The sequence below is a fragment of the Zea mays genome, chromosome 7 (genome assembly GCF_902167145.1).
Source record: "Zea mays cultivar B73 chromosome 7, Zm-B73-REFERENCE-NAM-5.0, whole genome shotgun sequence".
NCBI classification, from domain to species: domain Eukaryota; kingdom Viridiplantae; phylum Streptophyta; class Magnoliopsida; order Poales; family Poaceae; genus Zea; species Zea mays.
Window position 1 is genome coordinate 136,423,835 of NC_050102.1, and position 71,114 is coordinate 136,494,948.

General features: G+C 48.4%; 4 protein-coding genes across 5 annotated transcripts; 3 read left to right on the forward strand and 1 right to left on the reverse strand.

Moving 5' to 3' along the window:
- Positions 1-952: 952 nt before the first annotated feature.
- Positions 953-1,790, reverse strand: LOC100278582 (uncharacterized). The gene has a single exon (NM_001364465.1). It carries the CDS (start codon positions 1,273-1,275, stop codon positions 1,003-1,005), a length of 273 nt encoding a protein of 90 aa, NP_001351394.1. The 5' UTR covers positions 1,276-1,790; the 3' UTR covers positions 953-1,002.
- Positions 1,791-24,928: 23,138 nt separating this feature from the next.
- On the forward strand, positions 24,929-28,011 carry LOC100279479 (Tetratricopeptide repeat (TPR)-like superfamily protein). 2 transcript variants are annotated; one of them, XM_008653090.2, is made up of 2 exons: positions 24,929-27,412; positions 27,581-28,011. In XM_008653090.2, exon 1 carries the CDS (start codon positions 24,954-24,956, stop codon positions 26,853-26,855), a length of 1,902 nt encoding a protein of 633 aa, XP_008651312.1. In that variant the 5' UTR covers positions 24,929-24,953; the 3' UTR covers positions 26,856-27,412; positions 27,581-28,011.
- A 762-nt stretch (positions 28,012-28,773) lies between these two features.
- On the forward strand, positions 28,774-29,913 carry LOC103632919 (uncharacterized). The gene is made up of 2 exons (XM_023300673.1): positions 28,774-28,982; positions 29,069-29,913. Exons 1-2 carry the CDS (start codon positions 28,881-28,883, stop codon positions 29,570-29,572), a joined length of 606 nt encoding a protein of 201 aa, XP_023156441.1. The 5' UTR covers positions 28,774-28,880; the 3' UTR covers positions 29,573-29,913.
- A 12,977-nt stretch (positions 29,914-42,890) lies between these two features.
- Positions 42,891-43,632, forward strand: LOC100277144 (uncharacterized). The gene has a single exon (NM_001322808.1). It carries the CDS (start codon positions 43,036-43,038, stop codon positions 43,294-43,296), a length of 261 nt encoding a protein of 86 aa, NP_001309737.1. The 5' UTR covers positions 42,891-43,035; the 3' UTR covers positions 43,297-43,632.
- The last annotated feature ends 27,482 nt before the right edge of the window (positions 43,633-71,114 follow it).

The following is a 71,114-nucleotide window of genomic DNA, read 5'->3' on the forward strand; positions in this document are numbered from 1 at the left end:
CGATCCCAGGCTCTGTGCCGCGGAGTTCGTCCGGGGACGAATGTTTTTAGGGTATATGTTTCCTTCTTTTCCAGATGACTGATGGCCCTAATTGTCAGAGGCTTTTTCTTGGCGCTCTCGCTGACTGATGACCCAAGGACCAGGGATATTATCCCCGACACTAACTCATTTGGGATAAAGCTAATGCTTGGTGTGTGCCTAAGGGTACCTGAGGATTCAACTAAGTGAACCTCCTTAGTATTACCTTGAAATCTAGCATCATACATAAACTAAATATGATGTTGAGCCTAGATGTAGTTAAAATAACAAACTATCAATTATATTAATTATAGAACGATAGTGTTTGATCAACCGATTTACCTCTCTTGTCTAGGATGAGATGTCTATTTGATGGCACTGGTGTCTTGATTGATTTATACACCACATATGTCATTGATTAATCCAATATTTCTATATCAGTATAAAATATCCGGCCATCTTTATATTGTGGAAAAGCATCCTCTGCGTGGAAAACATAGAAACGAACGTGTATTTCAGGCAGTCATATTAGAGTGATCATCAACACCGAAATGCAGAAGGCGAAGCGTGAATAATTATTGTCTTATTGGTCCCAGCAACAGCGTAATGCAGCCGTTACCAAGTAGGACGTGCAAATGCAGTCCAACAGAACACACAAAGCGGTTGTTCACAGTGCACACTCGGGTGGGTGGGTTGGCGTAAACGGCACTCGCCACTTCGAGCGAGCGTTTGACTCGTGAATGCGTTGGCGTGCCGCAATTGCCATCGCCCGTCTGGCCAAGCCCACCCATGCCGGTTGGCGTGAGCGGCGCACCACGCGACATGAAAGTTTCAGATGGCCAAACAAACCAACTCCGACCACCGTCCATGTGAGTGTGACCACCGGCGCTAACGGTTGGGTGAACAATCACTCAGCAGGGCGAAGCAGCACAAATCAGCAGCGGACGGGATAATGATAATATGTTGTCGAATCTCACTCAGTCTTCAACAAATCGAATTACTAGCCAATCCAATCGATTGGTTCAAACAAAACCAAAATGCAGCAAGCAACGAAAATCCCATGATACATTTCCTTTTTACAGGCGGCGGCGGCGGCGGCAGTTCATCCAACTCCACCGAGAGCGGAGCGGGGCTCGAATCGCCCAGCATCCAGGCCCTAGATCTCGGAGAAGGGGCGGCGGTCCTTCTAGTACGGCGGCGGGGCCAAGTGGCCGTAGGCGCGGAAGGAGCCGCCGGCGCCACCGCGGCCGTATGCATCGTCCTGCAGGTGCATGCTGGTGAGCTTGTGGAAGCCGCGGGTGTAGACGCCGAAGCCGAAGACGAGGCCGACGGCCACCAGCACCAGCACGATGAGCGTGCAGATGCAGCACGCCTTGCTCGGGCAGCAGCACATCTCGCCCTGTCGTCGTCGGTCGTTCTCGCCGCGGATGGACGGGAGGAGAACCAAGGCGCGGAAAAGGCGAGGGGCTTTTGCTTCTGGCTGTGGGTAGTGGGTTGGGTTCGCTCGGGAACTGGGCGCCGCGAGGGTCCCCGATCTGGTCTCGTCTGTCTGGGCGTGCGTGCCCGGCCGAGCGGCGACGCTACAACTATAATAAAGGAAGGTGGAGGCGAACCGAATCAAGTGCGCTCGTACCGTCAGATTGGTTAGTTCGACGGCCGTTTGGGTGGGAACGTGGGGTGGACGGGTGGTATGGTACCTCACCTTGGTGCAGGCGGTCCCGTCCCGTGGAGGCGACGCCTCGGCGGCCGTGGCTCGGCTTCGGACCTTCGGTGGGATAATGGGATGGGACCAGGGAAGGAAAAACCGCCGCTCGCGGCCGGCCGAGCCCGGCCCGGAAATGGTTTCCAGTTAAAAAAACATTTAAATTTTTAAAAATCTGAAATAAATATAAAAATCAGAAAGATTTTGTTGGAACTTGCTCACAGGCGCAGGTTGATCCAACGGAGGTGTAATAGCGTAAACAGGGTTTTAGCACGTGATGGCAAAATCTCTGTTCATCTAGCCTCTCAAGGGCACTTTGCGGGGGTATTTATAGGTGTCCGGGTGCCCAGCGTCCCGTGTTAAGGACGCATGTGCCCTCAGACACCTAGGTTATCTCCAGAATATTCCCATAAAGCGGGGTTACAGACTGTAATTACAGGGACGCCTTTACAAATTAGGCCCGTAACACGCAGCGGCCACGCAGGGCCCGTTACAATGGGCCGGATCACACGTGGGCCTCCGTGCTGGACGAGGCCACACGGTGGGATGACCTCGTCACGGGTCTTCGTCCGATGTCGTATGGGGCGAAGGGTGTCCCTGCCCGTTGTCTTGTCTCCGTTAGGCCAACGACTACGGCGAAGGCCTCGAGCGAAGGGTGGCGTCTTTGCCTTCGCCCCAACATTTGCCCTCCAAGGGACCAGTTCGACTAAGTCATCTGGTGCCGAAGACGTCGCTAGATGGCGGAGACGCTGCCCTCGCTCGAAGTGGTTTCGCGGGGGTTTTTGACATGACCGTTGATTGACACCGTACTGTTGGACTGCGGGTTTCCCGAAGCGCCGCGCCCTGTGTATAAAAGGGGGCGGGGGGCGGCGCGTTTTGAACTTTATCCTTCCGCGCTCCGTGAAAACTCTAGCCACTTTTTCCACCGTCTTTGCTGCTCATCTGCCCTCCTTGCTCTTGTTCGCCGGAGATCTGGCTCAAGTGAAGCAGACCGCCCGCCGCCGCCGACGGTACGTAGCGATGCCGACCTCTTCTTCTTCTGCTGCCGCTACGCCGCCGACCGACGCGTCGTCTGAGGAAACGCTGAGTACTGTGGCGGCGGAGGAGTTGCGCGCCGGCGATACGGTGGATTTTGGTGTGTCGCGGATGTCGTCGGTCCGCGTGCAAGATATGCAGCGGCTTGGTTACTTTGGCGGCGGAGTCGCTCGTGTCCCGGGGACGGAGGAAGTCCCCGAGCCGGAAGGCGAGTTGGTTGTGTTCGAGGCGTTCTTTGCCGCTGGTCTCCGCCTGCCTGCGCACCGATTTGTTGGAGAAGTCCTGCGCAGATTTAACGTTCAGATCCATCAGCTGACTCCGAATGTCGTGGTGGCTCTGTCGAAGTATGTTTGGCCGACGACTTCGTACGGTGGACAGCCATCAGTCGAAGTCTTCGCAAAGTACTATTGCCTGCACTGGCAGAAGAGGATGATTGGAAATGAAGTTTCTCAGTTTGGGTCCTGTACATTTACGCCGAAGACCGGCAAGACCACGATGGAGGTAGTTGAGTTGGTTCCTTGCGCCCGCAACAAGTGGGGCAATTGGCATGATTTTTGGTTCTACGTCGCGGAGGGTACAGTCAAAGACCATCCGGGGTCCCTGTGTCCGAGATGTGCTCGCATTTTTACTCAGCATACCCGCCTTTTGAAGTGGCGGAGGAGGATGCGGACGAAGGGGCCCTTCGGTGCGCCGCCGGCCTGAGCAGCGGGCGCGATTTGGTTGAGGAGTTTGTGGCGTACGGGGTATGGCCTTTGGCGCATGGCTGGGAGTTGGGCGAGGTGTGCCCTCGCCAGATGCCTTCCCATGGTGGGAAGCTAGAGCGAAGTCCTGCCTTCGCGCTGGATCTGCATAGCCGCGATTCGGCCGCCTTTGTGCGTGAGGCGGAAGATGGGGCGGTGCGGATCGTTGGTCGGTACGTACCGAGGACAGAGGGCCAGCGTAGCTGGGACATTCGCGGGTCAAATGACCGCTTGAACAGGGTTTTTGAGTTGAATCGTCTGCCGTATGGCGGTTATCCCGACCAAGACGATGTGGATCGTCGCGGGAAGAAACCGGTGGTAGAGTCTGGAGACGACCCCGCGCCGCGCCGCCCCGTCCTCTAAGAAGAGGAAACTAAGTACTGCTGTGGGAGGACTTGGGGTTTCTGATGGTTTTGCTAGAGAATTGATGAGGACATGCGCGGCCCCGGGGGGAAGGATGTCTTCGCCCGAGCTCCGGGAGTCTTCGGCGCGGATGCTGAGGGTTACCGGGGGTTGGTGGCCTAAGAATGTTCCTGTCCCCCGCGCGGCCGGCGAAGACTTTTTTACATCTCACATGGTTCGTGATTGGAAAGTGTTTCCTTACGGGCGGAATATTGCTGCTGTTGTGTTGGCAGTGATGGACAAGGATCGCCAGGGAGCTGCACAGAAGCGCCAGGCGGTCGTCAGGCTTCATGAAGCCAGGCCGAAGAGGCAGCGGGGGGCTGCGAAGGCTACTGCCCCCGGCGGAGGCCAGCCGCCGCTGGTGGCAAAGTCGGTCGTCCCTGCATCCAACAGGGCGCCGGAGGCTGCGAAGGCGGCTGCCGCCGGTGGTTCCAAGTCTGTGAAGGCCGCCCCTGTGCCCAGCGGGGTGCCGGAGGCTGCGAAGGCGGCCCGAGAGTTGCCGCCGCCGGGCAAACGCATCGCCGACTTTGCCACCGACATTAGTGTGGAAGATTATCTTGTTGGTAAGTAGCTGTCTCGATTTTTTTTCGTTAATAAGTTGATATGTTGCAGGGTCGGACGAAGGCCAACTTGTAGTTGTTCCGCCTGCCGGGGCGAAGGGCGGTGCGTTTAGTGCCGGTGGCGAGATTTCGGCGCTCGCTGCAGTCAGGGACGAGGCGGGTGCTGTGTCCCGCCGGCTGAAGGAGCTGAAGGAGGCACTAAGTCAGGTACGTGGAGCTGGACTTCGGTTTTTTACCGGCTTTGCTGGGGCTGTGGTCTTATGTGTGTCTTGTAGGCGACTGACTTCGCTGACCGCACGGCGTCGGGAGCCCTGACGGTAGTTGTGTCTGCCGAAGTCGAGAGACTTCGGACGCAACATGCTGACGTCGTCCGGGAGAAGTCGGCCGCCGACAGCAAATGCTGCAAGCTGGCGGATAAGGTGGCCGCGCTGGAGGGTGAGAAGGCTGACCTCCGGCGCCAACTAGCGGAGGAAAGGAAGGAGGACAATGAGGCCCTCGCCAAGGCGCAGGCTGCGCAGGCGGAGGCCAACTTGGCGCGGGTGGAGGGCAGCCTTGCCAGGCAGCGCGCCGAGCAGTTGGAGGAGCGGCTCCGCGCTCTGCAGAGCCGTGTGGAGAGGGCTGAGGCCTCGACGCGCACGGAGGCTGAGCGGACACGCAAACAGCTTATGGATTCATACCATGAGCTGGGCGCGCGGACCGCTGAATTTGAAGTGCCGGAGCGAGAGCCCGGACTTCGCTGCCTCGAGTGGGTACAGGAGGAGCTACAGGCGCTCCCCACCATCGTGGAGGGGTTTATGTCTTATGCCTCCCTGGTCACCTGCGAGGGGGCGATGAACGCGCTCTCTCGCGAAGGGTGCCGGCACTATGAGGTCTTCGACTAGGCTAATGAGGATTTCGAGCGTGATATCTACAAGGTTGAGGACCCTATAGTGAAGGAATCCGCCAGAGCCCTCTACGACCGGATGTGGGGCCCCCACGGTCGAGAGGTGGTCAGGGAGCGGGCCGAGACGGCGAGGGGTCAGGTAATTGTTTGGCTTTTGTTTGGTGTTTGTTGAGTGTGGGCTATGTATGGGTTTGCTAAATTTGTGTGTTGTGTCTCAGGCAGCGCACGGCGAGAGGGTGGATGATTTCGGGGCTTTGAACAGCACGCTGCCTGATCCGGAGTCGAACCCGGCGGCGGCTGTGTCCGAGGTCGCCCTGGAGCTGCCCCCGGAAACCGTCGAAGGCGCTCCTGATACCCCCGCAGCCGCTGCGGCCGGCAGAGGCCCGCCCCTGGAGACCGCCGAAGGCATTCCTGATGCCCCTGCAGCCGCTGCGGCCGGCGGAGGCCCGCCGCCAACTGCTGCGCCGAGGGCTGAGGATCCTGTGACGGTGGCGGCGGAGACGACGGCGGAGGCTCCCGCGACAGCTGGGTCTTCGCAGGTGGCCTAGTGGGTGTGGGTAGTTAGGAAATTTTGGATATTGTTGCTGAACCTTGGTTGCTGCGCAGGTTCAAGATTTTGGGCCTACGCACGCAACCGCTACTACTAATTGTTTGGCGGCTTCGACTGTGGATGATGGGAATAAATCGGACGGGTCTGCATCTAAGTTTTCTGATTTTGGTGACTCTGGGAGCTCGGTTGAGTGGACTGAGGAGTCGTCGGATGAGGACTTGGACTACTTTGCGGCCTTGGATGTGGCAGCGGCGGAGGCTTCGCCGCAAGCTGCGGGTGCTGAAGTTGTGCCTGGTCCGAGTACTGGGCGTAGGCGGCGAAGGGCGGTTGCGAAGCGTAGAGTGGGGCGGACGTTGGTCGGCTTCGTGTGAGTGGGGCTGGCAGGCAGGAACTGTTGTCCTTGCCGGCCGCTATGAGTGCAGGTGAGGGGGAGTTGCGAAGTCTTTTTGCGGGTGAGGAGCTTAGGATAATGTTATTTAACTATAGGGAGATGGGAATTATTCCGAAGGTTGAGCCGATGTAGAGTGTGATGCCCTCGCTTGTACATGTGTAATGGCTTGTATGATGAGGTTGTGTGCCTTCGCACACTCGGCTATGTTCGCGAGGGCGTTATGTGCTTGGTCTGGTGTATTTGTTATGTTGGTCTAGTGCGCATGTAGTCGGTCTTTGTGCGGACAGTTTGGTGTAGCCGTTTTTGCACTCGTTAGGTTTCGTCCGGCTGTACCATTGTAGTCGGTTCGTCGCACTTGTTGCGTTGTCCCTGCTGCACCCTGAGGCGACTTCTGCAGGGATAGTTTTCGCGGAATACTAGGATTTTTCGCACTTATTGTGCTAGCCCGGCTGCACCCTTAGGCGATTGTTGCACGGGTTGTCTTCGCGGAAGACCTCGATTTTTTGTATTTGTAGTGCTAATCCGGCGGCACCCTTGAGTGGCTTCTGCGCGGATAGCCCTCGTGGAAGACCTCGATTTTTCGCACTTGTTGTGCTAGTCCGGATGCACCCTTAGGCGACTTCTGCGCGGATAGTCTTCGTGGAAGACTTCGATTTTTCGCACTTGTTGTGCTAGTCCGGCTGCACCCTTAGGCGACTTCTGCGCGGATAGTCTTCGTGGAAGACTTCGATTTTTCGCACTTGTTGTGCTGGTCCGGCTGCACCCTTAGGCGACTTCTGCGCGGATAGTCTTCGTGGAAGACTTCGATTTTTCACACTTGTTGTGCTAGTCCGGCTGCACCCTTAGGCGACTTCTGCGCGGGTAGTCTTCGTGGAAGACTTCGATTTTTCGCACTTGTTGTGCTAGTCCGGCTGCACCCTTAGGCGACTTCTGCGCGGATAGTCTTCGTGGAAGACTTCGATTTTTCGCACTTGTTGTGCTAGTCCGGCTGCACCCTTAGGCGACTTCTGCGCGGATTTGTCGCACGCGAGGGCGGCTGCCGCTGGACCTCGCGGTGACTTTGTATTAGTCGAATGTCGAAGACCGTCTGTGCGGTCTTGTTTCGACGTGGATTTTGCGGGGGATTTTTCTCTTGTATATTACATGACTCCGCCTCGTTAAAAACCTCACCCCCCGGGAGGAAAAGAGTGCGGGCTAGAACAAAATTGTTTTTGCAAATTACAAGGGCGAGCTAGCCCTGATGAGTCAAACAAAAAATTTGCGCAGATTATCAATGTTCCAGGAATGCTCTAAGTCTTCGCCGTTTGGCGTTGCAAGCCTGTATGCGCTGGGGGAGGCCTTCGACTTGACAATGTAAGGGCCCTCCCACATGGGCTCCAGCTTGCCTCTGGACTCCGTTCGAGCTGTCCGGACGAGGACGAGGTCCCCTTCGCTGAATTCCCTTAGGATGACTGCCTGGTCGCGCCATACTTTTGTCTGGGCTTGGTATTTGTCCAGAGCCTGTAGGGCGAAGACGCGGTCTCCATCGATGAGATCCTTCGAAGTCGGCTCATCTACGTCTGGGGCGGCCGACGCGGCTGTCCGAGGCGACCCATGCTTTATTTCTTGCGGAGTCATGGCCTCCGATCTGTATAATAGGCGGAAGGGGGTAAACCCAGTCGCCCTGCACTCAGTTGTATTCAGTGCCCAGACCACTTCAGGTAACAGGTCGGGCCACTTGCCTTTTTTGTCGTCGAGGAGCATTTTCTTGACAGCTGTGAAAATTTTGCCGTTGGCGCGCTCCACCACTCCGTTGGACTAGGGGTGGTACACGGAGGCGAAGGCAAGCTTGGTGTCGATGGAGAAGCAGAAGTCTTTGAAATCTTGGTTGTCGAACTGCTTGCCGTTGTCGACCGTGAGTTCGGATGGTACTCCGAAGCGGCAAACAATATTTTGCCAGAAGAATTTCTGGGCCGTCTTCGATGTGATGGTGGATACTGCCCTCGCTTCAATCCATTTGGTGAAGTATTCAACGGCTACAAAGGTGAACTTGAGGTTCCCCTGAGCCGTGGGCAGGGGCCCGACAATGTCTAGGCCCCAGCGCTGAAGGGGCCACATGTGGGTGATCAGCTTCGTGAACTGCGAGGGGCGTCCCGAGCGTGGGGAAAATTTCTGACAGGCCTCGCAGGATCTGACAACCCGATTTGCGGCGCAGATGATGGCGGGCCAGTAGAAACCTTGGCGTACGACCTTTGCCGCTAGGGCCCTGGGGCCTGCGTGGGAGCCGCAGGTCCCCCTGTGGACTTCGCGCAGGATTTGAACGCCTTCGGTCTCGGTGACGCACTTAAGCATCGGCTGACTGACCCCCTTTTTGTAAAGTTGGCCCTCGATCAATGCGAAGTCCCGGCTTCGGTGGTGGAGGCGCTTGGCCTCGTTGCTGTCGACTGGGTGATAGTACCCCTGCAGGTACAGGGTTATTGGCGCCCGCCAGTCTTCGATCATGATAAGATTGATCATGCGGTGGCCCTCGCTGTCGTTGGTTATTTGGAGCCCTTCAGGGCTGCGGACGGCTGGCGTGCCGATGACGTGATAGAACACGTCGGAGGGTAGGGCTTCACCCCTGGCGGCTGCCTTGGCCAATGCGTCAGCTTCTTCATTCTTGGCCCGGTCCACATGCTGCAACGTGAATCCCTTGAATTGTTTCTCGAGACTTCGGATGGCCGCAAGGTACTGCATAAGTGCGGGGTCCTTTGCGGCATAGTCTTTCTCGACTTGGCCGGCGACTACCTTGGAGTCTGTTTGGACTATACAGGTGGTGACTGAGAGCACCTAGAGGGGGGGGGGGTGAATAGGTGATCCTGTGAAACTTAAACTTATAGCCACAAAAACTTGTTAAGTGTTAGCACAATAATCGCCAAGTGGCTAGAGAGAAGGTCTTGCACAATACGATAATCACAAAGAATTCAACACAGAGAAGACACAGTGATTTATCCCGTGGTTCGGCCAAGTACAAAACTTGCCTACTCCACGTTGTGGCGTCCCAACGGACGAGAGTTGCACTCAACTCCTCTCAAGTGATCCAATGATCAACTTGAATACCACAGTGTTATGCTTTTCTTTTCTTATCCCGTTCGCGAGGAATCTCCACAACTTGGAGCCTCTCGCCCTTACACTTTTGATGTTCACAAAGAATCACGGAGTAAGGAAGGGAAGCAACACACACAAATCCACAGCAAAATGCGCACACACACGGCCACGAATCGAGCTCAAAAGACTATCTCAAAGTTCTCACTAGAACGGAGCTCGAATCACTGAGAATGACAAACGAATGCGCAAAGACTGAGTGTGGATGATCAAGAATGCTCTAAGGTTGCTTGGTGTTCTCCTCCATGCGCCTAGGGGTCCCTTTTATAGCCCCAAGGCAGCTAGGAGCCGTTGAGAGCAATTCTGGAAGGCTGATCTTGCCTTCTGTCATCGGGCGCACCGGACAGTCCGGTGCACACCGGACACTGTCCGGTGCCCGATCTCCTTCCTAAAATGGCACAGGCGACCGTTGCAGATCTGGGAGCCGTTGGCGCACCGGACATGTCCGGTGCACACCGGACAGTCCGGTGCCCCCTTCTAGCCGTTGGCTTGGCCACGTGTCGCGCGCGGATTCCGCGGCCGACCGTTGGCCCGGCCGACCGTTGGCTCACCGGACAGTCCGGTGCACACCGGACAGTCCGGTGAATTTTAGCCGTACGTCGCCGGTGAATTCCCGAGAGCGGCCACTTCGCCCGAGCCAGCCTGGCGCACCGGACACTATCCGGTGCACCACCGGACAGTCCGGTGTGCCAGACAGAGCTGAGTCTTGGCTGTACACAGCCAAGCCTTTTTCACCTCTTTTCTTTTCTTCTTCTTTCTGTTTCTAACACTTAGACAAGTATATTAGTACACAAAACCAATGTACTAAGGCTTAGAAACATACCTTTACTCTTGATTTGCACTTTGTTCATCCATGGGCATAGATTCACATTTAAGCACTTGTGTTGGCACTCAATCACCAAAATACTTAGAAATGGCCCAAGGGCACATTTCCCTTTCAATCTCCCCCTTTTTGGTGATTTATGCCAACACAACATAAAGCAACTAGAACAAGTGCAATATCACTTCAAATAAAAACTCAAATTTATTTTGATTCAATTTGGCATATATGGATCATCCTTTGCCACCACTTGGTTTGTTTTTGCAAATCAAACTCAAAATCCTATCTCTAAGTCAAATCCACTTGTAGAGACATAAAGAGAGGTTTTCCAAAGAAAATTGATTCAAGATTCCAAAAACTCCCCCTTTTTCCCATAATCAACACTTCTCCCCACAAGAGGCCAACTTTTGACAAAAGAGACAATAAAAGAGTTTTGACAACACAAAAGCTCTATTCTACTGTTTTCAAAGTTTCTCAAGTGGTAGCTGATCCATTTATCGCTTTGGCCTTTATTTTCTCCCCCTTTGGCATCAAGCACCAAAACGGGATCAATCTTGGCCCTTTAACCCCATTGCCTCACCAAAATCTTCAACTAAGAGCAAATAGGCAATGAGAGTATACAGATGAACTTGGAAGAGTTACTCTTTTCACCGGAGTGCAGTGGAAGTCTTGCATGGTCCAAGTCCACCTTTTTCCCTTTCAATTCTCCTTGGAGACTAAAACAACCAAACTCAAGTACATGGTTAGTCTCAAAGGGTCAAGTTGTAGCACAGCTCCCCCTAAATATGTGCATCACTTGCAAACAGGACTTGTGAGGTCCAGGGAGTGTTTGTACAACTTGAGCACCACAATAAGCAACAAAATGCAGAATGAACATGATCAAAAGCATAAACACATGTATGCTACATTTCAATCCAAGTTCCGCGAATCTAAGACATTTAGCTCACTACGCAGCCTGCAAAAGGTCTTCTCATCTAGAGGTTTGGTAAAGATATCGGCTAGCTGGTTCTCGGTGCTAACATGAAACACTTCGATATCTCCCTTTTGCTGGTGGTCTCTCAGAAAGTGATGCCGGATGTCAATGTGCTTTGTGCGGCTGTGTTCAACAGGATTTTCCGCCATGCGGATAGCACTCTCATTGTCACATAGGAGTGGGACTTTGCTCAGATTGTAGCCAAAGTCCCTGAGGGTTTGCCTCATCCAAAGTAGTTGCGCGCAACACTGTCCTGCGGCAACGTACTCGGCTTCAGCGGTGGATAGGGCAACGGAGGTTTGTTTCTTAGAGTTCCATGACACCAGGGACCTTCCTAAGAATTGGCACGTCCCCGATGTACTCTTCCTATCGACCTTACATCCAGCATAGTCGGAATCTGAGTATCCAACCAAGTCAAAGGTAGACCCCTTTGGATACCAGAGCCCGAAGCAGGGCGTAGCAACCAAATATCTAAGAATTCGCTTCACCGCCACTAAGTGACACTCCTTAGGATCGGATTGAAATCTAGCACACATGCATACGCTAAGCATAATATCCGGTCTACTAGCACATAAATAAAGTAGAGACCCTATCATTGACCGGTATGCTTTTTGATCAACGGACTTACCTCCTTTGTTGAGGTCGGTGTGTCCGTCGGTCCCCATCGGAGTCTTTGCGGGCTTGGCGTCCTTCATCCCAAACCGCTTTAGCAGATCTTGCGTGTACTTTGTTTGGGAGATGAAGGTGCCGTCTTTGAGTTGCTTCACTTGGAACCCAAGGAAGTAGTTCAACTCGCCCATCATCGACATCTCGAATTTTTGCGTCATCACCCTGCTAAACTCTTCACAAGACTTTTGGTTAGTAGAACCAAATATTATGTCATCGACATAAATTTGGCACACAAACAAATCACCACCACATGTCTTAGTAAAAAGAGTTGGATCGACTTTCCCAACTTTGAAAGCATTAACAATTAGAAAGTCTCTAAGGCATTCATACCATGCTCTTGGGGCTTGCTTAAGTCCATAGAGCGCCTTAGAGAGCTTACACACGTGGTCGGGGTACCGTTCATCCTCGAAGCCAGGGGGTTGCTCCACGTACACCTCCTCCTTGATTGGCCCGTTGAGGAAAGTGCTCTTCACATCCATTTGGAACAACCTGAAAGAATGGTGAGCGGCATATGCTAGCAAGATACGAATTGATTCTAGCCTAGCCACAGGAGCAAACGTCTCCTCAAAGTCCAAACCTGCGACTTGGGCATAACCTTTTGCCACAAGTCGAGCCTTGTTCCTCGTCACCACCCCGTGCTCGTCCTGTTTGTTGCGGAATACCCACTTGGTTCCCACAACGTTTTGCTTGGGACGAGGCACCAGTGTCCAAACTTCATTTTGCTTGAAGTTGTTGAGTTCCTCCTGCATGGCTAACACCCAGTCCGGATCTAGCAAGGCCTCTTCTACCCTGAAAGGCTCAATAGAAGAGACAAAGGAGTAATGCTCACAAAAATTAACTAATCGAGATCGAGTAGTTACTCCCTTGCTAATATCACCCAGAATTTGGTCGACGGGATGATCCCTTTGAATCATCGCTCGAACTTGGGTTGGAGGTGCCGGTTGTGCTTCTTCCTCCATCACATGATCATCTTGTGCTCCCCCTTGATCACACTCCTCTTGAAGAACCTGTTCATCGTTTTGAGTTGGGGAATGCACCATTGTTGAGGAAGAAGGTTGATCTTGCTCCAATTGTTCCTGTGGACGCACATCACCAATCGCCATGGTGCGCATAGCGGCCGTTGGAACGTCTTCTTCATCTACATCATCAAGATCAACAACTTGCTCTCTTGGAGAGCCATTAGTCTCATCAAATACAACGTCGCTAGAGACTTCAACCAAACCCGATGATTTGTTGAAGACTCTATACGCCTTTGTATTTGAGTCATAACCTAACAAAAACCCTTCTACAGCTTTGGGAGCAAACTTAGAATTTCTACCCTTCTTTACTAGAATGTAGCACTTGCTCCCAAATACACGAAAGTAAGATACATTGGGTTTGTTACCGGTTAGTAGCTCATACGAAGTCTTCTTGAGGAGGCGATGAAGGTAGACCCTGTTGATGGCGTGGCAAGCCGTGTTCACGGCTTCCGACCAGAAACACTCGGGGGTCTTGAATTCTCCAAGCATCGTCCTCGCCATATCGATTAGCGTCCTGTTCTTCCTCTCAACCACACCATTTTGCTGTGGTGTGTAGGGAGCGGAGAACTCGTGCTTGATCCCTTCCTCCTCAAGGAACTCCTCTACTTGAAGGTTCTTGAACTCGGACCCGTTGTCGCTCCTTATCTTCTTCACCTTGAGCTCAAACTCATTTTGAGCTCTCCTGAGGAAGCGCTTGAGGGTCCCTTGGGTTTCAGATTTATCCTGCAAAAAGAACACCCAAGTGAAGCGGGAAAAGTCATCAACAATAACTAAACCATACTTACTTCCTCCTATGCTTAGATAGGCGACAGGTCCGAAGAGGTCCATATGTAGCAGCTCCAGGGGTCTTGATGTTGTCATCACATTTTTGGTGTGATGAGAGCCTCCCACCTGTTTCCCTGCTTGACAAGCTGCACAAGGTCTATCTTTTTCGAAATGAACATTGGTTAGACCTATTACGTGTTCTCCCTTTAGAAGCTTGTGGAGGTTCTTCATCCCCACATGTGCTAAGCGGCGATGCCACAGCCAGCCCATGCAAGTCTTAGCCATTAAGCATGCATCTAGACCGGCCTCTTCTTTTGCAAAATCAACTAAGTAAATCTTGCCGTCTAGAATACCCTTAAAAGCTAGTGAACCATCACATCTTCTAAAGATAGACACATCTACATTTGTAAACAAACAGTTATATCCCATATTGCATAATTGACTAACAGATAGCAAATTATATCCAAGAGACTCTACTAAAAACACATTAGAGATAGAGTGCTCATTTGAGATTGCAATTTTACCTAACCCTTTTACCTTGCCTTGATTCCCATCACCGAATATTATTGAATCTTGGGAATCCTTATTCTTGACGTAGGAGGTGAACATCTTCTTCTCCCCCGTCATATGGTTTGTGCATCCGCTGTCAATAATCCAGCTTGAACCCCCGGATGCATAAACCTGCAAGGCAAATTTAGGCTTGGGTCTTAGGTACCCAACTCATGTTGGGTCCTACAAGGTTAGTGCAAATATCTTTAGGGACCCAAATGCAAGTTTTGTCTCCCTTGCATTTTGCCCCTAACTTCCTAGCAACTATTTTCCTATCCTTTCTACAAATAGCAAAGGAAGCATTTACTGCATGATAAATTGTGGAGGGTTCATTCATTACTTTCCTAGGAACATTAACAACATTTCTCCTAGGCATATTATGAACAACATTTCTCCTACCAACATTTCTATTATGCATATAAGAAGAACTAGAAGCAAACATGTCATGAGAATCAAAAGCATCATATGCGTTACATCTCCTATAAGCATTTCTAGATTGTCTCCTATCATGATACATAAAGGCATGGTTCTTTTTAGCACTACTAGCCATAGGAGCCTTCCCTTTTTCCTTGGCGGAGATAGGAGCCTTATGGCTTGTCAAGTCCTTGGCTTCCCTCTTGTAGCCAAGTCCATCCTTAATTGAGGGGTGTCTACCAATTGTGTAGGCATCCCTTGCAAGTTTTAGCTTATCAAAATTACTCTTGCTAGTCTTAAGTTGAGCATTAAGACTAGCCAATTCATCATTAAGTTTGGAAATTGAAACTAGGTGTTCACTACAAGCATCAATGTCAAAATCTTTACACCTATTACAAGTTTCAACAATTTCTACACAAGATGTTGATTTACTAGCTATTTCTAACTTAGCATTTAAATCATCATTAAAACTCTTTAACTTAGCAATAGTTTCATGACAAGAAGATAGTTCACTAGAGAGCATTTCATTTCTCTTAATTTCTAGAGCAAGAGATTTCTGAGCTTCTACAAATTTATCATGTTCTTCATACAACAAATCCTCTTGCTTTTCTAAAAGTATATTCCTATCATTCAAGGCATCAATCAATTCATTAATTTTGTCTACCTTGGTTCTATCTAATCCCTTGAATAGGCATGAGTAATCTATCTCATCATCATCACTAGACTCATCCTCACTTGAAGAAGCATAAGTACTAGTATTATGAGTGCTTACTTTCTTCTCCCTTGCCATGAGGCAAGTGTGTCGCTCGTTGGGGAAGAGGGATGACTTGTTGAAGGCGGTGGCGGCGAGTCCTTCATTGTCGGAGTCGGACGAAGAGCAGTCCGAATCCCACTCCTTGCCAAGATGAGCCTCGCCCTTTGCCTTCTTATAGTTCTTCTTTTTCTCCCTCTTGTTCCCTTGATCCTGATCACTATCATTGTCGGGGCAGTTAGCAATAAAATGACCAAGCTTACCGCATTTGAAGCATGAGCGCTTCCCCTTGGCTTTGGTCTTGCTTGGTTGTCCCTTGCGACCTTTAAGCACCGTCTTGAATCTTTTGATGATGAGAGCCATCTCTTCATCATTAAGTCCGGCCGCCTCAATCTGTGCCACCTTGCTAGGTAGCGCCTCCTTGCTTCGTGTTGCCTTGAGAGCAAGGGGTTGCGGCTCGTTGATCGGACCATTCAAGGCGTCGTCCACGTACCTCGCCTCCTTGATCATCATTCGCCCGCTAACGAATTTCCCAAGAACTTCTTCGGGCGACATCTTGGTGTACCTGGGATTTTCACGTATATTGTTTACCAAATGAGGATCAAGAATGGTAAATGACCTTAGCATTAGGCGGACGACGTCGTGGTCCGTCCATCGCGTGCTCCCGTAGCTCCTTATTTTGTTGATGAGGGTCTTGAGTCGATTGTATGTTTGTGTCGGCTCCTCGCCCCTTATCATCGCGAACCGTCCAAGCTCGCCCTCCACCAACTCCATCTTGGTGAGCAAGGTGACATCATTCCCCTCATGAGAGATCTTGAGGGTGTCCCAGATCTGCTTGGCATTGTCCAAGCCGCTCACCTTATGGTACTCGTCCCTGCACAAAGAGGATAGCAACACAGTAGTAGCTTGTGCATTTTTATGAATCTGTTCATTAATAAACATGGGACTATCTGTACTATCAAAGTGCATTCCACTTTCTACAATCTCCCATATGCTAGGATGGAGAGAGAACAAGTGACTACGCATTTTGTGACTCCAAAATCCGTAGTCCTCTCCATCAAAATGAGGAGGTTTACCAAGTGGAATAGATAATAAATGAGCATTAGTACTTTGAGGAATACGAGAGTAATCAAAAGAAAAGTTCGAATTGACCGGTTTCTTTCTCTCGTATTCGTTGTGGTCGTCGTCCTTTTGGGAGGAAGTAGACTCATCGCTGTCGTAGTAGACGATCTCCTTGATGCGTCTTGTCTTCTTCTTCTTCCCATCTTTGCGTCTGTGGCCCGAGCCCGAGTCGTTGGACTTGTCATCCCTTGGCTTGTTGACGAAGGACTCCTTCTCCTTGTCGTTGATCACGATTCCCTTCCCTTTAGGATCCATCTCTTCGGGCGGTTAGTCCCTTTGTGAAGAGAACGACTCTGGTACCAATTGAGAGCACCTAGAGGGGGGGGGGTGAATAGGTGATCCTGTGAAACTTAAACTTATAGCCACAAAAACTTGTTAAGTGTTAGCACAATAATCGCCAAGTGGCTAGAGAGAAGGTCTTGCACAATACGATAATCACAAAGAATTCAACACAGAGAAGACACAGTGATTTATCCCGTGGTTCGGCCAAGTACAAAACTTGCCTACTCCACGTTGTGGCGTCCCAACGGACGAGAGTTGCACTCAACTCCTCTCAAGTGATCCAATGATCAACTTGAATACCACAGTGTTATGCTTTTCTTTTCTTATCCCGTTCGCGAGGAATCTCCACAACTTGGAGCCTCTCGCCCTTACACTTTTGATGTTCACAAAGAATCACGGAGTAAGGAAGGGAAGCAACACACACAAATCCACAGCAAAATGCGCACACACACGGCCACGAATCGAGCTCAAAAGACTATCTCAAAGTTCTCACTAGAACGGAGCTCGAATCACTGAGAATGACAAACGAATGCGCAAAGACTGAGTGTGGATGATCAAGAATGCTCTAAGGTTGCTTGGTGTTCTCCTCCATGCGCCTAGGGGTCCCTTTTATAGCCCCAAGGCAGCTAGGAGCCGTTGAGAGCAATTCTGGAAGGCTGATCTTGCCTTCTGTCATCGGGCGCACCGGACAGTCCGGTGCACACCGGACACTGTCCGGTGCCCGATCTCCTTCCTAAAATGGCACAGGCGACCGTTGCAGATCTGGGAGCCGTTGGCGCACCGGACATGTCCGGTGCACACCGGACAGTCCGGTGCACCCTTCTAGCCGTTGGCTTGGCCACGTGTCGCGCGTGGATTCCGCGGCCGACCGTTGGCCCGGCCGACCGTTGGCTCACCGGACAGTCCGGTGCACACCGGACAGTCCGGTGAATTTTAGCCGTACGTCGCCGGTGAATTCCCGAGAGCGGCCACTTCGCCCGAGCCAGCCTGGCGCACCGGACACTGTCCGGTGCACCACCGGACAGTCCGGTGTGCCAGACAGAGCTGAGTCTTGGCTGTACACAGCCAAGCCTTTTTCACCTCTTTTCTTTTCTTCTTCTTTCTGTTTCTAACACTTAGACAAGTATATTAGTACACAAAACCAATGTACTAAGGCTTAGAAACATACCTTTACTCTTGATTTGCACTTTGTTCATCCATGGGCATAGATTCACATTTAAGCACTTGTGTTGGCACTCAATCACCAAAATACTTAGAAATGGCCCAAGGGCACATTTCCCTTTCAGTGACGCCGAGGGCTCTTAATTTGCGGAGGCCGAGGATGACAGCTTCGTATTCTGCTATGTTGTTTGTGCATCTGTCAGATTCCAGAGCGAAGCTTAAGCGTGCCGCGTATCTGTGCCTGACTCCGGCGGGTGAGGTGATGACTGCAGCAGCGCCTGCCCCCGCATGGCACCAAGCGCCGTCGCAGTGGATTGTCCAAACCTTCTCTGCGGACGGATCCGACTGTGTTATTGGCCTGGTCCAGTCGATGACGAAGTCTGCTAGAACTTGTGACTTGATCGCTGTCCTGGGCTCGAAAGTGATGTGGTAGCCGGAGAGTTCGGCCGCCCATTTGGCGATCCATACCGATGCCTCCGGGTTTCTGAATAATTCGCCGAGTCCCCTATCCGAGGTGACGCGGACCTTGAATGCTTCAAAGTAGTGGCGCAATTTGCGCGAAGACATAACAACTGCATATGCAATCTTTTCGAGCTCCGTCATGTTACATTTTGACGGTGTGAGCACTTCGGAGACATAATATACTGGGCACTGCCTGATCACGCCCTCTACTGTCTTCTCCTGAACCAGTGCCGCACTGACCGCGTGCGGTGAAGCCGCAACGTAAAGCAACAGTGGTAGCGAAGAGTCGGGGCTCGTAAGAACGACCAACTCCATCAGGTACTGTTTTAGTGAGGCGAAGGCCGCCGCCTGCTCTGGTCCCCAAGCGAAGTCTTTTATGTCGCGGAGTGTTTTGAGGAAGGGAAGACTTCGCTGGGCAGATTTGGAAATGAACCTGTTGAGGGCGGCCATTCTGCCCGTCAGACGCTGGACCTCTCTGGCTGACTGTGGGGGCTTCATGTTGATAATGGCCTGGATTTTGGTTGGGTTGGCCTCGATGCCGCGGTGTGATACCAGATAACCCAATATTTTCCCCTGTCGAACACCGAAGACGCACTTATCGGGGTTCAGGCGAAGTCGTGCGTCCCGCATGTTCGCGAATGTCTCGGCGAGGTCTGCGAGATGGTCCTCTTTATTCCTGCTGGCGACGACAATGTCATCCACGTATGTGAATACGTTTCTGCCGACTTGCCCTTCGAGCACTGTTTTAGTGAGCCGGGAGAAGGTGGACCCGGCGTTCTTGAGTCCCTCCGGCATTCTGATAAAGCAATATGTGCCGAAGGGTGTTATGAAGCTGGTGCTGGCCTTGTCCTCCTCCTTCATGTATATTTGATGATAACCGGAGAAGCAGTCGAGGAGTGACATGACCTCGCACCCGGCCGCGCTATCGACTATTTTGTCGATCCGGGGCAACGGGAAGTTGTCCTTTGGGCAGGCCTTGTTGAGGCTGGTGAAGTCTATGCACATTCGCCACTTGCCGCTCTTTTTCTGCACCATTACCACGTTGGAGAGCCACGTGGGGTAAGCCACTGGCTCGATAAATTTGGCTTCCAGGAGGCGGTGTACCTTTGCCTTGGCAGCTTCTGTCTTCTCGTCGGACATTTTGCGAAGCCGCTGTTTTTCGGTCTCACCGAGGGGTCGATTCCCAAGCTGTGCTCAATTATGGATCGGCTGACCCCGACCAGGTCGAGGGCTGACCAAGCGAAGATGTCCTTGTTCTTGGACAAGCAGCACAGGAGTTTTTCCTCGTCATGCGAAGTGAGGTCTTCGCTGATCGTGACTGTTTGCTTGGGCGTGGCCTGGTTGAGGGGAACAGTCTTGGTCCCGTCGTTGCTTTGCAGCTGCGCCTTGTGTTGTTTTTCAGTTGAGCTGGCGGGCGCTGGGACCTCGCGCTGGGCCATAAGGCAGTGGACATTTCTTTGCCCGGGGACGAAGTCCCGCTCTATATTGCGCGCAGTCTGCTGATTGCCGTAGACCGAGATGGCGCCTAACGAACCTGGTATCTTCATGCACAGGTACAATCCGTGAATGGCTGCTTCAAACTTGTTGATGGAGCCGCGGCCCATGATGGCGTTGTACGGATACACCATGTCGACGATGTCAAAGGTTATTTGCTCACTTCGGGCATTGGGCGCTACACCGAAGGAGGGAGGCAACTCTATTTTGCCGATAGGAAAAGTGCCCTTGCCGCCGAAGCCGTACAACGGATTGTCCGAAGGCTTGAGCAAGCTGTGGCTTATGCCCATACGGTCGAAGGCATGGAGGAAAATGATGTCTGCCTGACTGCCATTATCAACGAGGACTTTGTGCAGGTCCCAGCCTGCCACGCTGTAGTTGATGACCATGGCGTCGACATGGGGGGCGCTGCGCAGGTCGATGTCTCGGGCGTCGAAAGTTAGCGGTACATGGGACCACTTCGTCTGCACGACTGGACCGGTGATGGCGACGTGGTTGATGCTGCGGTAGTGGTCCCGCTTCTGTCGCTTGGTGTCGAAGTCGACACTGGACCCCCCAGTGATCATATGAATGACTCCGCGATACGGCTGATCAGCGAAGTCTTCTTGCTTGGGGGCGTGGGGGTGGGGGATGTTTTGTTGTTGCTGGTGTGGAGGTGGGGGTGGGGGAGGTACGATTTGTACTTCCTGATGGTGTTGGTAAGCGTGGTGCGGTGGATGCGGGGCGGGGGCGTGGATGTATGGTGGAGGGTGTTGCTGATAAGTGTGCGCGACGACTCTTGGGTTGTCGGCCGGTTGCGCCCGTGCCATCCTGTCTCTGGCGGCCTTCGTCTCTGGGCAGTCTTTGGTTTGGTGGGCGCAGTCTTCGCCGTGGAAGAGACAGTAGAATCGGCGCGGTGGCTGCGCACGTCCCTGGCCCCTACCGCGAGTTTCACTTCCGCGGCCCTGGGGGGATATTCCTGGCGGCGAGGGGCATCACCAGCGGGGTGCTGGTTGGCAATGTTGTGCACCTGCTGCTGATTACGGCCGTCTCGGCCAGAGTCTGGCTGCGGAGTCCTCGTCCACGTGCGGTTGGACTGTGGAGCATCTTTTGGTTTCCTCTGAGACTCAACCTTGCGCTGGTGGAGCTCTTCGGATTTGGCATATTTTTCAAATAGTTGATATAATTCCTGGAGGTTCTTGGGCGGGTCCCTGATGCAATGGATGTAAAGGACGTCGGCGCGAAGGCCACTGATGGTGTAGTGTATGGCGATCTGGTCATCAACTGAGGGCAGCTGTGACTTGAGTGTTAGAAACTTGCGGTAATACTCCCACAGAGTCTCTTTTTCCAGCTGCTTGCAGAGTGAGAGTTCGGCCAAGGCGTCGGTGTCTGGGCGGTACCATTGGAAGTTGAGCAGGAATTTGTCCCTTAGGCTTCTCCAGGAGTCAATGGACAGCGGGGGCAACCTGGTAAACCAGGTGAGAGCTGGGCCTTCGAGGGCGATGATGAAAGACTTGGCCATTGTGGCGTCGTCCCCTCCGGAAGATGCAACGGCGACCTGATAACTCATGATGTACTATGCTGGGTCCATGCTGCCGTTGTACTTGGGATAGGTCCCTGCCCGGAAGTTGGCAGGCCAGGGTGTCACTTGCAGATGTGGCGCCAGGGGACTTCGCTCGTCGAGGTAGTTGACCCCTTGAAATGGCGCGGCGTGTGGGAAGGCGTAGTCGCGCTAGGGGAAGTGCGGGTCTTCCACTTGCACGCGCTGTTGCAGGGGCGGCCCGTGCTGCAGGCCGAGGTGGCCTTCGCGCTGCATCAGCGCGATCTCCCGCTCGAGGTCCTGGGCCTTCTGCTCTTCGTCGCGTATCATTTGCCGCACCTTGGCTAGTGCAGACACGCGCTGGCGCTTGGCCTCCAGTATCTCTTTTTGCCTCTGGAGATTGCGGTTCTTGAGGCGCAGGGCGCGCAGCTGCAGCTGTTCTTCTGCTGAAACGCCGAGGACTTCACCGTCCTCGGTGAGGTCCGCGCCCTCCGACGGGGCGAAGCCTGGGGGAGGTTGCGGTTGTCCAAGGCCGCAGGTGCGGAGAACGTCGTCTTCGCAGGTGCGGGGAACATCGTCTTCAGCAGCCTCTTGGTGGGTGGAGTGGGTGAGTGCGAGGGCCTTGCCCTTTTTTGCGGCCAGCAGTGCTGCCTTCGCAGCCTCGTCAGCCTTCGAGCTAGCTTTCTTGGGTGCCATCGCGGGTGGTTTTTTCGTAGCACGAACGGTGGGCGCCAAATGTTGGAACTTGCTCACAGGCGCAGGTTGATCCAACGGGGGGTGTAATAGCGCAAACAGGGTTTCAGCACATGATGGCAAAAGCTCTGTTCATCTAGCCTCTCAAGGGCACTGTGCGGGGGTATTTATAGGTGTCCGGGTGCCCAGCGTCCCGTGTTAAGGACGCATGTGCCCTCAGACACCTAGATTATCCCCGGAATATTCCCATAAAGCGGGGTTACAGACTGTAATTACAGGGACGCCTTTACAAATTAGGCCCGTAACACGCAGCGGCCATGCAGGGCCCGTTACAATGGGCCGGATCACACGTGGGCCTCCGTGCTGGACGAGGCCGCACGGTGGGATGACCTCGTCACGGGTCTTCGTCCGATGTCGTATGGGGCGAAGGGTGTCCCTGCCCGTTGTCTTGTCTCCGTTAGGCCAACGACTACGGCGAAGGCCTCGAGCGAAGGGTGGCGTCTTTGCCTTCGCCCCAACAGATTTATAATAAGATATTAATATTGTGTGGTATATCTAATATTTATTTAATTTTTTATTATTTAAAGTTATCATTGTTTTTGTTAAAAACAATGAAACCGTTAAAAAATACCAATGTTTCGCCGAGGAATATACTAAAAAGGTTTTATTTGAATTTGTGAACACAAACTATTTAAATATTGAAAATTGCCGAGAAACATAAAAAAACATCCAAAACTAATCGTTTCACTAGTTTGCCGCCGGTTTTTAGCGGTAAACCGATGATTTGATTTTTTATTTTTAAAAGGCAAACCAGTCGATTTTGGTAGTTTTTCGACGAAAAACCAAAACAGGCTTGGGGAGGGGTTTTATTTATTATAGTTTGATAAATATTAGGGGTTAGTTTGAGAATCCAAAAACCGAAAAAGATTTTAGTTCCTCCAATTCCCTCCGGTTTCATAGCTTTCAAACTAGCCCTAGATGGGACGACTCTCTCGGTCTTGAGAGAAAGAGAACGTGTAGCACAGACTCGTGTTAGTCATGTGAAATATTTTGTTTAAGTATTTATATATGATTTGATTTTAATTATCTAAATCGATTCAAGTTGTTAGGTTGTGACCAACAGATCATTCATACAATCGTATAAAACACTATTTTCTATTATAGACTATACAACGTGAAGTTCAAAATAAGAGATATGATAAGTAAGGATCTCACACTCCACGATGCTAGTTACATGAGCCACGAAGCATGACAAATAATTTTTCCCTCAATTCCATCTTTCCCTTTATACCTAAACATATACTTGTTGGTTTCTTTTGGAGCCAAAAACCAAATGAACCCTAGAGCCTGCACACCATGCAAGACCTTGGGGTCCTTGTTGTGGGAGCACGAACCGTTCACGGTGATGGCTAGACTCATCGCGACTTGTAGAGAGATGTTCTACTTCGCTGGCGTGCGGACCCTGTCCGTCTGTAGGCAGTGGACTGTCCGCGGTCGCATGGTGAGCTTCGATAGAACCAATATCTCACCTCCCGGGAGGGATCAGTTGGGGAGGAAGGATCTTGGGGTTGTTTTGATATCGATAGGGCACCCAAAGCTCCTCTAGATGACGTACAGTTGAAAAGAGGTGAAGATTAAAGATGCGAAACTACAACTAGGGTTAAAACTACTCTAAGGCTAATGCATAAGATAAATTGATGTTTGAGTTTGATTGTTGGATCATTCAATCGGTCGTATCCCTTCATAGGAGAGGTCTGGACCCGTTCCTAGACGAATTCCAACAGTTTTCAGTCTGAATTAATTTAATTGTAGACCTTCCGAACAGCTCTGCCAGATCGTTCAGACCACAAGACTAGACCATCTAGTCTTACAGTGCTAGATTTGGTGCTCACCACTCATGGTCACTAAAAGATTGAGAAAATACCTTTTTTCTCGTGCCTTTTTATTTTAGTTGTAATTACTCATAGCTCATTATCAGCATGATTAGTTCGTCACAATTTCTTTCAAGAGGAAAAAAGAAGCATCATCCCACAATACTAAATTGCCTTTTCCTCTTGCAACTCTCGTTTTGTAGTTGGTTATAATGGCACATCACCATGCTCCCTGCAATGGATATAACTTCATTCATCATCAGATGAAATAGGATCCTCTGCATCCTCCATGATCTCCTTGGTGAGCGTGTCGATCATCGTCTTCATGGCGAAGGTCGATATCTTGGCCTACGAACACATGTAAGAGGACGTCATCCACCCTTTGCGACGTAATGGTCGCCACTGTCAGCACCGGCAACACCACCTCTATTGACATCGACGACACCACCACCACCATCATAGATACCCGTGTTGGGACTTCTCTATCTTGTGCACAACTATGGGCCTCTACCGTGGCTCGGTGCCAGGTTAATACGGTCGGTCACTTATGCTGGGTCAGTCTCGAGCCAGACGAGGGATCCACTCGAGTGGTTTCGCTTCGGTTCGCTCGGACCCTTGTCTAGCTCCGCCGCACCCGACCCTGGCTCGGTGCCACGCGGTTCGCCCGGTGGCGGGTGTTTCAAGGGCAAACGTTTTATTTCTCGTCCAGTTGACCGACAAGTTCCGATTAATAGAGGCCTTTTGTCAACACACTCGTTGACCGATGAGTATCACAGACCGAGGATCTTATTCCTGATAGCGAGCTATATGCTAGTTTACTCTAATATTTATTATCATGTATAATACTCTCTATGTTTTTTTATTTATCGTAAATTAGTTTAAAAATAAATAATGGGAGATAAATATTCTAGAACCGAGAAAGTATTATGTACATAAATTTTATAGTTTCAAAACGTTTTGCACATCGCAATTGCCCGCCGCCTCCATGAAAAAGCACCACAAGTTTCTCTTTTTCTTCCACCGCTATATCCATCGCCGAACATCCAAGCCCTACACCTCGGCAGCTCACCGCGCCGTCCCCATATCCTTCCCCTCCAGCCCCGCCTCCTCCACCGGCCTTCGCGAACTCGACCTCCTTCACGCGGGCGAGCTCGCGCCGACCCCGCGCTTATATCACTCCATCATCGCTGCTTGCGCACAGTTCAAGAACCTCGCCGGTGCTCGTGCCATCCACGCGCACCTGTCCCGCTCCTGCCTCGCGGGCGATGCTTTCCTCCTCAACTCGCTCATACACATGTATTGCAAATGCGGCGCCGTGTCGGACGCGCGCCACGTGTTCGACAAAATGCCCAGCCGGGACGTGGTCTCATGGACCTACCTCATCGCGGGCTATGCACAGAACTACATGCCGGCAGAGGCCATTGGGCTTCTACCCGACATGCTCAGGGCGCGGTTCAGGCCCAACGGGTTCACGTTCACCAGCCTCCTCAAGGCCACCGGCGCCTGCGGTGGCTGTAGCATTGGGGAGCAGATGCATGCTCTGGCTGTGAAGTACAACTGGGATGAGGATGTCTATGTGGGGAGTGCACTTCTGGACATGTATGCACGGTGTGAACAAATGGACATGGCCATTATGGTGTTTGACCGTCTGGTCTCGAAGAACGAGGTGTCTTGGAATGCCCTGATTGCTGGGTTTGCAAGGAAGGCCGATGGAGAGACCACGTTGATGAAGTTTGCAGAGATGCAGAGGAATGGATTTGGGGCGACACACTTTACGTACTCGAGCATGTTCTCTGCATTTGCTCGTATAGGTGCTCTTGAGCAGGGCAGATGGGTGCATGCACATTTGATTAAGTCTGGGCAGAAACTAACTGCCTTTGTGGGGAACACTATGCTTGGCATGTATGCAAAGTCCGGGAGCATGGTTGATGCTAGAAAGGTGTTTGATCGTATGGATAAGAGGGATCTAGTTACTTGGAACACAATGCTCACTGCACTTGCACAGTATGGTCTTGGAAAGGAAGCAGTCGCTCATTTTGAGGAAATTAGAAAATGTGGCATCCAGCTTAATCAGATCACCTTCCTTTCTGTCTTGACAGCCTGTAGTCATGGAGGCCTGGTGAAGGAGGGCAAGCACTACTTTGACATGATGAAAGACTATAATGTGCAGCCTGAGATCGATCATTATGTAAGCTTTGTTGATCTTCTTGGTCGAGCTGGCTTATTGAAAGAAGCTCTGATCTTTGTGTTTAAAATGCCCATGGAACCAACAGCTGCTGTTTGGGGAGCCTTGCTTGGGGCTTGCAGAATGCATAAGAATGCTAAAATGGGGCAATATGCAGCTGATCATGTCTTTGAACTTGATCCAGATGATACTGGTCCACCTGTGCTGTTGTATAACATATACGCTTCTACAGGTAAATGGAATGATGCTGCTAGAGTGAGGAAGATGATGAAGGCAACTGGTGTAAAGAAGGAGCCTGCATGCAGTTGGGTTCAGATCGAGAATTCGGTGCATATGTTTGTGGCAGATGACGATACCCATCCGAAATCAGGAGACATATATAGGATGTGGGAGGAGATAAACATGAGAATTAAAAAAGCAGGATATGTCCCCAATACAGCTCATGTGCTTCTGCATATAAATGAGCAAGAGAGGGAGACAAAGTTGAAGTACCATAGCGAGAAGATTGCACTTGCATTTGCGTTGATCAACATGCCTGCAGGGGCATCAATTCGGATCATGAAGAATATTAGGATATGTGGGGATTGCCATTCTGCATTCAAATATGTCTCCAAAGTATTCAAAAGAGAGATTGTTGTGAGGGACACTAACAGGTTCCACCATTTCAGCGAAGGCTCTTGTTCCTGTGGAGATTATTGGTGAATGGTGATTGTGGATTTTGGATGTTGGTGAATTCTCAGGCCCTAAAAGGCTAAAAGGAAAAACAAAACAGTGAAGTGGGAGCTTTGTAATAACAACTGGATCAAGCCTTTCCTTCGGTAGATCACAACAGCCATGCGGCTCGGAGAATTTGTTTCCCTCTAGATCATCCACATGCATCAAATTAACCTTCAACCAGGTGCCGCAGATTGCATTAGATGGTGTTGGACTGTGGATGGAAAGTACCAGGCAAAATCAGCTTATGATGCACAATTCAAGGACATCTTTATTTCCTTCAAGTCAAACCTAATTTTGAAGACAAGAGCTGAAAACAAATGTGAATTCTTTGCCTCTTGGACTGTCATACAAGAGAAGATCCTCACAGCCGATGGTTTGGCAATTCGTGGCTAGCCTCATCAATCAGTCTGTGTTCTTTGCAATGGTCCCTAGATTACCTTTATGCCTGCAGTGCCCTTATGCATAATTGATCTGGTCACAAGTCCTAGCCTCGGAACGGATTATTCTGCCTCATACGTGTGCCTGGGATAGCTTTCCTTCTGGTAATTTTCTTTCCTAGAATCCATTTTGCTGTGTTGACATAAACCAGATAGCTTGTGAGATGATATTTGTTCACGAGAATGACACAGTGAGTGTAGACATAGGTAATAGGTTCATGATTCTTTACTGGCGGATGATTTTGCTACAGAGTGTCCCGTTTTGCATTTCAGGTTATCCTAAGAAATACCAATGGCTCGGCTGCATCCTATTGCATGGAGCAGTTCTTGTCAGTTATAGTGTATCAGGAAACCGGTGCTTCCACACTATGGTTAAACGCCTCAATCAATGGCAACCCTTCCTGTTTGTTTAACTTTAACCTATATGGAAGAGACGAGTATACATGGGGGCATTGTTGTGAATTGATGTGGGGTGTCCGGATATCATATGAGAACCCCTCTGAGAAACAAAAGATGCTTCATCTGCACTGATGATGGTACCAGAGAGTACTGTGATCAGACTTTCAAACTTGAGGATGGATCACATCCTCCTATATGATAAGCGTTGTATGAGTGGGGTGCTGTACACGTGTACTATTCTATGGCCTTGAAGGTGCACCCTGCAAGGGGCTAATATATTGCTTACCACCGGCATTATCTGACGCTCTCTTCAGAGGTTTCTTGAGAACTTCTTTTGCAATTTAGAGCTGCAAATTCGTATTTATCATGCCTCTTGCAAACTCCACTCTAGCTGACCCCATTGTGTGGAAGCACTGGTTTCCTGATACACTGATACCCTGAGCATAATAATTTATCGTGCCCCTTGGTTTGTCATCAAGGGGGCTGAGCCCTGAGCATAATAATTTTGGAGGAACGGAGCAATCGGCAGCCTCTACTAGGGTAGCTTTCTTGTCCCATCTTCTATCTGACTCTCTATTTCAAACTCCATTCTATCTGCCTTTACTGTGCAGACCAGCCAAGTCCCGTCGGCGAGCGAGTGCCGGACCCCGCTCAGTTGTTGCCAGGGCAGTTGGGGTTTCGCTTTGCCCATACGTAAATACGTAATGTTTGGCTGTTGCCCTTGCCGCCTTGTGGAATTCGCTGGGCACGCCGCTATCCCGGCCCGTGGCGCGGAATTCGTGGTCGCCTCCGGGTTGCTGCACCGCACGACCGTGCCGGCGAAGCACGGGCCGCTCGGTTCCTTGTTTGGCGAATCACGAGAGTGCACGCGGTTCCCGTGCCCGCGTGCCGTGCGCCCCTGCCCCATCAAGCCCAAGGTGTGGGGGTTGCTCCAATCCAACAAGGCGACGCGAAGCGTGGCAGACTAGCTGGCAGGCATCGCAGTGGCTCGGGCGGGCGTCGTCGCACGTACACGCGCTCGATCAAGGAGCATACCGCTGCACTAGCGACATTGGTCTCCTGGTCGTTCGGTCTGTTCGTTTCTGGCGTTGGGCTAATATATAGGCCCGGCCAGCCGAGCGTGAGCCTTGGTGTGGCGTGCGTGCAAAACGTTAGATCGCCCGTCCCGCTGTCCATGTCCTCCGTCTACCGTCTACCATCGACACCACCTCGCCAGGCAGCGCGCAAAACCTCTCCCATCCGATCCTGCTCTCCGCTGTCTTCTCGACCGTACGAGGTAGGAGGTAGTACCACCATCCAATGCTGACGCACGCGTAGGGCATGGCTCTTGTTGTGACGCGGCGCAGTGCGTGCATGGACCAGCGGCCGCCGGAGCGCAATGCGAAGCGCGCGAGGGAGGAGGAGATCCATGCCGCGCCCGCGCAGCCGGACTTCCCCTTCGAGGAGGAGGAGGAGGAGGAGGAGGAGGAGGAGGAGGCCGCGGCGGGGGCGGGCGAGGCGTCGCGGCGGCCACCGGGGGTGTTCCAGTTCCCCTGGCAGAAGTGCCGCGGCGGGCTGGGCGTGTCCGCCGCTGGGTCGTCACGGGAGCTGCGCGACGTCTTCTTCCGCTCCCTCGTCGACGGGGGCGCCGCGGCCATCGGCGTGCCGGGGGACCGGCTGGTGTCGCCGCCGCCCGGCAGGCGCGCGCTCCTCGAGGGCGTCGACGCGTGGCTCGCCGCGGCCGCCGACGGCGAGGTGGACCCGGTCTGGCGGTCCGCGCTCATGGCCCGCTCGTCGAGGATGGACGGACGTGGGCCCTCCCCGCGCATGCTTCGACCCCGCGTGGCATCGAGTGCGCTGCGGTGCCCTCCATCATCAGCCGCGTGACGCTGAGGTGGCTCGAGGCAGCGCTGTGGGGACCGTGGGTGCTGATATGATGGAGTAGGCAAGAGGACCAAGGAGAAGCGGTAGAGAATCATGGCCAGTGGGTGGTGATCCTTGTCTTTCCCATGTTATCCGCACTGTATACTGTACAATTATCATTAGACATGCCGGCAAAAAAAAAAAGGTTCTGTAATCTTTTGGGGAAACCATTGCAACATCCGTTTCTCCTATTTCACCTAGATACTAGAGTAGACCATGGTAGATATAGAATTATAGATAAGGCCTTGTTTGGTTCTTTAGTCACTAACTAAAATTTAGTCGCTAAAGTATCCCGTTTGATTCCAGTGACTAAGAGCAACTCCAAAAGAAAGCTAAAAATATCCTCCCAAATAATAACTATTGGGGGCAGGCTAAAAATTTTTAGAGGTAAATTATAGTGTATACTCCAACAGTTTCTTAAACAAATGCTGAAAACTCCAATCTGGCCCAAGATGCAAGGCGTTTATTTTCCTACTAGGGTAAATTTAAGTGTGCCATAGCTATGCCAGCCTCTGAAGTCTGAATCATAGAACATGGGTAAGTTTTTGGACCTTGCTAGAAACTATAAACAGACAAATATAGCTTGAAACAACTGTCATCAGTCCCTGATCGAGGCACATAAGCTGTAAAAGATAAACAGACGATTGATCGAGATATCCATTATGAACATTGTGTGACATGCTAGTAATATTAACATATCAAGCAACGACCATGTGCCATGAACCATTCATTACTCCCCACCAGACTGTAGAATATCCCATCCACCTCCTACAAGCAACTGCAAGGGCATCAATACGTGGAGCAATCAAGAAATACAAAACTAATAGTTCTAGAACTAAATTACAACTCACATAAATTATCAAACGTAAACTCTACTATCTATTCAATCCTTATCTCAGGGCAGGGGGCGAGCAGAGGGCAGGGGCCGCGCTGTGCGTGCCTGCAAGGCTGCGCACTGTCGCTGCTACTAGTGGGCGGAGGACGGGGCTAGGGTTGGGCGCTGCTGGGGCTAGGAGCTGGTGGCTGGCTGCCGAGTGCGTCTGAACGGGAGGAGGGATGAAGGAGCCGACTCGACTGGACGAGATGTGAGGGCGCACCGAAGCCGCTGTCGCGGGAGCTGTTACCCTTGACGTCGTTGCTGCCGAAGTGCTTCAAAGTTCAAACCGGTGCCACTGCCGCAGCCGTTTTTGTGGCCGCTGCCGCTGCCACCGACCAGGGCCGGTCCTGACATTTCGGGGGCCCTAAGCAAAAATCTATATGAAGGCCCTATACGAAAAATTTAAATTTGCTATGACTGGAGACACTGTTACAATATTTTATGAGTCATAAAATTATACAAATTATGTAATATAACTCTGCATTTGGTTTGACTTTTGAGAGCGAGTATTTTTACTTTTAATTTGTCAAACTAACCTAAACCTTAAAATACACGGTAAACCAAATTTAAATACATTAGAGCAAATTTTCTGAAAACAAAGTTCAACAAACTAAACAATGATTAAGCAACATAGGTTATTGGGGTTGGCCCTGCGGTAGGATAGAATTAAGCAACGCGACAGGCACAAGTGTACAACACCTTCTGTCTTCTCACACCAATCAATATTTAGTATTTGTCCAAGCAGACTGTTGCGCGACCTCAAAGAGATGATTGCCAGAAAATCAAAGAGACACAACAAAAGAACGAGGATAGAAATTTATCTATAACGTATATGTATTTGGATATAAGCTGAATAAACGGGGGCCCTACGGACCTTAGGGGCCCTGAGCGGTCGCATACTCTGCATACCCTCAGGGCCGGCCCTGCCGCCGACACCGATCAGGCCTCTCCCACCATGGCTACAACAACACAAAAGCGCGCGAGGGCAAAAATGGGCGCCGGAAACAGGTGCTATGCGCGGCAGCGAAGGGATTAGGGGATTTCACCTTGCGCAAATTTGCGGGATGGATCGGCTCAGATGCGTGACGGCGAAGATATGGGGGAAGTTTGCACGAGCTGTTGGAGGAGGGAGAACGAGCTTTCTCCCTAAAAAAGGTTTTTCGGGGTCTTTTAGCATCGTTCTTAGAGATGCTCTAAACCGGACTAAAGAACATTAATTGATATGAATAATGACTGTTTTACCCCTATTAATTAATAGATGTTTGCTATAAGAAGAAAGTGGAGAGGAAGAAAGTGGAGTGGGTAAATAAGGTAAAAATACTACTTTAGTCCCTTTTAGACCTTGTTCCAATCTCGCGAGATAAACTTTAGCAGCTTTTTTTAGCTACTTTTAGCCATTTGTAATCTAAACAGGAGAGCTAATGGTGATAATTGAAGCTAAACTTTAACACTTCAATTCATATAGCTAAAGTTTAGTAGGAAACTAAAGTTTATCCCGTGAGATTGAAACGGGGCCTTAGTCACCTCCTTGGTGACTAAAGAACTAAAGTTTAGTCACCCCACTTTAGTCACCATGCTTGCTTCTTTAGGAACTAAAAGTGACTAAACTTTAGTCACCCCAAACCAAACGGGGCCTAAGGCTCCGTTTTAATCTCACGAGATAAACTTTAGCTATATGAATTGAAGTGCTAAAGTTTAGCTTCAATTACCACAATTAGTTCTCATGTTTAGATTACAAATGACTAAAATTAGCTAAAAAAAGCTGCTAAAGTTTATCTCACGAGATTGGAACATGGTCTAAATCAAACAAGATTTCTCTACCTCCCTGTAACCAACCATCCTCCATCTCCTCCACTAATTCTATTATCTTCATCCATCTTTAGGCTAGCTCCATTTTAAACCTCGTTTCAATAAATGACAAATGCCTCTCTTGGGTCTTCAGCCAGACATGATGGTTTGTTTGCCGTCTTTCGTTCACCGGCGACAGATTACCTATTGAGATGTTTTATTACCCTTCTGATAGTCGCCTAGAGGGGGGGTGAATAGGGCGAAACTGAAATTTACAAATATAAACACAACTACAAGCCGGGTTAGCGTTAGAAATATAAACGAGTCCGTGAGAGAGGGCGCAAAACAAATCGCAGGCGAATAATGAAGTGAGACACGCGGATTTGTTTTACCGAGGTTCGGTTCTCTCAAACCTACTCCCCGTTGAGGAGGCCACAAAGGCCGGGTCTCTTTCAACCCTTCCCTCTCTCAAACGGTCCCTCGGACCGAGTGAGCTTCTCTTCTCAAATCAAAGCCGGGAATAAAACTTCCCCGCAAGGGTCACCACACAATTGGTGCCTCTTGCCTTGATTACAATTGAGTGTTGATCACAAGAGCAAGTGAGAAAAAAAAGAAGCAATCCAAGCGCAAGAGCTCAAAAGAACACGACAAATCTCTCTCGCTAATCACTAAAGCCTTTTGTGGAATTGGAGAGGATTTGATCTCTTTGGTGTGTCTAGAATTGAATGCCTAGCTCTTGTAAGTGGTTGAGAAGTGGAAAACTTGGATACTATGAATGTGGGGGTGGTTGGGGTATTTATAGCCCCAACCACCAAACTTGACCGTTGGTGGAGGCTGTCTGTTCGATGGCGCACCGGACAGTCCGGTGCACACCGGACATGTCCGGTGCCCCCGCCACGTCATCACTGCCGTTGGATTCTGACCGTTGGAGCTCCTGACTTGTGGGCCCCCTTGGCTGTCCGGTGCACACCGGACATCTCCTGTTCATTGTCCGGTGTGCCAGCATGGGCGCGCCTGACTTCTGCGCGCGCGCAGCGCGCATTAAATGCGCCGCAGGTAGCCGTTGGCGCCGAAATAGCCGTTACTCCGTTGTTACACCGGACAGTCCGGTGCACACCGGACATGTCCGGTGAATTATAGCGGAGCGGCTGCTGCGCGTTCCCGAGGCTGCTGAGTTCCGGAGGCCGCGCTTCCTTGGAGCACCGGACACTGTCCGGTGTACACCGGACAGTCCGGTGAATTATAGCGCGCCGGCCTGAGAAATTCCCGAAGGTAGCGAGTTCGAGTTGGAGTCCTCTGGTGCACCGGACACTGTCCGGTGGTGCACCGGACACTGTCCGGTGTACACCGGACAGTCCGGTGCCCCCAGACCAGAGGTGCCTTCGGTTGCCTCTTTGCTCCTTTGTTGAATCCAAAACTTGATCTTTTTATTGGCTGAGTGTGAACCTTTTACACCTGTATAATCTATACACTTGAGCAAACTAGTTAGTCCAATTATTTGTGTTGGGCAATTCAACCACCAAAATTAATTAGGAGACTAGGTGTAAGCCTAATTCCCTTTCAATCTCCCCCTTTTTGGTGATTGATGCCAACACAAACCAAAGCAAATATAGAAGTGCATAACTGAACTAGTTTGCATAATGTAAGTGTAAATGTTGCTTGGAATTGAGCCAATCTAAATACTTACAAGATATGCATGGATCGTTTCTTTTTTTTATTTAACATTTTGGACCACGCTTGCACCACATGTTTTATTTTTGCAAACTCTTTTGTAAATCCTTTTCAAAGTTCTTTTGCAAATAGTCAAAGGCAAATGAATAAGATTTTGAGAAGCATTTTCAAGATTTGAAATTTTCTCCCCCTGTTTCAAATGCTTTTCCTTTGACTAAACAAAACTCCCCCTAAATGAGATCCTCCTCTTAGTGTTCAAGAGGGTTTTGATATATCATTTTTGAAGTACTACTTTCTCCTCCTTTTGAACACAAATAGGAAACCAATTGATAATATTTTTGGAAAACACGAAGTTTTTGAAATTGGTGTGGTGGTGCGGTCCTTTTGCTTTGGGCCCTTACTTTCTCCCCCTTTTTGGCATGAATCGCCAAAAGCGGAATCATTAGAGCCCACGAAGTGCTATCTTCCCCTTTGGTCATAAATATATGAGTTAAGATTATACCAAAGACGAAGTCCTTTTGCTCTCTCCCCCAAAGATGGAGAGTCTTTTGGAGCGACGGCGAAGGATGAGTTACGGAGTGGAAGCCTTTGTCTTCGCCGAAGATTCCAATTCCCTTTCAATACACCTATGACTTGGTTTGAAATAGACTTAAAAAACACATTAGTCATAGCATATGAAAGAGACATGATCAAAGGTATATAGAAGAGCAATGTGTGCAATTTGACAAAAGAAGTTCCTAGAATCAAGAATATTGAGCTCATGCCTAAGTTTGTTAAAAGATTGTTCATCAAGAGGCTTGGTAAAGATATCGGCTAATTGATCTTTAGTATTAATGTATGAAATCTCGATATCTCCCTTTTGTTGGTGATCCCTAAGAAAATGATACCGAATGGCTATGTGTTTAGTGCGACTATGCTCGACGGGATTATCCGCCATCTTGATTGCACTCTCATTATCACATAGCAAAGGGACTTTGGTTAATTTGTAACCGTAGTCCCGCAGGGTTTGCCTCATCCAAAGCAATTGCGCGCAACAATGGCCTGCGGCAATATACTCGGCTTCAGCGGTGGAAAGAGCGACCGAATTTTGCTTCTTTGAAGCCCAAGACACCAAGGATCTTCCTAAGAACTGGCATGTCCCTGATGTGCTCTTTCTATTAATTTTACACCCCGCTCAGTCGGCATCCGAATAACCAATCAAATCAAATGTGGATCCCCGAGGGTACCAAAGGCCAAACTTAGGAGTATAAGCCAAATATCTCAAGATTCGTTTTACGGCCGTAAGGTGAGCTTCCTTAGGGTCGGCTTGGAATCTTGCACACATGCATACAGAAAGCATAATGTCCGGTCGAGATGCACATAAATAGAGTAAAGAACCTATCATCGACCGGTAATACCTTTTGATCCACGGACTTACCTCCCGTGTCGAGGTCGAGATGCCCATTGGTTCCCATGGGTGTCTTGATGGGCTTGGCATCTTTCATCCCAAACTTGTTTAGAATGTCTTGAGTGTACTTCGTTTGGCTAATGAAGGTGCCCTCTTGGAGTTGTTTCACTTGGAATCCTAAGAAATACTTCAACTCCCCCATCATAGACATCTCGAATTTCTGTGTCATAATCCTACTAAACTCTTCACATGTAGACTCGTTAGTAGACCCAAATATAATATCATCAACATAAATTTGGCATAAAAACAAGTCATTTTCAAGAGTTTTAGTAAAGAGTGTAGGATCGGCCTTTCCGACTTTGAAACCATTAGCAATAAGGAAATCTCTAAGGCATTCATACCATGCTCTTGGGGCTTGCTTGAGCCCATAAAGCGCCTTAGAGAGCTTATAGACATGGTTAGGGTACTCACAGTCTTCAAAGCCGGGAGGTTGCTCAACGTAGACCTCTTCCTTAATTGGTCCATTGAGGAATGCACTTTTCACGTCCATTTGATAAAGCTTAAAGCCATGGTAAGTAGCATAGGCTAATAATATGCGAATTGACTCAAGCCTAGCTATGGGTGCATAGGTTTCACCGAAATCCAAACCTTCGACTTGGGAGTATCCCTTGGCCACAAGTCGAGCTTTGTTCCTTGTCACCACACCATGCTCATCTTGCTTGTTGCGGAAGACCCATTTGGTTCCTACAACATTTTGGTTAGGACGTGGAACTAAATGCCATACCTCATTTCTAGTGAAGTTGTTGAGCTCCTCTTGCATCACCACCACCCAATCCGAATCTTGAAGTGCTTCCTCCACCCTGTGTGGCTCAATAGAGGAAACAAAAGAGTAATGTTCACAAAAATGTGCAACACGAGATCTAGTGGTTACCCCCTTATGAATGTCGCCGAGGATGGTGTCGACGGGGTGATCTCGTTGGATTGCTTGGTGGACTCTTGGGTGTGGCGGCCTTGGTTCTTGCTCATCCTCCTTTTCTTGATCATTTGCATCTCCCCCTTGATCATTGCCATCATCATGAGGTGGCTCATCTTCTTGATCTTGTCCTTTATCAACTTGAGCCTCATCCTCATTTTGAGTTGGTGGAGATGCTAGCGTGGAGGAGGACGGTTGATCTTGTGCATTTGGAGGCTCTTCGGATTCCTTAGGACACACATCCCTAATGGACATGTTCCTTAGCGCAATGCATGGAGCCTCTTCTTCACCTATCTCATCAAGATCAACTTGCTCTACTTGAGAGCCGTTAGTTTCATCAAACACAACGTCACATGAGACTTCAACTAGTCCAGTGGACTTGTTAAAGACCATATATGCCCTTGTGTTAGAGTCATAACCAAGTAAAAAGCCTTCTACAGTTTTAGGAGCAAATTTAGATTTTCTACCTCTTTTAACAAGAATAAAGCATTTGCTACCAAAAACTCTAAAATATGAAATGTTGGGCTTTTTACCGGTTAGGAGTTCATAGGATGTCTTCTTGAGGATTCGGTGTAGATATAACCGGTTGATGGCGTAGCAGGCGGTGTTGACCGCCTCGGCCCAAAACCGATCCGAAGTCTTGTACTCATCAAGCATGGTCCTTGCCATGTCCAATAGAGTTCGATTCTTCCTCTCCACTACACCATTTTGTTGAGGTGTGTAGGGAGAAGAGAACTCATGCTTGATGCCCTCCTCCTCAAGGAAACCTTCGATTTGAGAGTTCTTGAACTCCGTCCCGTTGTCGCTTCTTATTTTCTTGATCCTTAAGCCGAACTCATTTTGAGCCCGTCTCAAGAATCCCTTTAAGGTCTCTTGGGTTTGAGATTTTTCCTGTAAAAAGAATACCCAAGTGAAGCGAGAATAATCATCCACAATAACTAGACAGTACTTACTCCCACCGATGCTTATGTAAGCGATCGGGCCGAATAGGTCCATGTGTAGGAGCTCAAGTGGCCTGTCGCTTGTCATAATGTTCTTGTGTGGATGATGAGCACCAACTTGCTTCCCTGCCTGGCATGCGCTACAAATCCTGTCTTTCTCAAAATGAACATTTGTTAATCCTAAAATGTGTTCTCCCTTTAGAAGCTTATGAAGATTCTTCATCCCAACATGGGCTAGTCGGCGGTGCCAGAGCCAACCCATGTTAGTCTTAGCAATTAAGCAAGTGTCGAGTTCAGCTCTATCAAAATCTACCAAGTATAGTTGACCCTCTAACACTCCCTTAAATGCTATTGAATCATCACTTCTTCTAAAGACAGTGACACCTACATCAGTGAATAGACAGTTGTAGCCCATTTGACATAATTGGGAAACAGAAAGCAAGTTGTAATCTAAAGAATCTACAAGAAAAACATTGGAAATAGTATGGTCAGGTGATATAGCAATTTTACCCAATCCTTTGACCAAACCTTGGTTTCCATCCCCGAATGTGATAGCTCGTTGGGGATCTTGGTTTTTCTCGTAGGAGGAGAACATCTTCTTCTCCCCTGTCATGTGGTTTGTGCACCCGCTGTCGAGTATCCAACTTGAGCCCCCGGATGCATAAACCTACAAAACAAGTTTAGTTCTTGACTTTAGGTACCCAAATGGTTTTGGGTCCTTTGGCATTAGACACAAGAACTTTGGGTACCCAAACACAAGTCTTTGACCCTTTGTGCTTGCCCCCAACATATTTGGCAACTACTTTGCCGGATTTGTTAGTCAACACATAAGATGCATCAAAAGTTTTAAATGAAAGACTATGTTCATTTGATGCATTAGGAATTTTCTTCTTAGGCAACTTAGCACGGGTTGGTTGCCTAGAGCTAGATGCCTCACTCTTATACATAAAAGCATGGTTAGAACCAGAGTGAGACTTACTAGAATGAATTTTCCTAATTTTGTCCTCGGGATAACCGACGAGGTATAAAATGTAACCCTCGTTATCCTGAGGCATGGGAGCCTTGCCCTTAACAAAGTTGGACAATCTTTTAGGAGGGGCATTAAGTTTGACATTGTCTCCCCTTTGGAAGCCAATGCCATCCTTGATGCCAGGACGTCTCCCACTATAGAGCATACTTCTAGCAAATTTAAATTTTTCATTTTCTAAGTTATGCTCGGCAATTTTAGCATCTAATTTTGCTATATGATCATTTTGTTGTTTAATTAAAGTCATGTGATCATGTATAGCATCAATGTTAACATCTCTACATCTAGTACAAATAGAAGTGTGCTCAACAGTAGATGTAGAGGGTTTGCAAGATTTTAGTTCTACAACCTTAGCATGCAATATTTCATTTTTACTTCTAAGGTCGGAAATAGTAGCATTGCAAAAATCAAAATCTTTAGCCTTAGCAAGCAAGTTTTCATTTTCATTTCTAAGGCTAGCAAGAGAAATGTTCAACTCTTCAATCCTAGCAAGCAAATCAATATTATCATTTCTAGGATTGGAAGTTGAAACAATACAAACATGAGAATCAATCTTAGCTAATAAATTGGCATTTTCATTTCTAAGGTTGTCTATAGTCTTATGGCAAGTGCTTAGCTCACTAGACAATTTTTCACATTTTTCTACTTCAAGAGCATAAGCATTTTTAACCTTAACATGCTTTTTATTTTCTTTAATAAGGAAGTCCTCTTGGGTGTCCAAGAGATCATCCTTTTCATGGATGGCACTAATCAATTCATTAAGTTTTTCTTTTTGTTGCATGTTGAGGTTGGCAAAAAGAGTACGCAAATTTTCTTCCTCATCACTAGCATTATCATCACTAGAGGATTCATATTTAATGGAGGATTTAGATTTAACCTTCTTTTTGCCGTCCTTTGCCATGAGGCACTTGTGGCCGACGTTGGGGAAGAGAAGTCCTTTTGTGACGGCGATGTTGGCGGCGTCCTCGTCGTCGGAGGAGTCGCTAGAGCTTTCGTCGGAGTCCCACTCTCGACAAACATGGGCATCGCCGCCCTTCTTCTTGTAGAACCTCTTCTTCTCCTTTCTTCTCCCCTTCTTGTCGTCGCCCCTGTCACTGTCACTTGATAATGGACATTTAGCAATAAAGTGACCGGGCTTACCACACTTGTAGCAAACCTTCTTGGAACGGGATTTGTAATCCTTCCCCTTCCGTTGCTTGAGGATTTGGCGAAAGCTTTTGATGATTAAAGCCATCTCCTCATTGTCGAGCTTGGAGGCGTCAATTGGTTGTCTACTCGGTGTAGACTCCTCCTTCTTCTCCTCCGTCGCCTTAAATGCCACCGGTTGTGCTTCGGACGTGGAGGGTTCATCAAGCTCGTTGATCTTCTTGGAGCCCTTGATCATACATTCAAAGCTCACAAAATTCCCGATAACTTCCTCGGGGGTCATTTGAGTATATCTAGGATTACCACGAATTAATTGAACTTGTGTGGGGTTAAGGAAAATGAGTGATCTAAGAATAACCTTAACCACCTCGTGGTCATCCCACTTCTTGCTCCCGAGGTTGCGCACTTGGTTCACCAAAGTCTTGAGCCGGTTGTACATGTCTTGTGGCTCTTCCCTTTGGCGAAGTCGAAAGCGACCGAGCTCCCCCTCGATCGTTTCCCGCTTGGTGATCTTTGTTAGTTCATCACCCTCGTGCGCGGTCTTGAGGAGGTCCCAAATTTCCTTTGCATTCTTCAACCCTTGCACCTTGTTGTATTCCTCCTTACTTAGAGAAGCAAGGAGTATGGTTGTAGCTTGAGAATTGAAGTGCTCGATTTGGGCCACCTCGTCCTTATCATAATCCTCATCCCCTACGGATGGCACCTGTGCTCCAAACTCAACAACATTCCATATACTTTTGTGGAGTGAGGTTAGATGAAATTTCATTAAATCACTCCACATAGCATAATCTTCACCGTCAAAGGTTGGCGGTTTGCCTAATGGAACGGAAAGTAATGGAGTATGTCTAGATGTACGAGGATAGTGTAAGGGGATCTTACTAAACTTCTTACGCTCTTGGCGTTTAGAAGTTACGGAGGGCGCGTCGGAGCCGGAGGTCGATGTTGATGAAGTGTCGGTCTCGTAGTAGACCACTTTCCTCATCCTCTTGTGCTTGTCCCCACTCCGATGCGGCTTGTGGGAAGAAGATTTTTCCTTCTTCTCTTTGTGGTGAGAAGAAGATTTCTTCTCCTTCCCTTTGTTGGAGGAGCTCTTCTTCTTCTCCTTCCTCTTGGTGCGGGACTCTTCCGATGAAGTGCTCCTGTGGCTTGTAGTGGGCTTTTCGCCGGTCTCCATCTCCTTCTTGGCGTGATCTCCCGACATCACTTCGAGCGGTTAGGCTCTAATGAAGCACCGAGCTCTGATACCAATTCATAGTCGCCTAGAGGGGGGGGGGTGAATAGGGCGAAACTGAAATTTACAAATATAAACACAACTACAAGCCGGGTTAGCGTTAGAAATATAAACGAGTCCGCGAGAGAGGGCGCAAAACAAATCGCAGGCGAATAATGAAGTGAGACACGCGGATTTGTTTTACCGAGGTTCGGTTCTCTCAAACCTACTCCCCGTTGAGGAGGCCACAAAGGCCGGGTCTCTTTCAACCCTTCCCTCTCTCAAACGGTCCCTCGGACCGAGTGAGCTTCTCTTCTCAAATCAAAGCCGGGAATAAAACTTCCCCGCAAGGGTCACCACACAATTGGTGCCTCTTGCCTTGATTACAATTGAGTGTTGATCACAAGAGCAAGTGAGAAAGAAAAGAAGCAATCCAAGCGCAAGAGCTCAAAAGAACACGACAAATCTCTCTCGCTAATCACTAAAGCCTTTTGTGGAATTGGAGAGGATTTGATCTCTTTGGTGTGTCTAGAATTGAATGCCTAGCTCTTGTAAGTGGTTGAGAAGTGGAAAACTTGGATACTATGAATGTGGGGGTGGTTGGGGTATTTATAGCCCCAACCACCAAACTTGACCGTTGGTGGAGGCTGTCTGTTCGATGGCGCACCGGACAGTCCGGTGCACACCGGACATGTCCGGTGCCCCCGCCACGTCATCACTGCCGTTGGATTCTGACCGTTGGAGCTCCTGACTTGTGGGCCCCCTTGGCTGTCCGGTGCACACCGGACATCTCCTGTTCATTGTCCGGTGTGCCAGCATGGGCGCGCCTGACTTCTGCGCGCGCGCAGCGCGCATTAAATGCGCCGCAGGTAGCCGTTGGCGCCGAAATAGCCGTTACTCCGTTGTTACACCGGACAGTCCGGTGCACACCGAACATGTCCGGTGAATTATAGCGGAGCGGCTGCTGCGCGTTCCCGAGGCTGCTGAGTTCCGGAGGCCGCGCTTCCTTAGAGCACCGGACACTGTCCGGTGTACACCGGACACTGTCCGGTGTACACCGGACAGTCCGGTGAATTATAGCGCGCCGGCCTGAGAAATTCCCGAAGGTAGCGAGTTCGAGTTGGAGTCCTCTGGTGCACCGGACACTGTCCGGTGGTGCACCGGACACTGTCCGGTGTACACCGGACAGTCCGGTGCCCCCAGACCAGAGGTGCCTTCGGTTGCCTCTTTGCTCCTTTGTTGAATCCAAAACTTGATCTTTTTATTGGCTGAGTGTGAACCTTTTACACCTGTATAATCTATACACTTGAGCAAAAGCATCAGTTCAGTCGGGTTGCAGAGTGCCAGAGTTCTCCGTTACCAATTTCTCTATTTTCTTTTTTCAGTGCATTCAATAATGTACGTGGCTCGACTTGACCTCGAGATCGGTGTTTTCGGTCACGGCATCTGCCAAGCGCCCAAGCGGAGGCCGCGGTAGTAGTGAGTGAATACGTACGTGCGTGCTTTTCGGAGACAATTTCAAACTTGGCCTGATGCAAACAAGTCGTGAGCCGTGACTAATTTCCTTGGCCTGATGTAAACAAGTCGCGAGTCGTGCCGTGACACGGACCGCCGCCTGCTACACTCCACGAACAGCCCCGGCCCGGCTCCTTGATTTTTTTTTTGTCTTAGTCCGTAAGCAACCTCCGCCACATCCAATCGATTCCATCCAAAAACCGCAACCCGTTTCTCGGTTTCCCGAAACAGAGGAAGCTGAGCTCCACGCCGCTAAGCAACCGCGATTGCTTAATCCAGTCGCTCAACCACCCGCTACCTATAGTACGTTTTAATTGCCCGCCCCGCGTCCACATCGCGCGTTCGATTGCAGTTGCAGGAGCCAAAACGCCCGCGACTTGACTCGGCCAACCTGTGCGTACCACGGCCAAAACACACACGCCGGTATGCGTGCGTACGTGAGTACCGAGTGGGAACAGCGCACATGCACTCTCTCCGAGCACTCCTAGAGGCTCGCGTACAAAATTTTCCAATAGGATAGGCCACGCCGCGCCGCCGGGGACGGACCGCGTCCAAGCCCGCCCGCCCGCCCGCCCACAGGACAACAGCGCAGGTGGCGAGCCGAACCGAACGACCCCAGCTCCTGCAGCGCACGCTAAGCAAAGACAACAGCCACGGTTCCGCCCCGTGACGGCACCGTTTTCCCGCCGTGGCGGCGCGCGCGGATGTGGAATTGTGGATGGATGATCCAACGCCCGGCAGACGACTATAAAGGGAGACCGCTATAAAGGCAACAGGCGCAGTGCTTCACACCCACCGCTTCCACCACCACAACCGGACAGGGACACGGCACTAGCTCGTAGAAGGTCGGCCGGCCAGCCAGAGTCACAGCCGAAGGTGAAAGGGAGCGGATATGGGGGCGGATCGTTTCCTGAGCGTGGCGGAGGGCGGCCTCGGCGGCGAGGCGCTCTACTTCGCGGTCATCCTGTGGCTGTCCGTCATGTCGTGGATCATCTTCACCTGGGTCGGCGACGGCGGGGAGGACGGGAGGCGGGGGAGGAAGCGCCGGGGCAGCCGCGGCAGCCCGGTGTTCGTCGGCGCGTCGGGGATCTGCGACGGCACCGGGCCCGAGTGCAGCGGCGGGTACGGCATCTGCGGCACCTGCCTCGACTAGCCTGCTCTGCTACTAGTAAGTTTGTGTGAGCGTCAAAAGCGCGGCCATGTTTGTAGCTGTAGCGTCTACATGTCGTCGTCGATGCGTGGCCTCGATGGAGAAGCTGGCGTTGCTCTGGTGATATGATGAGAGCAGAGCAGCTCCCCTGTGTGAAGACAATAAGAGGGAGGAGCCTACTCATCAGCCTACTTCCATCTTGCTTATTAGGCTGCTCAAACTGAGTTGTCGTTAGCTCTTTTTTTTATTTCTCCTTCCTTTAAAGTTTGATCTCGATCCTCTGTAAATTTAAGCTGCAGAAGAACCAAATACATGTCTCGAACAGTACTATGTGAGACGAGATCCTTCTTCGTCCGCGAGGTTTGTTAGTTTCCTGCTGCGTTTAGCTGCTGTGGGGGGGAATTTCTCTCGTTGTCTGAGGAGCTCTATCCTATGACAGATAGTTGGGCACATGTCCTTTTCAGGTAGGCAATCTGCAGTGGTTAGTGGGAAGTCTCAAGACGGCTTTCGGCAAGCAAGCCAAAGCTTATCTCGCTTCCTCACCACAAAAGCCACTGTTGGAGCAGGCTGCACAGGAAACGTTAAGCATCAGTTAGGCCCTGTTCGGATGGTGATTACATTGGTTATCGTTTACACCTATAATAAGTGGTTTTTGAGTTGTATATTCTTATATCTTATGCACAAGAATAAATGGTGAACATATAGTTTGGGAACTCTATTTTCTTAAGAGATTTCTATTTTTTTAAAAAAAAACTATTTTTCTTGAAAAAAATGAAAATCCCTTGTAAAAATGGATTCATAAACTAGCACTAAATTAAGTCCGTTTCAGGGTTAACAATTCCATGATGGTGTTTTCAAGTCTATCGGCCCGTTTATAATAAAATAAAGTATAGCTGGAACATGCGCTCGCAATGCGTTTAGCCGCTGCTGTCGCCGACCGAGATGCGATTGAACTATTGATTCAATTGTAGTGAAGGGTTATGAATTTTCTGACTGCTAAGATTAAATATCGGTATATTCGTACTATATCTGTAGATCTAGGAACATGGTGGCAAGCATAAGTCAGCTCACATTAATCGCATTATTGTTGTGCTTCTCATAAGTCACGCGATCTACAATATCTACAGCGTCAGGGAGGTCATCAAGGTATGGTTCCTCAAGAACTACTCAGTTATCACTTGCTAGAGAACAATCCTCAGGTTGTGGTACCAAACAATAAAATTAGTTCCATTGAGTTTCTCTTTGCCAAACATAGATCGCAAATTGAAAACGAAATTGTTGCTAGCAGACATGACCATGTCTATAACAGAAAATAAATATGCAAAGCTTTAGCACTTTGTTATGTACCAATCTTCTACTAACCATTTTAATAAAATACATCACTAAATTGTCTTCCCTCTAATGAAATATAGTGGTCCAAGATCCATATTCAGTAAATTTTAGTGAGCTTTGGCTTCACTACTAAAATTTAAGTGTCATAGATAAACGATAAATTGTTAATCATATCTCTATGTGACTCTTGTTTGTTAGTTAGCATCCAATGCCCTGGCTCCCAACTCCATGCCATAAAGCTCGAAACTGTTTTGATAGCTTTGCTAAGTAACTAATTGTCGGGGTTAAAAAACCTAGGCCTCTGGGCCCACGGGTCATAGGAAATGGAAACACCCTAAAAGGTCAAGTCGTGATACTGCACCTAGAGGAGGTGAATAGATGACACGTGAAAATCACAACTAAAACTAAAACTTAATCCAAATTAAGTGTTAGTGCGAAAATAGATCAAGTTAGAGTGAGAAGGAGAGGTTCTTGCACTTGATCGCTCTCAGATTGCGAAATTTAACTTGAGCAATATCACAAGTGAAGAACTAGAGAGTAGAGAGGAAGAATCAACCACAAAGAAACAAGCACAAGAGACAAGGTGATTTTATCCCGTGGTTGGGTCAAGCCTCAAATGCTTGTCTACTCCACGTTGTGGTGTCCCAATGGACAAGGGTTGCATTCAACCTCTCTCAAGCGATTCAATGATCAACTTGACTGTCATGGTTCTTCGAGTCTCTTGCGGCCGTACACAAATTTTGTGAGAGTTACAACTTGTCGGTGTTTCCGACAAGTAAATTTATTGTACACGTTCCGGGCTCCGGACGGTGGGCGCGGTGGGCGCAAGATTTATACTAGTTTGGACAGAACGTCCCTACTTCCCGTTATCGACGGCTTGCGCTATCGGCACCATTGATGATCAAAGCTCGTAGTAGGGGTTACAAGTGGGCGAGAGAGGGAGGAGAGGCTCTCAAGTATCTTATCGGGGTGGAAGTGGAGCTAAAGGTTACAAAGTGGAGTCCTAGTTAAGTCTTGTCTTGGCGGCGGGGCTTTGGCCTCTAGGTCCTCATCGCTGCGTCCTCCTCCTGTTCGTCGGTCCGTCTAGGCGTCTTCTCCTCTGGGGCCCGTCTGTGTGTGTGCATCCGTTCATCTTAGGGCCAAGGCATTTGAGGCCTTGCATGATCATCCCATTAGCCCGCTTTGACTTGTCTGTTTGCCCAGGGGTGGGCCACGGCGACCCAGTCCACGAGGATGTGGTATTCATCGCAGAACTCTAGTAACTTGTTCCCGGTGAACTATGTACCATTGTCCGTTGTAATTGAATTCAACACCCCGAAGCGGTGGATGATGTTAGTAACGAATTTCACGGCCTGCTCGGATGTGATCTTTGCGATAGGCCACGCCTCGATCCACTTAGTAAATTTATGAATCGCGATTAAGACGTGTGTAGTCCTCGGGTGCCCTTTTGAGAGGTCCGACCAGATCGAGCCCCTAGTCGGAAAATGGCTAGGTGATGGGGATGGTTTGGTTGGCCTGTGCGGGTAGATGGGTATATCGCGCATAGTACTGACATCCTTCGCATGTTCTCACCATCTGGTGTGTGTCTGATACCGCGGTATGCCAATAGAAACCTTGCCGGAATGTGTTCTCCACGAGGCTTCTCAGGGTAGCATGGTGCCCATAGGTCCCGCTGTGGATGTCTTTCAGGAGCCACCTGTCTTGTTCGATCGGGGTGCACAAACGCTTTATTCCGATACTCCCCTTTTTGTAGAGGTCTTCCCCAATCATGACGAAGGACTTGGCCCGTCGATGAAGCCTCTACACCTCTGTTTTGTCTTGGAGAAGCAGTCCATTGGTTAAGAAGTTGCAATACGACGCTCTTTGGTCGTCTACCGGGTTGGTTGGGAGGTCCGTTCATTCCAAGGCAGCGGTCAGATCCAGGGTCGGTGGGCCTGTGTCTGAGTGAAGCTTGCCTCTTGGCTAGGCCCCGTCGTATCGAATAGTTGTCCTAAAAAGGCTAGTCATGAGAACCCCCATCAGGACAGTTGTTTGTCCCGACACCATTTTTGCGAGGGCGTCTGCCGCCTCGTTATCTTGCCGAGGAATGTGATTTAGTTCGAGGCCATCGAATCGATCCTCTAGCCGTTGTACCTCCTGACAGTATGTCGCCATCTTAGGGTTGTGATATTCTGACTACTTCATTACTTTTCCTACAACGAGCTTAGAATCCCGTCGGACGCCTAAACGTCAAATGCCCAACTCTATGGCAATGCATAGGTCGTTCATGAGGGCTTCATACTCGGCCACGTTGTTAGAGGCTTAAAAATGGAGTCGCACATCGTATCACAATTCTTCCCTCGATGGCGACATAAAAACGAGGCCACCATCGGCTGCCTCCTTTGTTAGCGACCCATCAAAGTGCATGATCCAACATTTCTAGGTGGTCGACGCTAGCTCCATTTGGGTCTCGGTCCACTCCGCGATGAAGTTGGCAAGGACTTGTGATTTGATCGCTGTCTACGGTGTGTAGGAGATCCCATATCCCATCAACTCAAGAGCCCATTTGGCGATCCTCCCAGAAATGCCTAGATTTGCGGGTCACTTTGCCTAGGGGAATGACGTCACCACAGTGATAGGATGCGATTCGAAATAGCGTCTAAGCTTCCGTTTAGTAATTAAGTCATCGTACATGAGTTTTTGTACCTAGGGGTAGTGAGTTTTCACGCAGGGGAGGACTTCCCTTACGAAGTAGATAGAGCGCTGAAGCAGTCATACACCTTCTCCTTCCTGCCTTTCGACGATGAGCATCGAGCTGACCACCTAGGCAGTTGAAGCGTCCCAATCCTCTGGGACTCAAATGTGATACAATTACTAGTCCCAGGAGGCTAGTAAACACATTTATACATCAAATGATTCCAGATCTACATAAATGAAACAAACATATAAAGGTGGCGATCAACTTTAAGAGTTGGTCCACAACTCGGGACATATCATCAGAGTGGGGATGAAGTAGCTCGATATACGCAGCGAAGCAAATCAGTGGTCCAACAACCACATGCATGGTTGGGAACAGACGTAACTCTTACCCGATCAGCGATCTCCTTCTATGAAAACAACAAATAAGAAAGAGTGAGTACTTACGTACCCAGCAACCCACCTTCACCCATAGAATGGGGAAATCAGATATAATGCATGGAGTATGTGGAGCTCAGGATATTTATGCGGAAAAAGCAATTTTTTATGCAGAGCTATTTTGTAAAATATTTTATATTTTTCAAAGCACATCGTCTCCCAAAGGAGTAGGAAGTTTTCTAATATAGAACAAAATCCCCTGGACTAAACCATCTAGAAATCTCGGTAGTTTCCCACCGGTTTTCATTTTCAAAAATAGCTACTGGACTTCCCGTCCACCATAGTTCACGGCTCAACCACCAGACCTTTCAAAACCACTTTTCAAAAGCATTTTTGAAAACAAAACACTAATTGTCAAATCCATGCCATGACTCATCCATATCCGTGGACACGGACTATTCAAATAGTTTTTTAAACTCTGCGTAGAGGTGTACACTTTACCCACTAGTCCGACTCTGCGATCTCATGGCCAATGAGACCCAAATCAGAAACTCTCTCTTCCCTTGCACAACTTTACCTTGGTGGTTATACCGAAAGGAATAAGGCCACCTCCATGCCTAAACTAGGACAAAACATTCCCCCTCCTTGTCCTCTCGGTGCTCCCCAACCATCATAACCCTAGGGCACAGACCGTGCAAGTTCGGATCAAGTGACTGCCCATACAGTCTCGAGTGGTTGTACTTGATAAGAGTATAGGTAAGGAGTGATGACAAACCGGTCCTTAGGCGAGAGGGACAATCCTTCATGCTCACACCTAACCCGGTTGAGCCATCACCTTAAGGCCCTCCCAAACCAAGGAGTCCCTAATCATCCCGCTCAAAGGTGACAACCCTTCATCTTACCCATTTTGAAAAACATTTTCTTTTGAAAACTCACACCTTTTATCAAATCATTTGTAACAAGGATGTCAAGGAGTATAAAGATTAATTGCGGCAAAGTTCTAAGCCTGGGTGGCCATAATAACTTGTCTCTTAGCAGCAAAATCATATCATGCATAAAATAATAGGTTGAGGATTGTGTTTGAAAAAACATAGGTAATTTATGCATCAAAGGGATCCAGTGAGCTTGTCGTTGCTTTAACTGGCGAAAGGGTGAGAGCTCGCGAAACTGGCTTCTGGCTCCATCATCTGGTGTAGTCTTGCAGAACTGGCCTTCACGAGACGGCACAAACGCTCCGATAACTATGCAGCATGAACAAGCAAACATACAAACCAGCAAGTATATCAACACATATTTAGTATAGTTGTCAGAATGGCGATATATGGATGGGTAGTGTCTTGAGCAGAATCTGTGTCATGTGGTGTTGTGATATTGTTGGTGGTGGAGTGGAAGTGCTTACCAGGAGGGTGGATTGGAGGCGAAGCGACACTAGGCATGTAGCCGGTAGAGAGGGGTAACTGAGTGGGTGGGGGTTTGCCTTGGCTGAGGGTGTTGAGTGCGTGGAGAGGGAGAGGGTAGCTAGATGTATTTATAGCTAGGTACATGTGGTTTAGTACAATAGAGTTCACCGTTTATGAAAATAGTGGCGAATGAATCGTTTGACTCAGTACGAACAAGGAAGTTATAGGCAGAATATGGGACAAGAGTATTTTTGGACTTTTCTTGAATATGAACCATGCTTAAGGGATGACATGGTTGGATAGGGAATAATTTGATAAGAGTTTAGAAACAAGAATTATTAGAATCTGAGTTTGGATGAAGGAGTTTTGGATTTTATAATCATAGGAATAAAAAGAAAAGGGAAAAGGAATATTCCAGAATTTGAATATTTAGAGATATTTAGAAAATCAAAAATACAAATGTATGTATTTTTGAGCGGAGTGGTAGAAATTATTTCTGGGCTATTCTTTGGCAGAGGTTTATGTTGGTGGCAACTGTTCCTACCTACTGTGTCACATGGGACAACAGTAAGGCGGGACCCAAATGGCTGGAATACTATGGTATTCTGGTCCAGGTGGGTTGTGGTATCTTGGGCCTGGTTTTATAGGATTGATGACGTATCCATACAAACATGGTTCACCTTTCTTTTTAGAAGCATGGTTAAGCATGCTCAACTTGGAGAAATCTGGGATGGGTGACCAAACGGGAAGTTCTTACTGGAAGGAAAATCATAGTCACCGGAGTCCGTATGACTGAAATATTGGTCTAACAGGTCTTAGGTGAGCTGGACAACATGATGGATGAGCAGTTGAATATTTGGGCGATCGGATGGTCGATGATTAGTAACGATGAATAGAGGATGAACGATGAATAGTGACTATGAACGATGAATAGTCCGTATGAACGAACGATGAATAGTTCGTATGAACGAACAATGAACGATGAACGATGAATAGGGATTATGAACGAACGGACGAACGATCGAATGATCGGACGAACGAACGTTCGGAGTTTCAGCAGCATAACAACTGAACAAAGATTACTTGGACGAACGAACGAACGAACTAACAAACAAACTATGAACGATCAGACGAACGAACGAACAAACTATGAACAGGTGGACGAACTGTCGAATGAACGACCAAACGATCATTGTGCTTGTGTTGTGCTTGTGTGGGAGTGGGAGTGGGAGTGAGTTGCAATGAAATGGCTTGGGGTGGCTTGAGGGGAGGCCCTTGCCCTTCTATTTATAGGCAAGGTGGGGGATTAGGGGGTGGAGGTGAGGATTAGTGGGAGGAGGCGAGAATTAGTGAGAGATAGGCATGTATAAGTGAAATTAGCTTGTAGAGCTCACTGTATGACACCGGAGGCGTATGTATACATATGAGCGTGAGGAAAATTACGAAGAAAATATTTGTAGGGACATTAAAAATGATTCTAAAGGTATTTCTCAGTAGGAAAAATATTTGTAGAAATATCGGTGGAATATTTGTGCAGTATTTCTGGAAAGAATTTGAGGGGGTCACTAGAGAAATATTTGTAGGATATTTTGAGGAGGATTTTGGAGACAATATAGACCACTATATTTTATTTATTGAGATCAACTCGCAAACAAACAATTTGAAACGAAATTTAAAACTCATTTTGAATTTAGAGCGAGTTTTAGAAATTTTCAAGATTTGAATTTTGGGGCGCTACAGATCTACCCCACTTAAAATGAATCTTGTCCTCGAGATTCGGCTTAGAAGGGTTATGGGTATAACTTTACTTCAGCTACATATCTTCACTTTGCAGACTCTTTGAGGAGATGGAACTTCAACAAAATCTGGCCTTTGAGGAGCATCTGGTTGCCGATTGTAAACGTTGATTCTGGCTACTCAAAGATCATCTTCAGGCTTCCGCTTTCGCTTGGCAGCTAGCTTAATAAAGAAGCATCGATGCCAACACACAAACCTTTCTCTTACAAAATCTCATATGGATTCCTTCCTTGATTGGTCTTCTGGTGCTTCATCAACGAAACTTGGGTGACCACTTCTCATCTAGAAACTTATATGCTTGGATGATCTGGTTCTCAACAAGCTTCCTACATTCACAAGCCTTCTTCCTTTTCTCCACAGTAGAAACCTTACTGGAACACTACCCCACTTAAAAAGAATGAGGGTAGAACTCTTGAATATTGGGGATTTGAACTCCTTGAAGTACCTCATAACAATGGAGTTATGGGGCCTTTTCTGCCATTGCTGCTTGAGCAAGCTGCAGAGAGATGACTGATATAGGGTTGTGTAAGGAAAATGGACCCCGGGCCATTGGGCTTAATAGATTTTGGTGTTTGATGATCAACTTAACCTATGGACTAATGTGTTTGCTAGTGTTTGTGTTTGTAGTTCACAGGATGCTAAAGTTACTTGGACCAAGGCATTGATGAAAGCAACACCTCAAAAGAAGACATTATGAAGATCAAGTAAAGTCCAAGAAAAGAAGAAGTGTTGCCACAGTCGGACTGTCCGGTGCCACACGCCGGACTGTCCGGTGCACCAGGAATAGTAGCCCTAACGGCTAGTTCCAGGTGGCACCGTGGAGGGAAGACCACCGGACTATCCGGTGTGAAGTATGGACTGTCCGGTGCAAAAAGCCTGCGCGCCAACGGTTAGCTGCGGTGACAGACCCAACGGCTAGGCGCACCGGACAGGGGCACCGAACTGTCCGGTGACCCCATCGGACTGTCCGGTGGACCATAGAAAGCAGTAGCTTTCCTCCAACGGCTAGTTTTGTGTTGGGGGCTATAAATACACCCCAACAGGCCATTTCCAAGTGTGGGAGCCCAAGAGATAAACCAAGGCATATAGTAGACATTCCCAAGTGCTCTTACACCCAAGTGCTTAATAGAATCACTCAGTGATTAGCGTAGGTGCTTTGCGAAGTGCTTAGGTTAGTTAGACAGCTCTAGTGCTTGCTCTAGGTGAATCCTAGTTAGTTGAGTGAGTTTAGATAAACCACCAACCCCTTAGATCTTGCGCAAGCCATTGTAATTTACCGAGTGGGGCGAGAGTCTTGTGAGACCGTGACAACCGCGTTTGTGTCACGTCCCCTACCGTGTACCGGAGGGAACGAGTCCCACGCAGTTTTTTGCCGGAAGCTCGATAGTGGAGACGACTGAGAGCGTTTGAGAGGAGCCGGAAGCGGAGCACCACTTGCGCGTGGAGAAGGCCCGCGACTCTCTACGGAGTTACTCGACCGAGGTGCTTGGCCCTCGTGTGGGCTTTCCTTTGCGTAGGGGCACCAACAAGATTAGTCGGGACCTTGCGTGGTTTCGGATACCTCGATAAAAATACCAGCATCATCCACGAGAGTTTGCATCTCTAACTTGCTCTTTAAGTTTCCGCATTTATATTAAGCATTTAAGTTTCAATCTTGTATTCATACTTATATAGCGTAGATAGAAAATTAGCCATTGCGGTAGAGATAGCAACACTTAGACAAAACCTAGTTTGCACATTCTAGTTTGATTATTTGCATAGGTTTTGTTCTAGGGAATTAATTGTGGCCTAGTTTAGTGAAAGTTTTAGAAGTCCTAATTCACCCCCTCTTAGGCATTTGGAGAGCCTGGTTTGGCTTATTTGAAACGTTTTAGCTTCACCGCTAAAAGAACCGACACTTTTTAGAGGAAGTGATGGATACCCATAGGCCACCACACTTCGACGGCACTAACTTCCCATATTATAGTGCTAGAATGACTTGTTACCTAGAGGCCGTTGATCTAGGTGTTTGGAGAGTCACTCGTGACGGGATGAAACCTCCCTAGAATCCCGAGAAACCCACCACGAGTGAGGAAAAAGAAATTCATTTAAATGCTAGAACCAAAAATTGCTTGTATGAATCTCTTAGCATGGATATTTTTAATCAAGTATTTACATTGAAAACTGCTAATGAGATTTGGCTAAAATTGCATGAGCTCCATGACGACACATCCAATGTCTGTGAGCAAAAACATTGCCTAGTCTTAAATGAGTATAATTCTTTTGCTATGAAAGATAATGAGCTTGTTAGAGACATGTATTCTCCTTTGAATCTTATTATCAATGAGCTCAACTCTCTTGGCATAAATAAGCTAGGTGATGCGGACATTGTGAGGAAGATTATCTCCCTGCTACCAGAACAAAGATACAGGAGCATCATCACTATTCTTCACAACATGGAGGACTTGAGTACAATGACCCCGACCATTGTGATTGAGAAAATCGCGGCCTTTGAGATGTCACGAAAAATGTGTCAAGGAGAGGAGCCAACTTCCTCAAGGTCATATGCTTTTGCATGTGATGAAAGGAAGAGTAAAAAGAAGGCTCCCACTCCAAGTTCCTCAAGTGAAGAAGAAGAAGAAGAAAGGGATGATGAACAAGATAATCAACCATCAACATCATCCTCCGAAGACGAAGAAACAATCCAACGCATCGAAAAGGTAATGGGGATGATCCGCAAGATTAATCTAATGGGTGTGTCCCTGCAGGTTGAGTATATTCTCTTTAACATTAACAGGAAAAAGCAAAGAAAGAGAGGATGCTTCACATGCGGGGAGAAGGGCCACTTCAGGGACAACTGTCCAACTATGGTCGAACCCAAAAAAGGAAAGGAGCAAAGGCAAGGCGCTAACAAGTGTCAAAACTTGGGACAATTTTTCAAGCGAAGATGAACCTCTGAAGCGTCCCGATCCTTTGGGACTCAAATGTGATACAATTACTAGTCCCAGAAGGCTAGTAACCACATTCCTTACTTCAAATAGTACAGAGTTTGAATAAATGTTATTACAATACCAGGGTACAAGCTCGAGAGAGCCAAAAATACAAAGCGCAGTAGAAGATAAACTAGCCCAAGCCACAGGTAGAACTGGGTGAAGACACAACCCTCTCAATCAAGCATAGCAGAAAAAAAGTCTTCAGCTGCTGAAAAACATAAATAAATCTGGGTGAATACACTAGGTATTCCGCAAGCCCACCCGGCTCCCGTAAAGAGAAAGAGACCTATATCATACATGCTTCATATGGTGGAGTTGAAGTCACTCTTCTTTTTCTTAGAGAAAGGCAATACTTGTTTTAGGGTTTTCCCGAAGAAATAGAAATAACATGTTGCTTAACCACCACTGAGCTTCTCGCTCCCGTGGCACCATTTTCTTTTCTAGAGAGAGACACACACACACACATATTTCCCTGTTCACAGATGTTGTGAAAACACTAATTGTCATACCACACCAGACTCATCCATTCCAGTGGACACGGACTATTCGAATATGTTTGAACTCTGCGCAGAGGGGTACACTTTACCCACTAGTCCGGTTTCTACGATCTCACCGTCGCGAGACCCGAATGCTGAATCTCTTTCTTTCCTCGCACGTTCTTACCTTAACGGTTATATCGGAAGGAGTCAGGCCATCGCATGTCCAAATTGGACAAAACATTCCCCCTCCTTATCCTCCCAGTGCTCCTCAGCCTTCATAACCCTGGGGTTGGACCGTACGAGTTCAGATTGAGTGACTGCCCACACAGTCTTGAGTGGTTGTACTTGTCATGAGTACAGGTAGTGAAGGATGACAAACCGGTCCTTATATGAGAGGACAATCCTTCTGCTCAAGCCTAAACCAGCTGAGCCAACACCTTAGGCCCTCCCCTAAACCAGGGAGTCCCTGATCATCCCACTCACCAGGTGATGAGGGTGAATAGCCTTCATCGCACACTTTTTGAAAACATCGTTGGTTACAACCACTGCCCTTTTTTCCATCCCACATCTTGTGATCAAAAGGTGTTAGTTAATGCGGGCTATCTCTTGCTCACCATGCAAATAGATTCCATCCCTTAGTCCCGACTTAGGTAGTGGTAGAGAGAATAGGTAAATTATGCATCAAGGGAAGGATGGATTTGCCTTCGTCGAAGCTTTCTTGGCACAAAAGATTTATCTCGGAGGGGTCGGGTTCCTGCCCTTCTTCCGGAGCTACAAATTCCGGAGGATCGGATCCCTCTTCCGCTAACAAGCACAGATAAGAACAATACATCAATCATGGTGACTAGTGGGGTGTGCCAATTCTTATACCTTGCTATTTTGTGCCCTATAATTTATTTAAACTATTTTTGGTGCATAAAGTATCAGCATATAAATATATATATATATATAAATGGGGAAAAGAAATGGGAAAAGAAAAAGAGAAAGGATTTCTAGCTAGCTGGACCGGGGGGTGTTTTTGGCCCAGCCGGGAGCGAGCGCGCGCGCGACCGCGTGGGCAGGCGGCCCACTCGGCCCACCAGCGGGGGAGACGGCGGGGGACGACACCATGGCATGGGCCCACATGCCAGGGAGAGGGGGGCTGACGGCGTTTGAACGGCGACGGGGAGGGAGGAGTCGACCGAGGTTCGTCCGCCGGTGAAATCCCACGGCGGTTCTCCGCCGTGGGTCCGGTTCTGTGACGGGGGAGCGGTGGCGAGGCACGGGCGGGGGTAGGGGATCACGGGGGTGGGGTCAATTTGACCGGTGGAGGCTTGGGGTGGCCGGTCGATGGCGGGTGGCGGGCGCTCGCGGTGGTGAGGTCGCCGGCGAGGCCACCGAGCGCAATAGGTGACGCGTTTGTGTGCGTTAGGCTCGTGACGGAGTGGCTGACCTTAAGAGCTAGTGCAATTCGACCGAACGCTACTAGAGAGGAGAGGACTCACCGGAGTGAAGGGAGGACGCGGTGGCGCTAGCTCAATCAGGCTCGGGAAGGAGAGGGGGAGGTGGCCGAGGTTGGTGTGGACAAGGCGGAGCTCGGGCGGTCCCTTTTATAGGCGCCCGAGAGGGGGGAAGGGAGGAGGGACGACAACGCCGACGAGCTCGCCATGATGGCGGTGATGTCGCAAACGGTGACGGTATGGCTCGGGCAGGCGGGGGGTGAGGGGATGGCTCGGGCACAGTGAGCAGGGAGGTAGCTGAGGCCGGTGCACGCGTTAATGATGAGGAGACGGGGCGGGCGGTGGTCGGCGACGAACGCGCCGGTGAAGGCATGGGCGGGACGAGGGATCTGACGAGCGGGCCCGGGCTGTCAGCGGGAGAGCGGCGCGAGAGGGAGAGGGGAGGAGCAGCTGACCGGTGGGGCCGGGCTGTCAGGCGTGGCGCGGGCACGAGCATTGCTGGGCTGCTTGGGCCGTGGGAGGAGAGGGGGGAAAGCGGGCGCGGGCGCGGCTTGGGCCGGAAACGGCCCAGCTGAGGCGGGGGAAATGTTTTTCCTTTTCCTTTTTCTGTTTTCTATTTCTCATTTCCATTTTCTATTTTTATTTCTTTTTATTTCCTTTTCTTTTGAATCAACAATTAGCTAAATAATCTTAGGTGTTAAAAATAATCTATGTGAGGTGCTCTAACAATCAAAGTGTATGCATATGATGAGATGACCTAAAGGGTGGAGTTAAGGGGGGAAATAAAATGAGGGGGGGGGGGGGGGAGATTAGGGTTCCATACCTTGGGTTGAAATTTTGGGATGTTACAAACCTACCCCACTTAAAGAAATCTCGCCCTCGAGATTTAGACTGGATTTGAGAAAAGATAAGGGTATTCCCTCCTCAAGGAGTCCTCACTCTCCCAAGTAGCTTCCTCTTCTCCTTCTCTGCTCCACTCAACTTTACAGAGTTTCACTTCTGAGTGGCGGGTCTTTCGGACTGCTGAGTCAAGAATCTTTATTGGCTTCTCACGGTATTGAAGATCTTTCTGAATCTATATTGCCTCTTCTTCGATGTGACTTTCTGGTGCTTGCAGGCATTTGCGGAGCTGGGACACGTGAAACACATTGTGGATATCAGACATGGATTCTGGTAATTCAAGACGATACGCTACGGGTCCCACTCTGCCAATGATGGGATAGGGGCCGACGAATCGTGGTGCTAGCTTCCCTTTCACTTGGAATCTTCTGACACTACACATCGGGGAGACCTTGAGGTATGTTGGGGACCTTCGGCTTTCGAAGGTCCTCAAAAACGTGATTTGACAATGTTTCTGGAGTATAATACATGAGCAGGTACCTTCGGACACGAACCCTTCGGACAAGTCAAAATTGTTGTATGAAGAAACACAAAGAGAACGAAGGATGGAACAGAGCCGAAGCTGTGCGCAAGGAAGCTTCAGCATGATGGCAGAAAAGAGGAAACCGACTTAAAGAGGAAAAGACTATTTAGACCCCGATAGATTACTATAGAGTTATTATCAAAAGCAAAGGACCTGGATGTAATTTTACATGGGCTGTGACCCATGCCTATAAATAGGTGAACAATACTCCCGTACTGTTCACGCTGACTTGGCATTTGCTTTTGCATCACGCTTGTACTTTTACCTTCTTTCAAGTCAAAGGTATATTTGTAACCCAACGTCATTCCTATTCTTCTATAGCAATAAAATAAAAATGAGTTGATAATAATACATAACTATTCATGTTATCTTTTATATTCCATACAATTCCCTTTTCATTACGATATGTAATGTTTATGAAGGTATGCCTTCATAACCTTCGTCCTAAAATCATTATATCTCAAAGGAAATAATGCTTTAAAGGACGAAGGACCTTAACGTTTAACGTTCTCTGTGTTGCCTTGTTCTTGACTCTTAGCATTTGAGAACAAGTCCCCAACAAGGTAGACGAAGTCTCCTTCCTCAAATTTGAGTTCTCTCCGCCTGTTGTCCGCATAACTCTTCTGCCGACTCTGAGCTTCAAGTAATCTTCTGCGGATTAGGGCAACTTTCTCCTTAGCCTCTTTAACAAAGGCAGGTCCTTCCAGTGCCTTTTCCCCTACGTTAGACCACATGAGAGGGGTCTGGCATTTTTGTCCATACAATGCTTCGAACGGTGACATCTTGATGCTGGCCTGATGGCTGTTGTTATACGAGAACTCCGCATAAGGCAAACTGGATTCCCAGCTTCTATCGAATGTTAACACACATGCTCTTAATAAATCTTCGAGGACCTTGTTGACCCTTTCTGTCTGACCATCTGTCTGAGGGTGATAGGCGGTGCTGAAGTCTAGCTTGGTGCCCATAGCTTTCTGAAGGCTTGTCCAAAATTTGGAGGTGAACTAGGTTCCTCTATCTGACACTATCTTTCTTGGAATGCCATGGAGTCTGACTATCTCTTTGAGATAAATTCGGGCAAGGGTGGCTCCTCCAAAGGTAGTTTTCATTGGGATGAAATGGCTACCTTGGTAAGGCGGTCTATTATTACCTAGATAGAGCCATTCCCTTTTTGCGTCCAGGGTAGTCCGGTTACAAAATCCATGCCTATTTCTTCCCACTTCCATTCAGGCACTGGGAGGGGTTGCAATAGGCCTGCGGGCTTCTGTTGCTCGGCTTTCGTTCGTTGGCAGGTGTCACACCGGGCCACATACTGTGCTATCTCTGTCTTCATCCCTCTCCACCAGTATCTGGTTTTGAGGTCTAGGTACATCTTGGTGGTTCCTGGGTGGATGGAGTAGGTTGAGTTGTGAGCTTCCTCGAGCAGGACTTCTCGTGCCTCCCCTTTTGGTACACACAGACGATTCTTGAACCAAAGGGCTCCTTGTCCATCTGTCCTGAGGTCCGGAAGTTGTTCTTTGCGAGCTTTTTCCACAAGTCTCGCTGTCTCTGAGTCCAGGCGTTGAGCTTTGCATATGAGGTCTTCTAGCATTGGTTTGACTTCGAGGCTGCCATTGTTCCCCAAACATGCATTCAGTTGAGCTGATTCCTTCTTCCAATCTTCTAAAAAGTTGGTTCCCTTTATCCCGAAAGGTTTTTGGCTGAGGGCCTCTTCTACCACGTTGGCCTTTCCGGGGTGATAATGAATCTCAAGGTCATAATCTTTGATCAGTTCCAGCCATCTTCTCTGACGGAGGTTGAGATCTGGCTGAGTGAAGATATACTTCAGACTCTTGTGATCGGTGAAGATGTGGCATTTGTTCCCAATTAGGTAGTGCCTCCATATCTTCAGGGCATGCACTATGGCTACCAATTCCAAATTATGGGTAGGATAATTCTGCTCATGCAGCTTGAGTAGGCGCGATGCATAAGCAATGACTTTCTCGTTTTGCATCAGCACACACCCTAAGCCTTGCCTCGAGGCATCACAGAAGACGACGAAATCCTGATGTATATCCAGTAGTGTCAAAACGGGTGTGGTTGTGAGCTTATCCTTTATGATCTAGAAACTTTCTTCGCACTTCAAGGTCCACACAAACTTATTGTCCTTCTTGAGGAGTTCGGTCATAGGTCTTGCTATGCTGGAGAATCCCTTGATAAAGCGGCGGTAATATCCTGCCATTCCCAGAAAGCTTCGAACTTCACTGACGTTGGATGGCTGCCTCCATTTTGATACTGCTTCTACCTTGGAAGGGTCCACTTCTATTTCTTCTGCAGTCAAGATATGCCCAAGGAAGGCTATCTTTTCTAACCAGAATTCGCATTTACTGAGCTTGGCATAAAGTTGGTGTGCCCTGAGTTTTCCGAGGACGGTCCGGAGGTGACGCTTATGGTCTTCGCGGTTCTTGGAGTAGATAAGGATGTCGTCAATGAAGACTACGACAAACTTATCCAGCTCTTCCATAAATACCTTATTCACGAGGTTCATGAAAAAGGCGGGTGAGTTTGTCAGTCCGAAGGGCATCACTGTAAATTCATACTGTCCGTACCGGGTGACAAATGCAGTCTTCTAAATATCTGCTTCCTTGATTCTCAGCTGGTGATAACCAGACCTTAGGTCTATCTTGGAGAAGTATTTGGCCCCTTGAAGCTGATTGAAGAGGTCGTCGATCCGAGGGAGTGGATACTTGTTCTTGATTGTGACTTCATTTAACAATCGGTAATCAATACACATCCTCATACTTCCATCCTTCTTAGAGACGAAAAGGACTGGTGCTCCCCAAGGGGATGAGCTAGGACGAATGTACCCTTTTTGTTGAAGATCTGTGATTTGGAGCTTCAATTCTGCTAACTCGGTAGGAGCCATGCGGTATGGTCTCTTCGTGTTGGGCGCCGTTCCAGGAATCAGATCTATGTAGAATTCCACTTCTCTTTCTGGTGGCATTCTTGGCAACTCTTCCGGGAACACATCCATGAATTCTTCTACCACTGATATGCTTTCTTTTACTACATTAAACATCATTGGATCATTGGTGGGTGGCTGAGCCTGACAACAGACTGACTTTCCTTGGCGGTCTGTGAGAAGGACTGTCTTGTTTGCGCAACTTATGATACCTTTGTGCTTGGTCAACCAATCCATTCCTAAGATCACATCAATCCCTTGGGATGGCAAGACGGTTAAGTCTGCCAAGAATACTACCCCACTTAAAAGAATTCTGACTTGGGAGCATTTGAGCTGGCATAGAAGGTCTGTCCCTGGGGTTCGGGTGACGAAGGGAATCTCGAGAGGGGTAGAGGAGATGCCATGCTTTTCCACAAAACTAGTGGCTATAAAAGAATGGGATGCTCATAAATCGAAAAGTACAGTAGCGGGAGTACATTCAATAAGGAACTCACCGAGCACTACTCCCGGAGCTTGCTGAGCCTCTTGAGCATCGACGTGATTTACTCATGCCCTTCCTTGATATTGGGTCTTGTTCTGCTGGCTGATGGAGGAGGGCGCCTTGGGGGCGAGTGCTGAGGTATTCTTGGGGCCATTCACTGAGTTAGAGTAAGTAGGTCCTGATGGCTTCAGCTGGGGGCAGTTGTTCTTGAAGTGACTGGGATCTCCGCAGTGCCAACACGCATTCGCTGGTGGTTGGTTGCTTGCAACTGAGGGGGCATGAAAGGAGCTCTGACTCTACTGGCTAAACCGCGACGGAGTGGGTCTAGCTGGCCTAATGAAGCTTGGTCCCTTGGGTGGAAATCCAAAGGATCGAGTTTTTTGGTGCCGGTCTTGCTGCTGAGCTCTGAGGACTTGGAATTTCCTCTTGAGATGACCTTTTTCTTCTTCCTTTGCCCATTCCACCTGCATGGCATTGTTGCAGAGGTGTGAGAAGCTGAGGAAGTCTTGGCTGGCTAGGATGGTCTTGAGTTCTGGTTTGAGCCCCATCAAAAAGCGGGCCATCTTTTTGACTTTGGTGCTGACGTCATCCGGTGCGTAACGGGCCAACTCTGTGAACTTGTGCACGTACTCACTGACAGATCTTTCGTCTTGAGTTAGTTCCCGGAATTCATCTCCCTTGAGTTGAACGATCCCTTGGGGCACATGGTGCTCTCGGAAAGCAGTTTCAAACTCTGCCCAGGTAGCATCTCTGATGGCAACATTGAAGGTATCCCACCAGGCTAAGGCCATTCCGGAAAGTTGATGAGCGGCCAGTTGAACACGCTGATTTTCTGGGCATCCGATGGCTTCCAGCTTCCTTTTAATCATGCGCAGCTAATCATCAGCATCGAGGGGATTGCTAGATCCGGCAAACATGGGAGGCTTGAGCCTCAGGAAATCTCCCATCCTGTCTTTTGGTCTTCCACCATTCGGACGTTGATTTTCTAGACTTCTAGTGAGGACCTCGATGAGTCGGGTTTGGTTGGCTAGAACTTGGGCTAAATCTAAGGGTAGTTCTGGAGGTGCGGGGAGGTGGGTCTCACTTCCTTCTCTACCGGCTTCCCTTTCAGCTCTTAGGGGAAACCCTGCTCCAATCCCGGAGGTGGTAGGCGTGGTTTTATCCGAAGCCATCTACCAGGGGAAGAGAGTCACTATTATGCACATGCCAATTCTTTTTTTTCAACCAAGTTATTTTATTCATTACACCAATACATTACAAGAATATAGCTACTACAAGTCGTACTACACGCGAGCATTCTCTGAGGTACTTCCGAACTCTTTTTCTAAAGTGTCCCCAAATTCCTTGAGAAGGTCATCAAGGCTAGCTAGGGACATATCCTCGATGTCGAACAAATTCTCTATCCTGGCGAGAGGTGGTGCTGGAGGGGCTTTCTTCTTCCGCTCAGCCTGGCCTCCTTGGTTTTTGGTCTTCTTTTGGATTTCCTTTATGGGGGCGAGCTTCTTTAGCTTCTTATCGTAATCCATCTTCAGGGTTCGGTAGGCTTCGTGGGTGTTGGCCTCCTCGCCTTCTGCTATATCGAGACACTCTTGGAGGGATGTCTTATCCTTCTTAAGTTCCTTGACCCGTTGCTCTAAGCTTTCCACCCGGGAGTTTAGGTGGGTGCAGTGGGAGAAAAGGTCATCGTAGTGGTTATCGAGAGTGTGGAGGTATCCGGCCATGTAGACAATGGTGCGGTCATCCTCGGTAGGGTCTCTCCCTGACAGGGCCTGAAGTCTTTTCCTCCAGGTAGGGGTATTTTTGTTGCTAGGTGGGAAGTAACGAAGGGGGGTTTCAAAGATCTCTCTGCTGTAGTTTTGGCATAGCTGTTTAAGGGCTTTTTGGGCAACACTTTGGCAAGTGTCTAGGAAGCGGTGCCCGATGAAGGTGACTTGGAAGGGAGGGTGGTTTGGGTAACTTCGGCTTTCTCCCAGGTAGACCGCCATAGAGCACTTCTCCATTCCATTTTCGCATTATTCCTTCCAGACATATTCGGGCTTCTTGCGGATCCCCATACGTAGCATGCAACTCCGTAGGAGGTGAGGAAATCCTTCCTCCTTTGAGCAGTAGGATGTCCTAATGACCCAAGAGCCTTCCACCTGGTAGGAGAAAAGAAGGGTCCGTTAATATCGGGGAAGGGAGAGAAGGTTTTTCTTAGGGGTAAGAGGTGTTTTCTTGTTAAGGCAACTTTTAAGGTCAGGGCTGCCGTCTACGGCCAGTCCTATGGGTTCTGATACCACCTGAAGCGTCCCGATCCTTTGGGACTCAAATGTGATACAATTACTAGTCTCAGGAGGCTAGTAACCACATTCCTTACTTCAAATAGTACAGAGTTTGAATAAATGTTATTACAATACCAGGGTAAAAGCTCGAGAGAGCCAGAAATACAAAGCGCAATAGAAGATAAACTAGCCCAAGCCATAGGCAGAACTGGGTGAAGACACATCCCTCTCAATCAAGCATAGCAGAAAAGAAGTCTTCAGCTCCTGAAAAACATAAATAAATCTAGGTGAATACACTAGGTATTCCGCAAGCCCACCCGACTCCCGTAAAGAGAAAGAGACCTATATCATACATGCTTCATATGGTGGAGTTGAAGTCACTCTTATTTTTCTTAGAGAAAGGTAGTACTTGTTTTAGGGTTTTCCCGAAGAAATAGAAATAACACGTTGCTTAACCACCACTGAGCTTCTCGCTCCCGTGGCACAATTTTCTTTTCCAGACACACACACACACACACACACACATATTTCCCTGTTCACGGATGTTGTGAAAACACTAATTGTCATACCACACCAGACTCGTCCATTCCAGTGGACACGGACTATTCAAATAGGTTTGAACTCTGCGCAGAGGGGTACATTTTACCCACTAGTCCGTTTTCTGCGATCTCACCGTCGCGAGACCCGAATGCTGAATCTCTTTCTTTCCTCGCACGTCCTTACCTTAATGGTTATACCGGAAGGAGTCAGGCCACCGCCATGTCCAAACTAGACAAAACATTCCCCCTCCTTATCCTCCCGGTGCTCCCCAGCCTTCATAACCTAGGGGTTGGACCATACGAGTTCAGATTGAGTGACTGCCCACACAGTCTCGAGTGGTTGTACTTATCATGAGTACAGGTAGTGAAGGATGACAAACTGGTCCTTATATGAGAGGACAATCCTTCTGCTCATGCCTAAACCAGCTGAGCCATCACCTTAGGCCCTCCCCTAAACCAGGGAGTCCCTGATCATCCCACTCACCAGGTGATGAGGGTGAATACCCTTCATCGCACACTTTTTGAAAACATTGTTGGTTACAATCACTGCCCCCTTTTCCCATCCCACATCTTGTGATCAAAAGGTGTTAGTTAATGCGGGCTATCTCTTGCTCACCATGCAAATAGATTCCATCCCTTAGTCCCGGCTTAGGTAGTGGTAGAGAGAATAGGTCAATAATGCATCAAGGGAAGGATGGACTTGCCTTCATCAAAGCTTTCTTGGCACAAAAGATTTATCTCGGAGGGGTCAGGTTCCTGCCCTTCTTCCGGAGCTACAAATTCCGGAGGATTGAATCCCTCTTTCGCTAACAAGCACAGATAAGAACAATACATCAATCATTGTGACTTAGTGGGGTGTGCCAATTCTTATACCTTGCTATTTTTGTGCCCTATAATTTATTTAAACTATTTTTGGTGCATAAAATATCAGCATATAAATATATATATGTATATATATATATGGCGAAATGAAATGGGAAAAGAAAAAGAGAAAGGATTTCTAGCTCAGCTGAGTCCCGCTCAGAGATAGAATAGTGCTCTGAGCAGGCCTTCGCACCCTGGAGACTGTTCTCCGGACGGCGCACCAAGCAGGTCGCCTCCCAGCGGTTCGGGTAGACCCCGCGACTATGCTGGTAGACCACACAGCGATACTCGATGGACCAAGTACGTCGGTCAAGTGCCCGACGTAGCAGGGTGTCGAGCGCATCATGGAAGTGACACCCGCGAGCAGCGTCGCGAGTGATGGGTCGAGCAACCCATCCTTCCGGCTCCTGGTCAGCAGAAAAGTCGGTGTCGTGGCTCGAGCTATCGTCGCCATCTCCATCGTCTGGGTCTCCTCCAGCAGCTACTCTAGAGGCTAGGGCGCCCAGTGGTGGTGCAGGGGGCGCCTCCAGGGGAAGCACGGGGGAGCAACTCCTCACAGACTCTATCTCCTGCTGGAGCGAGAAGGAAGAGCCCTGCTGCTCCTGTCGTCGACGTTCCTGCTCCTCATGCAGGCGGTGGTGCAGCCTCTCCAAATGGCTGGACTGACCGGTCACGGGACGACGAAGCGGACGCTCCGCGAGACGAGAGGGTAAGAAGGGGATGACAGACTTTCGTGCGGTGTGCCTAAGACGAGCCATCTACAAAAGACACCGCAAGCAAAAGAGTGAGAACAGAACTAGTATGACCAGCAAGTAATGAACCATAAATAAATGAAGGATTAGAATAAAACACAATTTTCAGCAAGGTATAATATACAGTAGAACGTAGATTTTGGTCGATATGACCAACTTTTGAAGGGATACCTGAAAGTTCCCTTTGCCCGGGAACAGGATCTGGATGTCGCCTAGAGGGGGGGTGAATAGGCGAATAAAAAATTATCACTTTAAAACTTTAGTTCTTACTCTACTCAAAGACCAGATCGCAGTGGAATGAAAGATCCTTTGAGTAGGTTGCAGCGGAATAGAAGATCCTGTCTCAAAATGCCCTGCACTTCAAATATAACTTGTACCACAGATAAGTGTTGAAGTGCAGATATAAAAAGTGAGTAAGACAGAGAGTCAGCACACAATACAGAGCGAAGCACACAGACGCAAGAATTTATCCCGAGGTTCGGCCAAGCCTGAAAAGCTTGCCTAGTCCTCGTTGAAGTTAGCCACACCTGGGCTTGGAGTCTATTTCAACTCCTTCCTCCGTTTGCTCAGATCTGTCAGTATGACAGATAGAGCCTTCCACTATGTTGAGTTGGGTTACAACAAAGCCGCGGCTGCTTACAATCTTCTTGACAGCACTCCGGCAGAGTAACAATGCGCTCAAGACTTTGCTCTAGCTCTTTGTAGCACCTCTCCACTCTCTAAAGGCTTATAACTTTGCCTTCACACAAACTAGAGAGATTTACACGAGAGTGAGAGAGAGAATCGATCCGAGTGATGTATACAATTGTTGGCTGCCCTTGTGTACTTGTTTGAGGCGCCTAGGGGTCCCTTTTATAGCCCCAAATGGCCTAGGAGCCGTTGGAGCTTCATTTGGAAGCTCCCTGCCTTCCCTGGTTGCGGATGCACCGGACTGTCCGGTGGCGCACCAGACAGTGAACAGTAACAGATCTGATTGGCAGTTTCCTTCTCTGGAACAGCTAGCCGTTGGTGCACCGGACAGGTTACTATTCACTGTCCTGTGCACCGGACAGGGCACTATTCACTGTCCTGTGCACCGGACACAACTACTATTCACTGGCCTGTGCACCGAACACCTTTACTATTCACTGTCCTGTGCACCGGACACAGCTACTATTCACTGTCCTGTGCACCGGACATGTCACTATTCACTGTCCTGTGCACCAGTCAGTTACTATTCACTGTCCTGTGCACCAGCCAATAGCACACTAAGTGATTTTTCCTCCGTTCTTTTTCCGTTTGACTTCAACTTTTGGGAGGATTATCCTGAGACTTAAACAAACACATTTAGAGTATAATCCAATTGATTTAGTCCTAGAAACTTACATCTTTCTTGTTCTTCTCCTAGCTTTTCTGTTTCTCCTCCAGCAGAGCTCAGAATGGTACTTTCTCTACAGAAAGAGTTAGAGAGCAAACCAAAGCACCAAACTTGTAGTAAGAGGTGTATGCAAAATGGTTGAACACTCAAACCTTACATACTTAACCTTTTTCATCGTTTTACCCAATTTGGCTTGTTTGAGGTCGACGTTGGACTCTAAACCATCAAGTCAACTTGACTTGATCTAGATTGACATATCTGAGCCCCAACCCCCGTTCACTTCTTGAGCTTGATATTGAGCCTTATGACTTACACCACATAATTGTAGATGTTACCTCATTGGTTGTAAGTCATGTCCTTATGTAGTGATCCTTGATGCACCATAACTCTTCTTAACTCGATCAACCTTGACTTTGCAAGTCTTCTTCACCCCTGGCTTTGGGTTCCTGGTCTCCTTGACCTTCTCCCGTGCACTCGGTACCTCGAAACCTCGAAGCTCTTCTTGCTTCCATCCTTGGCTTGATCGGTTGTCTCTGAGTTACGCACACCGAGTCTCACTTAAGCAATGTCCATCTTACTTGTGATGTCCATTATCTATAGATAATCCAGTCTTTGGACCATCACACTTGTTCACTTGTGTTGAACCCTGTTAGCTTTGCATTAAGCACCTGTTCAACACTTAGCACACTTGTTAGTCCTTTAATTGGGTTGTCATCCAAACCACCAAAACCCACAAGAGAGCTTTCAATCTCCCCCTTTTTGGTGATTGATGGCAACACAATTAAAGCTTACACAACAATAAGATTTAAAGCACAAATTTTGAATTCTAAGTTTATAGAATGCTCCCCCTAAATATGTGCTTACATTAAAATCTTAACTTTGGCCTTAAATGCCAAAATGCACATACTTAGGCTAATTCGAAGCATTGCTACACCTTAGCACCTGTGGGATGCATTGTGTGAAGAATCAAACCGTGATGCGTATAACACACAAATGCACAGAATCAGAGTTAAACACCAATTAAATAAATATACCATAGGAATATCAACCTACCATTATTCACCATTAAGATACCGATTTAAAGCGCCAGAACCACATGAATATCTATCACAGGATAAACACAGTAGATACCAATTGATTCATATCAGCGGAAGCACTAATTTTGCATTATCACCATATAATACAACAAGAAGCATATGATAAGTATTATCAACAAACTAACACATTTTTCTTTAAGATCAAAGGAACTCAAGGAAACCCCTTTGAGTCCTTTAGCACACAAAAAATTAATCTTCACCCTTAAGATAAGCTTTCCTCTCAGGTCGAGGTGAGCTTTAACACACAAATTCTCCCCCTTTGACATCAAACACCAAAACCATATTCAAGCAAGAACATAGGATGATGTCAAGGGACAGTAGGGTATTAAGCAGGTAAAATGCAACACACTAACATTACTCCCCCTTACACATTAAACATATGCAACACAAGCATTGGAGGAAAATTAAGATACAAATACGCAAAAGGTCAATACCTCCTGTTGTACCTTTACCATGTTATGGTGTACTTTCCATCTAAGTAGGTGGAGTTCCTTTTGTCATCAATTTAAGATTTCCATCTTGAAAGTTTTATCTCTAGGGAACTCCTTCACACTTGTGACTGATCCTTTATCCTGACCTTTTCTTGTTGCTAAGACACCAAACTTAGAACAAGTTATAGTATTGTGGCACAAGATGAAGCTTATATTCTAGTGATTACCAAAAGATACCAATTGAAGCACACTACCAAGGCTACTAATTGAAAGATCATCACTGTCATAGCACCATGATATTTAAAGATAAGCATCTAGGATCACCAACTATTATAGAGCACGAGCAATCTTTAAATATGCAATTACTCACAACTTTAGATACCAATTACTCGAGTTGTGGAGGTACCCAAGTCCTGATTGCTCCATTTCTTGCTCATCTTCCCTTTTCCACCTTGAGACTATATAGGATGACTCAAGAAATAGTTAGTCTCAAAAGACACAAGTTATGTTTGCTCCCCCTAAAGTTGTGCGTCAAGTATTTGAATGACTCACACCTTGCACATTCTAGTGTCCTCAGAACTAGAGGGGATCACAACATACCTTGGTCTAGGCATAATATATCAATTGCATCACGAAAAGATACCAATTGAATAGATGACATAATACAACTTATGACTAGTGGAAACAATGCATGCCTCAAGATATATAACATTTTAAAAGCAACGTTGGCACACTTCACACATGATGATCATTGCAACACATATACCAATTGAAAAACGACAAGATCATGCATATAAAGCACAATGTCTAAGCACACCATGATTAAGAAGGTTCCTTAGGTACACCAAAAGAAACAACATTTTAAAGTAAGGAGCACCTAAGCCAAGTTACTACCAATTTAGAGGCAAGAACATAGCTGTGATCACAATCAATGGAACTTCAAGATATGAGATTGCATAGTTCCATTCTCCATACCTTTGCCTTTTACCTGAATACCATGAGATCCATTCTTTTAGGTAGTGTAGAGTGAGAGCACCTGTTGTCACCAATTTAGGGCTCCTTTTGCTCATGCACCTCATAACTCAAGAAGGTTCATTAGTGGCACAACATGGATTTGGTATACACACAGTATCAAAATTGGGTAATTATGTGAACATGGACTAATCAAGATGTCATGCTTGCACATAGGTTAATCATTAAAGACAATAGCATGTCTTACAAAAGGATACATGTTTATCCATTAACACAAAAAGAGTTAATCATAGTGAATATATCGATTGAAAAGCTACCATTGAATGATTCAAAAGATATAACATATAGAACACACAATCATGATTAAGCAAGCATCATTATGAACCATTGATAACACAGGCAATCTCAAAAGCATAACCACTCCAAGGATAGGTAGCAAAACAAACCAACTTAAGAGCAATACTGATTTGCAATAATGTAAATACCCGGGTACCGTCCTTTGGAGAGCAAGTTGCATATTTTCATCAAGGTCCTTTGCTTGATTCACCAATAATGATTCAAGACCTCATAGGTACATTGAGGAAGGCACTTTTCACGCCCATTTGATTGAGCTTAAAGCCATGGTAAGTAGCATAGGCAAGTAAAATGTGAATTGACTCAAGCCTAGCTACGGGTGCATAGGTTTTACCGAAATCCAAACCTTCGACTTGTGAGTATCCCTTGGCCACAAGTCGGACTTTGTTCCTTGTCACCACACCATGCTCATCTTGCTTGTTGCGGAATACCCACTTGGTTCCTACAACATTTTGATTAGGACGTGGAACAATATGCCATACCTCATTCCTCGTGAAGTTGTTGAGTTCTGTCACACCCGGTTTTAGAAGGCAAACCGAATGCGAACCATGTACGTGCCAGGATCAGCAATTCACGTACACAACAGTTACATAACATGGACATCACCACACAGTGCTCAAATAGTATTAAAAAAGGGGAAATAGTCGATTACATCATATGTCGGAGACATCCATATAGTCTTTACAAATCATCAAAGTGCGGAAAAGAAATGTAGATAAATGCGGCCTTCATAGGCAGCCGACTGGGGGTTTGCCGCTAACCCACGCCTAGAACTCATCATAATCTTGGAACTCCTGATGGTCTCCTTCCACGGCTTCATCTCCTCCTGAGCAGTGGTTGCAATGCTGACAACCTGGGGATGGGGGGTTTGGTGTGTAGAGCAAGGGTGAGTACACATCAACATACTCAGCAAGTATCTTGTTTGGCTGTAGTGGACTAACTTTATGTGGGGATAAGTCAAGCAGTTGCTTTTAGTTGTGTGGGGGATAGATATCCCCCGGCTCCACTAAAGAAATAAAAGATCTCCCGAAAGGCCCAAGGGCCCAATAAATCGTAAGATCGTTCTTTCGTGGGCCTGGGGAAAGACGATCAACAAAGCGGAGAAGACGTAAGGCTGGATTGGAGCAAACCCGGACGGCCCACAACGTCGAACAAGTAAATCCCAACGGAGACCCGACTTTCCCGCGCTGAAGCCCCCATGCAATGGAGCCATGCGAGGATAAGTCAGCGAGGGTTACGTAGGGATAAACTCAGGAGATTCACTACCTTTCAGCTACTTGTTGTTATCATATCCACGTGTACTGCCCCACGGTCGAGTATATAAGGCCTAGGGGGCACCCCTTCAGAACGATCGACCCTATCCTACTTAGCCACCCACGTAAACTCTCTGTGCCTTCAACCCAGAGAGCCCTCTTGTAACCACATCCGAATTCTCACCAGGACGTAGGGTGTTACGCATCTCTAAGCGGCTCGAACCTGTAAATCTTGTCCACTGTCTCTCGTGCGATCGGCACGAACCATTTTGCTACAGTCGTTGACACCGTCCTACTCCTAGAAAACACCTTGAGGGGCAACCCCGGGTGTGCGGTCGGACCCAAAACACCGACAGCTGGCGCGCCAGGTAGGGGGTGTGTCGGCGATCCAAGCTAGCTCAATGGCCGTCACCTTCCACAGCAAGATCAACATGCGTCCCGGATCCGTGTTCCGCTTTGGGACGATCTCGTCTGTAGCGGATGAAGAGGGAATTTTGCACCGTATCGCGGATCCGCCGGAAAAGAAGTCTCCTCCAACAAACCCCGAAAATGCCGGAAAAGCGCAACTTCCTGCTCTTCGGAGAAAGATCGTCTCCGGAAAGGCTGGAGCTGGAAGCTCGCTGACC

Bases quoted from the DNA above. Each gene is read 5' to 3' on its own strand.
- LOC100278582 (NM_001364465.1), bottom strand. From the start codon at position 1,275: ATGCATACGGCCGCGGTGGCGCCGGCGGCTCCTTCCGCGCCTACGGCC.
- LOC100277144 (NM_001322808.1), top strand. From the start codon at position 43,036: ATGGGGGCGGATCGTTTCCTGAGCGTGGCGGAGGGCGGCCTCGGCGGC.
- LOC100279479 (XM_008653090.2), top strand. From the start codon at position 24,954: ATGAAAAAGCACCACAAGTTTCTCTTTTTCTTCCACCGCTATATCCAT.
- LOC103632919 (XM_023300673.1), top strand. From the start codon at position 28,881: ATGTCCTCCGTCTACCGTCTACCATCGACACCACCTCGCCAGGCAGCG. The intron at 28,983-29,068 runs GTAGGAGGTAGT...TGCATGGACCAG, and splicing joins TGTCTTCTCGACCGTACGAG to CGGCCGCCGGAGCGCAATGC.